Source organism: Ruditapes philippinarum, unplaced genomic scaffold (assembly GCF_026571515.1).
Source record: "Ruditapes philippinarum isolate M1 unplaced genomic scaffold, ASM2657151v2 ctg6141_1_1_1_1, whole genome shotgun sequence".
Classification (NCBI taxonomy): Eukaryota; Metazoa; Mollusca; class Bivalvia; order Venerida; family Veneridae; genus Ruditapes; species Ruditapes philippinarum.
The window spans coordinates 1-68,556 of record NW_026859376.1 but is presented as its reverse complement, the minus strand read 5'-3'; the positions used below and the strand labels follow the sequence as shown (position 1 = coordinate 68,556).

At 33.1% G+C, this 68,556-nt stretch overlaps 3 protein-coding genes across 4 annotated transcripts; 1 reads left to right on the top strand and 2 right to left on the bottom strand.

Moving 5' to 3' along the window:
* Positions 1–11,111: 11,111 nt before the first annotated feature.
* LOC132756296 (uncharacterized) lies at positions 11,112–29,191 on the bottom strand. The gene is made up of 5 exons (XM_060747330.1): positions 29,000–29,191; positions 17,918–18,014; positions 16,254–16,323; positions 14,429–14,546; positions 11,112–12,206 (listed from the first exon to the last, which is right to left on the bottom strand). Exons 1-5 carry the CDS (start codon positions 29,066–29,068, stop codon positions 12,096–12,098), a joined length of 465 nt encoding a protein of 154 aa, XP_060603313.1. The 5' UTR covers positions 29,069–29,191; the 3' UTR covers positions 11,112–12,095.
* Positions 29,192–29,208: 17 nt separating this feature from the next.
* Positions 29,209–40,276, top strand: LOC132756297 (small ribosomal subunit protein bS6m-like). Its single transcript, XM_060747331.1, has 3 exons — positions 29,209–29,344; positions 37,007–37,146; positions 39,887–40,276. The coding sequence occupies exons 1-3, from the start codon at positions 29,297–29,299 to the stop codon at positions 40,122–40,124; spliced, it is 426 nt and encodes a 141-aa protein (XP_060603314.1). The 5' UTR covers positions 29,209–29,296; the 3' UTR covers positions 40,125–40,276.
* Positions 40,277–49,920: 9,644 nt separating this feature from the next.
* LOC132756295 (heterogeneous nuclear ribonucleoprotein R-like) lies at positions 49,921–59,503 on the bottom strand. 2 transcript variants are annotated; one of them, XM_060747328.1, is made up of 11 exons: positions 59,345–59,503; positions 58,436–58,659; positions 55,034–55,141; positions 54,657–54,833; positions 54,126–54,261; positions 53,470–53,678; positions 52,256–52,429; positions 51,915–52,036; positions 51,511–51,602; positions 51,254–51,369; positions 49,921–51,023 (listed from the first exon to the last, which is right to left on the bottom strand). In XM_060747328.1, exons 1-11 carry the CDS (start codon positions 59,481–59,483, stop codon positions 50,682–50,684), a joined length of 1,839 nt encoding a protein of 612 aa, XP_060603311.1. In that variant the 5' UTR covers positions 59,484–59,503; the 3' UTR covers positions 49,921–50,681. The 2 variants fall into 2 exon arrangements, with proteins under 2 accessions (XP_060603311.1, XP_060603312.1); XM_060747329.1 differs by having other exon boundaries at positions 50,843–51,033.
* Between the last annotated feature and the right edge of the window lie 9,053 nt (positions 59,504–68,556).

Genomic DNA, 68,556 nt, shown 5'->3' with positions numbered 1-68,556 from the left:
TTATTTCCAGTGGCGTTGCAGTTTTAATGGATACCTCACATGTCTATATATATCGTCAGCATATTTTACACACATTTTTTGTTAGGGAAAATGCGAGTCGTGTTAGAATAAAAATTACTATTTAAAAGAAAGTTCATGAATACTTTTCTTAGTTGACCTAGGAAAAGTTTTGTTTTAAAAAGACTTTGGTCTGTTTTAAAATAATGCAAATAATAAGATACTAAATTAAAAAAGGTAAAAGATTGTTATAACAAATGTAAGGCGGTTATTATTATTATTATTATTATTATCATTATTATTATTATTACATGTATTTCATATGTTGATAAAGATATGCAACTTCATAAATACATGTACATTGTACTAACCGTCGTAAATGAATTAGAGGGTACTAAAGAACGATAAGAAACTACCTTTAGTGCTAATATAGAGAGTAATAAATAATCCCTTAAGAACGCACAAGACGACAAAACTGAAAATGTTGCAGGCTCGAATTGATTGAGCCTTGATCATAAACGGTAATGGAAAATGCAAGTTACCGTCCACGCCCCTAGCACCGGCTTAAGCAGAATTCAACATTACATACACTTGATGTAACGTTATAGAGTACAATAATGTCTGTTTTTTAAATCATTTTTATAAAGATGAAAGCCTTTGATGCATAGGTAATTTTAAAGTTTTTGGATATTATGTGATTCTTGATTGAAGGAACAGTCGAGAATGACTTATATCAATTATCATCACACGCATGGTCAAGTATATAAAAACATCTCGTTTTATTTAATTACATGTATTACCTGTTTAAATACAATGTTGGCAACTAATTAATAAATGCATTTCGTTTACTTTATTTATTCATATCATGATCATCTGTTTGTGAAATAGCATAAAGCAGTTTACGTTTAGTATACAAAGTTAAGTTCAGCGAAAATCGCTCAATTGTCACCCTAGAATCAAACATTTAGAGCACACATGAAATATTAACTCATTACCGGAGATGTTATATATAATGTATAACATTTAGACAAAAACTCTAAATGTGACAAAACTATTAAGAGAAGGCTTATGTTGTCATTATTCCTTAAAATTATTGAGAACAAGTTGAATATTTGGTATCATATAACAAATAAATATATGCTGTTCAAAGGTATTACTCATTGATGGTATACAATAGAATTACATTTCGCTATTTTCAACGATAATTGTTTGATATATAATATTAAGATCCTTTTAAAGTTCAATGTATTAAAGTATTGACTTGCATGTATGGTCAACAGAAATATAGCCGTGTTCAGGTTCAAACCAAATATTGGTAATTGTTATGCATATTTGTTAATAGTACCAATAGCAATATAGAATCGTAAGAAATTTTTATTGCAGGTTATTGATATAAATAATGTCATAGTATCTCTTTACTTAAGTGTTTACTTTGTTTCAAAGCTTTATTGTGTTGGTTTTTATTAAATATCAATAGGAAAATATTTCGAAAATTAAAAAATCATGATTAATATCAATGGCACATTTAGTCGTATGACGAAATGATATATTAATATAATCGATATTGCGGGGCAATGTGTCTTAAGTTGTATAATTTAAACCGAAGCCGATGACCAAATGATAATGAAATATTATTCATTTCTTGAAAGCAAATCCACTGAAAATTTTTACATGACGGGACTGTTAAAAGTTTTTCGGAAGTACTTTAAATTACTGTGAATTACTTTAGTGCAAGCATTCGCCCACTCCATTTCATCAGCATAGACTTTTTACACAGTGAAAAAAAAATCTCAAAAAAAAGGAAAAGGGCTTTAATTCTTTTAATTGAAATCAGGCAAAGATTGGCAGCTATAGAAAAACCATTAAAATCAATTCTTAATATGATTATTTTCTTTGCAATCTTCTATAATCGGTTAATTTAATGCACCGTTTGATCTATGTAAGATTTCAAATTTTATGTTGTTTAATTTTTTGCGATTTTATTATAATAAGTATATGTTGAAATAGTTTTTTTTTTATTCTTATTATATCTAAATGTAATACAAAATGACAAGTTAAGAAAACGTTTGACATGTTTCAGACTTAGTTCCCATTCTCTAGAAATTGAAACTGGCAGATATATAGGTTTAAACAGAAGTGAGAGAATATGTAAACTTTGTACTCAAAACATGATAGAATCCGAATATCACTTCCTGCTTTGTTGTCCATTTTATTCAGAATTAAGAAAACTTTTTATTCGTAATGCATCTTTTCCCACACTGAATAAGTTTTATTATATCATGTAATCTAATAATAAACATAGATTATTACTGATAAGTAAGTACTTGGACAAAGCTTTTGATTTACGATCTAATACCATGGAACAAATGATAAATAGACGAAATAAATGATATATTATTATCACTACTTTGTTATTTTTTAATTTCAAAACGAATACTGATATTTGAAATGTTTATATATGTATCTTGTAGTTATGTGTGCTATCTTTCAAGATCTATGTATGTATATGTTTTGTATGTATTGCCAAAGGCAAGGATTTGCCGATTTGCAAATAAAATTTGAACTTTGAACTTTTATTCTACGTAACTAGTCACCAATAAAGACGTGTGTACAATAGTATGAGTTAATCACTGCTTTAGCAAACTGTAATATAAGGGGGATAACATTATCATATGACATTTAATGTTTTAATTTTTTTAAGTGGCTATAATCACAAGATACGTGTTATTCATTCATGCACTATGCGTGAATCTTAAACGAATGAATACTTAATGAATATCACTAGCCTTGTCCAAAAGTGGCGAATTAAATTTGTGGTTTGGTTTGTTTGGATTTACACCAACACAGTTTAGGTCATACGGCGCATAAGGATTAAAACACACAGATCATAAATATGGTTGAGTACAATATTAAGTCTATTGGACTCAGCTGCAAAAGCTATTAGATTCGGCTTATACTTTGTTTAATAAAGAAATAAATAGTCGTGAACACATGCAGTAGAATTGAGTATTGTACTTATAACTTCATAATTCTCGTAATAATCTTTAAATATATATGAAATAAATAATGTTCATACCAAAATATACCAAAAAAGTAAATGTTTATATAAACCCGCAACGTGGCCTTTAATAAATCAAACGAATACATTATCATCTGATAGATACTCTCGGTTGACCAACCATGGACATTCTGTAAACTGTAATAAAATCATTTATACTTCGGCACTGATAATCGACTTCCCATTACTGGATTTCACATCCCTTTAAGGAACCATATAAAGTGCAAATACAATGTAGCTCCTGATGGGAATTTATTTTCAGGATGTCTGGTTCTAACAAAATACGATATATGCCGCTGCGGTAACAATTAAATTGACTTGATTCTATTCTTATATGTATAAAAGTGCAAGATAAGTTACAAAATGGGTCATTTAATGATAAATAGGTCGGCGTTTAGTCTGGAAATGTTAAAGTTAATGGAATTCTTATTCGAACAACTCTTCCTGTGCATGGTAAAATCTTAATTTGATTATTTTACTCGTCTCCACCTAACGATAAAAACGAATTATATCCATATATCTCATATTGAGAAAAGCTGCAGATAACATAAAATAAAAAAGGAGTATACAAGTTTATAACATACAATTTAAATAATTACCACACATTGGATAAACTTTATGTAATATATCATTATTATTTTACTCTTTCTGCATGCTTTGCTAATATAAGTTATGATATAAGATGTTATAGTTCACGCATTGAACGAGATGATGCATCTAGGGGTTTGAGACTTATATTTCTCTAAAGGTGACACTTCAAAGTTGAACAAAATCGAATCTGCAACGAAATCAGGCGGATTGTGCTGAGGCAGTTGGTTTATGGATAGTGCGTTAATTTGTATGTATGTAGTTAAAGCTTAATGAGGGTCCATCCGCCCTTTCGGGCACAAAATGCAGCTTGCGCTGTCGAGTACGGACCCCGGACATGTCACCAGTCATGTCCTTAAAGAGTTAATTTTGAAGCACAAAATGGTGATAATTTACCTCCATGCAATTTCCACGGAGTATTAGCCAAAGATATGAATTTTGAGCCGAAAAGTAGGTCACTGTACGGCGGTCAATGAGAACCTAAATGTACAGTAACCTGTGACAATAGGAAAGGTGTTTAGCCCTGAAAAGGGCTGTTGGTGCCAGCTATAGGCCTGTCTTACAAGCCGTCTTTCTGTACTAGGGGCTCACACACCCTAGTACACCATCCTCGTCGTCTCAGCCTACTTTGTAGGGCCACTCCCCTCGGCATTAGTCAGGACATCGGCAGCTGGTCCGCAGAAGTGACGAGGTAGGAGTTCCCTAGGGAAAAATTTAAGTTGACTACCAGCCAAGTTGTAAATCTTCTGCCGATGCCCTGTGCCTTCTCAGCGACGTGTACGCTCCGAGGGGAAGTGAGAAGGTGTGTTAATTTATGAAAATGTATACATTTTATATACAGAAAGAACAGATCGGCGGTCATAAAAACGAACATGCCACGCGGAGATCTGACGGCCTAGGGCTTTGAACCTGATACATGTGTATTTCTGTAAGGATGACCCTTCAAAGTAGTAAAAAATCGAATCTGCAGCGAAATTAGACGAATTATGTTGAAGCAGTTGTCCTTCGAATGTTGTGTTTTTATATAAATTCATAAACTTTATATACAGAAAGAACAAATCGCAGGTCATAAAAATCGACCATGCCACACGGTGATCACAGGGTTGTTTAACTCTGGCTCGGGCTATGAGCCTTACATTACTGTAAAGGTGACCTTTAAAAATTGTACCAAATCGAATTCGCAAGCAAATCAGACGAATGGTGTTGAAGATGTTGCCCTACGAATTTTGAGTACTTAATCATGTAAATATATATACTTCATCAACGGAAAGAACAATAGCCGGTCATAAAAAACGACCATGCCACGCAGAGGTCTCCTGGATGTCTTTCTGCGAAAGTGACTCTTAAACGTTTTATTCCATATTTAACCCATTAATGCACGAGCATTTAGTGAAAAATGGCTGTTTTCATTGAAAAGTCTCCTGTTACAAGTTCAAATTGCTATAAAACTAAAATAACTGCTTCAATACTAATCAAACTTGGCACAAATGTTAACTGGACCATTGCCTTTGTAACAACATGCTCAGTGTTAAATTTCCTGTTACCATGGCAACGAGAAGACATCTCAAAATTAACAAAAATCACAGTTTTCATTTTTAGCCACTCACAAGTCCAAAATTTTCTTGGCGATGAAGGCGGGGGGTTGGTGCCACCACCCTTCAAACCCCCAAACGGAAGCAAGATCAGGTGAGCTAAAAAGCAGCCATAATTTGTGCTGGATTTAAAATCAAATTATAAAATTCCTTAAATGATATAAAACGTGCACTTTTAAACTAATTCTGTTTAAATTGACAAAAATTTGACAATTTTGGAACAGAAAGGTTGATGTTAAATTTGCACAATTCTAAAAATTGGTAAGGCATATGCAGATGGGAGTGAACTTTTTTAACCTACTCAATGCATATCGTTTTGAATATCATTTGTCCTTACAACAATTCAAGAGATTGTTCATGTGCACATTTTGAGACTAATTTTAAAACAAGAGGGTCATGATGGCCCCGAGTCGCTCACCAGAAACAACTGCTTTTCAGTGTTGGAATGTCAATATATTCTAATATTAAATTTGAGCATAGAATATGTTAAAACAATAATTTGAAGAAATGCCATGACCTGGGGCAATTAAGCTTTAGCTTAAACTGGGCTAATCAAATTAATATGAGCAACCTTGATTATAAACGACTACCCAAGAATGCTACGAAGTTTGGTTTTGTTTTGTTTTGTTTTGGGTTTTACGTCACATCGACACAGTATAGGTCATATCGCGACGTTCCAGCTTTACTGGTGGAGGAAGACCTCAGGTGCCCTTCCGTGCATTATTTCAGACACGAACGGGCACCTGAGTAGAACCACCGACGTTCCGTAAGCTAGCTGGATAGCTTCCTCACATGAAAGAATCCAAAGTCCCTGTCGGGATTCGAACCCACAGCGGTGAGGGGCAAGTGGTTTGAAGTAAACGACCTTAACCACTCGGCCACGGACGCCCCTCAAAGTTTGGTGATCATCTATCAATTATTTCAGTCGGAAATGATGTTCAAAGTTGTTGTTTTTTCTATTTTTAGCTTTAGTGGCCCCTTAAAGGGGCTAATCAAATTAATATAAGCGAATTTGATACAAGAGTACCCAAGAATGCTACAGACAAAGTGTGGTGATTATCCATCAATTGGTTCTGAAGAAGATGTTTAAATGTTTTTCTATTTTTATCTTTAGCGGCCCCTAAATTTTAAGGGACCAATCAAATTAATGTTAGCAAACTTGATAAAAGATTACAAAAAAATGCTAATGACAAAAATTGGTGATCAACCATCAATTAATTCGGTAGCAATGGACGTATAAATATATATCTATTTTTAATTTTAGCGGCCCCTACACGGGGCCAATCAAAATAATATGAGCAAAGACTACCCAACAATACTACAAAGTTTGGTGATCAATCATTTATCAATTAGTTCTGTAGAAATAGACATTAAAAGGTATTTCTATTTTTAGCTTTTGCAGCCCATAAAAGGGGCCAATCAAAATAATATTAGCAAACACGATATAAAAAAAAATACCCAAGAATGCTACAGACAAAGCTTGGTGATCATCCATTGATAAGTTCTCTAGAAATAGACATTTATCGGTATTTCTTTTTTTAGCTTTAGTGGCCCCAACAAGGGGCCAATCAAATTAATATTAGCAAACTTGATAAAACACTACCTGAGAATGCTCGAGACAAAGTTTGGTGATCATCCATCAATAAGTTCTGTAGAAATAGACATTTAAAGGTATTTCTATTTTTAGCTTTTGCTGCCCCTAAAAGGGGCCAATCAAAATAATATTAGCAAACTTGTTAAAAGACTACCCAAGAATGCTACAGACAAAGTTTTGTGATCATACATCAATTAGTTCTGTAGAAGATGTTTAAAGGTTTTTCTATTTTTAGCTCTGCTGACCCCTAATTTAGACATTTAAAGGTATTTCTATTTTTAGCTTTTGCTGCACCTAAAAGGGGCCAATCAAAATAATATTAGCAAACTTGTTAAAAGACTACCCAAGAATGCTACAGACAAAGTTTTGTGATCATACATCAATTAGTTCTGTATAAGATGTTTAAAGGTTTTTCTATTTTTAGCTCTGCTGACCCCTAAAATGGGCCAATTGGAATGACATGAGCAAATTCCATTGTGACTGTCACAAGGATGCTACAGACCAAATTTGAAGTAAATCTGCCAAGTAGTTTCAGAGGAGAAGACGATTGTTGACGCATGACGATGTACGATGGACGCCGGAGCATCCCCCTTTGATACTAATAGCTCACCCTGAGCCTTCGGCTCTGGTGAGCTAACAAGAGCTATCAGTGATCACATGTGTCGCCTCATGATGGCAAATTTCATGTTGGGACATGTTTTGTGACAGACAGACAGTGCACAACTAGACTTGGTACTGATCATGCCTGTAAAGTTTGGATAAAATTGCACCAATAGTTTATGAGTAGTCCTTACAAGCTTTTGTGTATCTAGCAACACACAGAAAAAAACACCTTTTCATCAAAGGGCCATCACTTGGCCAAAAATCATTCAACCAGAAAACCTGTGCAATATGCACAGGGACTTGAGCTACAGATCAATCCTGTTAATTTTCATTGAAATTGCATTATTGGTATAAGAGAAGTAATCCAGACAAACTTAAAAAAATAAAAATTATTATAGGGCCATAACTCTGACAAAAATCATTGACCCGGAAAATGCTGACAATATGCTCAACTAGACTTGGTACTGATCATTCCTGTAAAGTTTGGATGAAATTGCACAAGTAGTTTATGAGGAGTAGTCCGGACAAGTTTTGTAATGGACGGATGGACAGTGCACAACTAGACTTGGTACTGATCATTCCTGTAAAGTTTGGATAAAATTGCACCAGTAGTTTAAGGAGTAGTCCGGACGAGCTTTTGTGTATCTGGCAACACACTTAAAAAAAACACCTTTTTATCAAAGGGCCATAACTCGGCCAAAAATCATTCAACAGGAAAACCCGTGCAATATGAGCAAGGACTTGAGCTACAGATCAATCCTGTAAAGTTTCATTGAAATTGCATCAGTGGTATAAGAGAAGTAATCCAGACGAACTTTAAAAATAAAAATTATTAAAGGGCCATAACTCTAACAAAAATCATTGAACTGGAAAATGTTGACAATATGCACAACTAAACTTGGTACTGATCATTCCTGTAAAGTTTGGATGAAATTGCACCAATAGTTTATGAGGAGTCGTTCGGACAATTTTTGTGACGGACGGACGACGGAGAATTGATCCCTATATGTCACCACTACTCAGTGGAGGCGACAAAAAAAAACCTTGACACACATAATTGGTTATTTTGTTATAGAAAATTGCCATAAATGGGTACATGGAAGTATTCAGTAATGAAAAAAAAGAAAAAATAATGAAGATTTTGAGATAGTTTTCAAGATAATGAGCCAAAACCATTCTGATATTAGGCCCCTGTGACCTTGACCTTTGACCTAGTGACCAAAAATAATTGGGGTCACCTAATAAAAGTTATGAAAGACTTTGTGATAAAAAGATTTCAAGATAAAGAGCAGAAACCATACTAACATACAAGGACAATGTGACCTTGACCTTTGACCCCAAAATCAATAGGGGGCACTTGGTAGTTAAGACCCATCAGTATGTGAAATATGAAGACTTTGTGATAGTTTTCGAGATAACAAGCTGAAACCATTCTGACATTCCAGACATTTTTGACCTTGACCTTTGAACTAGTGACTCTGAAAGCAATAGGGGTCATCTACTAGTAATAACCAATCACTATGTGAAATATAAAGACTATGTGATAATCAGCTTTAAAGAAATCATACTACTATTCAAGGACCCTGTTACCTTGACCTGGTGACCAAAAAATCAATAGGGGTCATCTACTAGTTATGACCAATCAATATGTGAAATATGAAGACTTTGTGATAAATAGTATCCAAGATAATAAGCGGAAATCATACTACCATTCATGGCCCCTGTGACCTTTGACCTAGTGATCCAAAAATCAATAGGGGTAATCTACAAGTTATGATCAATCAATATGTGAAATATGAAGACTTTGTGGTAAAAAGTAACCAGATATTCTGACATTGAAGGCCCCTGTGAACTTGACCTTTGACCCACAAATCAATAGGGGTCATCTACTAGTTATGACCAATCACTATATGAAGACTTTGTGATGCAGTTTTCAAGATAATCAGCGGAAACCATGCTGACATTAAAGGCCCCTGTGACCTTGACCTTTGAACTAATCCCAAAATAAATAGGGGTCATCTACTAGTAAAGACCAATTATAGTTTTCAAGATAATCAGTGGAAACCATTTGGTCTACCGATGAACAGATCGACATTAGCAAAACAATAGAGTGATATACCCACTCTCCTTCGAAGGGGGGCATAAAAATAGAGTAAGATTTGACAGATTTATAAGGTAAAATTATACGTGGCATAGAATATGTAAATATACCAGAAAATTACAGGGACGGACGGACGCCGGACGAAAAGCGATCACAAAAGCTAACCCTGTCACTTTGTGACAGGTGAGCTAAAAAATAAAAAAGGGCAATAACTCAAAAATTATAAAAGGTAGAGTTATCATTCTTGTGCACTGCACACCTCCTGAGTTAGATTTATGCACCTATGAAGTTTCATAATGATATCTCAAAGGCCTTTTAAGTTATGCTCTGGACAAAAATTAATTTTGAAAAATAAAAAAAGGTCAATAACTAAACAATTATGCAGGGTAGAGTTATCATTTTTGTGCACTGCACTCTTCCTCAATGAAATCCATCCAATTATGAAGTTTCAAGTTGATACCTCAAATACTTTTTGAGATAAGCTCCGGACAAAATAGTATGAAAAAGAACAAAGGGCAATAACTTAAAAATTGTACAGGGAAGAGTTATCATTCTTGTGCACAGTATTCCTCCTCAATAAAATCTATCCACCTATGACATTTCATGTTGACATCTCAAACACTTTTGAGTTACGCTCCACTCGGGTGAAAAATTAGGTATGAAAAATAACAAAGGGCAATAACTCTAAAATTATGAAAGGTAGTTATCTTTCTTGTGCACTGCACACCTCCTGTGTGAGATCTATGCACCTCTGAAGTTTCATAATGATATCTCAAAGGCTTTTTGAGTTATGCTCTGGACATAAATTAATTTTGAAAAATAACAAAGGGCAATAACTCAAAAATTATGCAGGGTAGAGTAATCATTCTTGTGCATTGCACTCCTCCTCAATGAGATCCATCCACCTATGAAGTTTCAAGTTGATATCTCAAATACTTTTTGAGATAAGCTCTGGACAAAATAGCATGAAAAAGACTAAAGGGCAATAACTCAAAAATTGAATAGGGAAGAGTTATCTTTCTTGTGCACAACATTCCTCCTTAATAAGTTGATTACTCAAATACTTTTAGAGATATGCTCCGGACAAAAATGTCGGACAGAAGGACTGACGGAGACTATTTCTATATCCCCCACCGCCTTTTCGGCGGGGGATATAAAAAAACTTCTGTTCTTGTTATCATACAATTTGTATCTTACAGACCTATGAACATTAAATAGCAGAGTGGACTTTTTCATTTACACAAAGTAGAACGATATTTTCACAACACATGAAGAAATGGGTTTTAAATTGTATAAATGTTCTAAATTGTGAATCAATGAATTATCAATATTGCGCTATTCATTAAAAGCCCAGTCAGTGCAAGAATTCAGAAACTGGAAAATGACACTAATTAAGATATTGAGAAATTACCAAAATACTGATGCATGTAATCCTGATGTTAAGTGTATACTCATAATTTCCCATGCAGAATGACAGAGAAACAACTATATTATATTAGCCACAATAACTCTTGGGTATAACTCATTTGGTGTAGCATAACATTAATAACATAGGGAGAAAAAAAATAAAAATAAAACTTGTTAGCAGTACTTCTGACTAATCTATTTTGATAACAGATACATAATTAGTGCACAAATACAAAATCACATTCCATAATTACAGCAAAGAAATCAAGAACATCACTCAATGATTTAATCAAACATACACCATAATTAAATATATATACATAGTTTCCATCATACAGTCGCTCATTTAACTGATTATAATTGATATTTTTGATACATTTACGGGGGAGGTCATTGGAATATCTCTGGAGAAGACAGCTGCCATATATATAATAGCCTGACTTGGATATCAAAATACACGTCATTGAACACAAACAACAATTAAGAATTTTTTCATAGATTTTTTTTTCCATAGAACATAATGAATATTGTTAAAATATATTTTCTGTTTTCTTCTTTTGATATCAATAATATTTTTATTCTCAGAATAATGTACATAAATGAACTCTGCATTTAAAAATGTTACTTGTAATTTTAAATACCTACATTTTTATTTATATATATATTTTTTTTGTAGAAACTAGATATCTTCAGAAACATATTCATTTATTATTTGGTACTTTAACATTGATATACAATGAAATACAAAAATATAACAACATGTTTACATTACAATATTTTACATATTTCTAACATGTATTCTGTAACAATTCAATAACCAATCACACTGTGATAGAAAATGTATTTATTTTCTTCTTATTCTGATAACAGTAGCAATATTTTTCTAGCAATTTTAACACATATAGGTACGAGAATACTTAAAATTTGGAAGGAACTATAATAATTTTACTAATTTTCTCAGAATTTAAGATTATCGCTTTAAGAAGCTTTGATCAAAATCATTCTAAATCATTCTCATACATAATACAAAGGCAAAGGAATTCTTAATTTTGTGATGGAATAGATTATAGTACATATATTAAAACTTCAAAAGGTGTATCAATATAAGCACTTGAAATTTGCATTGTCTGTATGCTATCCCTGACATAGTGTCATTTATTCCTTGGCAATTCCAATAACACCACATGCTAGTCTTCCTCCAGCATTTCCAGTCGTCTTTGACAACTCGTGACCACCTTTACCAAGATCATCAACATCAGCGTGAACCTAAAGATAAATTGATTGTTTGATTATATTGCTTACCAAAATGTTCAGTGAACTTTTACTACATTAACACTCAGCCTTTTATTATCATGGATACAAGTTAAAATGTATTTGGGATATTCATCACTTTCAAGCCTTTTGAATGACCTTCATTTTGTTCTTAATTATCTAAATCAAAGTAACAGGTTTAACCTTTACCAGACAAAAGTAGCTCAAATAATGAACTACTTTCACAATGAAACAGTCTGTGAATGTTTCTTTAAATAATCATCACATGTTTAAAGTTATAAGAAAATAGCAGATAATGATAATATCAAGAGGGATAACAAGAGCTGTCGGTAGGACAGCAATGCTCGACTATTCTTAGTGCTTGATAGTAAAAAGAAATGCTTGATACAGTTACCTCTTCCTGTTTACAGGTTGGGGTCATGATGGTGAACAAGTGTGCAAAGTTTCAAAGCCATATGTCAATGGACTTTGAAAATATTTGAACTATTACAAAAACTTTAACGTAAATTCTAAGTCGAACAAGAGCTGTCGGTAGGACAGCAACGCTCGACTATTCTTAGTGCTTGATAGTAAAAAAAATGCTTGATAGAGTTACCTCCTTCTGTCTACAGGTTGGGGTCATGATGGTGAACAAGTGTGCAAAGTTTCAAAGCCATATGTCAATTGACTTTGAAAATATTTGAACTATTACAAAAACTTTAACGTAAATTCTAAGTCGAAAAAGGGGCATAATTCTGTCAAAATGCTTGATAGAGTTACCTCCTTCTGTCTACAGGTTGGGGTCATGATGATGAACAAGTGTGCAAAGTTTCAAAGCCATATGTCAATGGACTTTGAAAATATTTGAACTATTACAAAAACTTTAACATAAGTGGTTACGCCGACGCTCGGGTGACTACAATAGCTCTACTTATTCTTATCGAATAGTCGAGCTAAAAAGGGGCATAATTCTGTCAAAATGCTTGATAGAGTTACCTCCTCCTGTCTACAGGTTGAGGTCATGATGGTGAACAAGTGTGCAAAGTTTCAAAGCCATATGTCAATGGACTTTGAAAATATTTGAACTAATACAAAAGCTTTAACGTAAATTCTAAGTCAAAAAGGGGCATAATTCTGTGAAAATGCTTGATAGAGTTACCTCCTCCTGTCTACAGGTTGGGGTCATGATGGTGAACAAGTGTGCAAAGTTTCAAAGCCATATGTCAATGGACTTTGAAAATATTTGAACTATTACAAAAACTTTAACGTAAATTCTAAGTCGAAAAAGGGGCATAATTCTGTCAAAATGCTTGATAGAGTTACCTCCTCCTGTCTACAGGTTGGGGTCATGATGGTGAACAAGTGTGCAAAGTTTCAAAGCCATATGTCAATGGACTTTGAAAATATTTGAACTATTACAAAAACGTTAACATAAGTGGTTACGCCGACGCTCGGATGACTACAATAGCTCTACTTATTCTTATCGAATAGTCGAGCTAAAAAGTTTAAAATAGAAATTTATCAGCATAAGAGTGTTAACCAAAATCCCAAATGCAAGCTTGACAATTTTCTGCAATTTACATAGTTAAAAAGTTTGAACAGTCTATTTCAGCTATAGAAACTTCACTATGATTATGAAAACACAAGTAAATTTATCATTCAAGGCTGAAACAACGAAGCATTTCCTGATAATTTGCTCTTACAATTTTCTGTGTAGTCACACTAAAGTCAGAACAAATCTTTCTTGGTTTATAAATTTTCATATAGTATGCAAAGAATAAGCAGCCTCTTACTTAATAGTTCATCATGACTATAACATGTTCAACAATCAACAAATACAATGTTATGTCATAATCATACCTGTATTAAACCGTTATGTTATGTTACTAAGCAAACATTTCTTGAGATGAGTGACATGTCATTGTTATGGTCATATAGCAATTATTCAATTCAATTTCCTCTCCATGCATGCTCTTATTGTATTTTACATTGAAGAATTTTGAAGTAGAACCAGCAACCTTCCATATAAATCTATCTAAATAGCTACTTCGAAATAAGTAGTCCAAATTCCCTTGTTGGATTTGAACTCACAATTGCTAGGAGAATTTTTTTTATACGCTTTGCTTTGAGTTTTAAAAAGCCTTGAAATATAATACATGTAAACATGGAACTAAATAGGATAATATACCGATATGGAAATGTTCTTTTGGAAAATGACATAAAGTAATAATACATACGACAAGTGTTCTACCAATGATAGATCTTTCCCCTGTAAGACTGATCACACTGTCTGTAATGTTTACATTACAACATCCATTCTCATCAGCTGTCACATTACCTAAATCACCAACATGTCTGAAATCAACCAATAAACTAGTCAATCAACTAAAGTGTTTATCAAAAGATTAAATAGCTCTCTTATCTGAAACCAGTCAATAAACTAGTCAATATATATATATTTTTTGTTGTTGTTTGATTGGGTTTTAGGTAACACCAACACAGTATAGGTCATTTGGCGACATTCCAGCTTTACTGGTGGAGGAAGACCTCAGGTGCCTTTTCGTGCATTATTTCAGGCATGAACAGGCACCTGAGTAGAACCACTGACATTCCATAAGCTAGATGGATAGCTTCCTCACATGAAAGAATCCAAAGTCCCTGTCGGGAAAACTAGCCAATAAACTAAAATGTTTATCAAAAGATAAAATAGCTCTCGTATCTATAGCAGTTCAGAAGAATTTTGACCATGTTAGAACTTTTTTAAAATCTTTTAAAAATGAGTGGCTGAAATTGTAACAAACTGAACAACAGCCACTGCCAAGCGGGGCATATGCTCAACTTTATCTTATTTCTAAGATGAAGAACATTGTAATCAGAGGTTCTCTAAGATTTTTTTTTAGAAAACATTTTCTTTTACAAAATTTAATTATAATTTTGTATTTGACCAGGTCATTTAAAGATTATCTATTATTCAACATGTCAATGTTGTCATAGTATTGTTTATTTCTAGTATGAATCAAGTACAGTGTATGTCAATAAATAACAAAATTATGACAATTTAAGCCGGATTTAAAAGTCAAGATCAGTTAAAAGTCAAATTTGATTTTCTTGAAAATCTTGTGCTAAAGGTAGTTGTATTCAAGTATGAAGACAAGCATGAAGACATTCTCTGATTACAAATCAAAACAAATTACAGCAAAAATCGAGCTATATCCAATAATTTGACCTTCAAGGTAAAGGTCAATTATGTGTTGAAATCAATATCAGGGACTGGCAGGTCTTGTCCAAAGAATTGTTGAATCCAAGTATGAAGATAATACAGTTATAAATAAAAAGAATATGATTAATGTTGAAGTTTGTTGACGACAACAGGAACAACATGCTGAATGAAGCAATAGCTCAAAATTGTTTTGTAATTTCTTTTCATTATATCATAAATTTGTAATATGCAAGAAAAAGAATCAAACACCGGCTGTCGTCAGAGACAGGAATATCTAGCTTTCGGGTAACTGCTTAGCGAAAACTCTGCAGAGCCTCGTAACCACCGTAAACAGTTACCCTCAAGCTAGATATTCCAGTCTGTAACAGCAGCCAATGTAAGATTCTTATATTCTTTATAAGGAGAAAGATTTTGTTCCTGTGACTGCTTAGTGTATTCATTTCGAGGACATTTATAGAATATGGGTAGAAAAATTCAAATTGAAGAAATGAAAATTTTTCCTGTTTCTCCCTTTATTTATTACTGGTTTATTTATTGTAAGTTACACAAGCGCCAGCACTTATCTGAATCATATCTTAATTTTTGTAAGCACAATCGTATATTGAAATTCGAAAATTCGTGTTGTCAGATTTTACAGAATTGGCAAGGTTGATTTTTTAAGCACTTACATAATAAAAATTTAGTTGAACTTGAATGTTCTTATGTTCACTTATAGTATCATATTAACATTATATCCATAAGTGTGTCGTCTGATTTGCGTCTGTCCGTCTTTCTAAGTCAAACAGAACATATAACAGTCAACAACAGTTAACTCATCCGAATGGGATGCAACAATATATTACCTCTTTTCATCAGTAGGTCCAGCATGATCAACATTATCTGGGTTATAGTGAGGACCTGCACTTGTACAACCTGAATCAATGAATGGACAAAAATATTTACATTTTAAATCATTAACATTTATGTATATATATATTTGAATGGAAAATATATAAAAGAACAACAGAACTAGTATATTGTAGAAAATAATAGCTGTTAATTTACCCTTGATATTTTTAAAAATTAAGTACAATAACACTATACAATGGTGAACTGAAACACATACTATAATATCATAACCTGATATTCCAATGCATCTTAATCTTCATTAATCACTGTATTACTTGAGAATCAATGGCATAAACATTATTTTTATCATATTTAGCTGAAAATGTGCTGTGTTTAAGCATAAACAAAAACCTATATTCTTGCCAGGCTCTTCTAAGTGAGTTCTTATTGCACCCATTGCAATCTAATATTGCTGTTTATCAATTTTAATATATTGAACCCAACCAAAATGACCCAACTGATCCTTGATAGCACTGATGTAGTAGTTAAGACATGAAATGACACTGATAGAACAACCATTCATCTAAAATATAAGCTATCCAATATAATTCAATAATAGCAAGAGACTTTGGTATGTGGGACTTGCATACTGTGGTAAAGGCATACCCGGTAAACATTTTAATCTAGAATCATCTTCAAGCAGTTCCAAAACTCAAAAGAAAATTGAAATTTTCTTGCACCAACAGCTGTCCTTAAATTGTAACCTTGATCTTAAACTAGTGTCTGATGCAGATTTTGCACATCCTTTCAAGTCCTCGATGAATTTTTCAAGGGTCACTCGCCCTGCTGGTTGGGCGAGTGACCCTTCATAAAATGTACTCGCCCTGCAATTTGATGGACAAAATTTGTAAAACTCAAACATAAAACTCAAATTTGCTATTTACCGGGTCTATATTGATATAATTGCCTTTATTTACATATTGTTTAATAATGATTATAATACTTTTCATTCTTTTGATAGATCTCTAAAATCTTCAACATAACTTGAATACTTATTTTAACGCATGCGTGTACTCTGCTAAAAAATCGACCTCTTTATCAAGTATAAAACATTACCGAACGTGTATGCATAGAACATTTTCAAGTGCTGCTGTCATTATGGAATTGATTCACCATTCACGTTTGGTCAAGTTTTATTCCTAGTCATAAGGTCAATTTCCAGTTTTCATTTGACAGTATTACGATTGAAATGCCATCTGCAGTTTGATCTTTTTTACCGGAAAAATTCATTTACATTAAATCTTTAGAGAAACATCATTGGATCAGGAGAATCTCACTCGCCCTGTCGGGCAAATGCTAGCGAGCAAGTGGATTTGTCAAGGCCAGCTTTCAATGAGATGAACATTTGCTGATTTTAACTTTTCTGTGATCTCAACCATAAAACTGAGCATCTAGCACCCGAGTTTAGCATAATATCTCAATTAGAGATACATTTGAAGTAGGTATTATCAGTATCCTTCAAGCAGGTCAAAACAAATAAATCAGATCAATATTGCTAGTTTGAACTTTGAGCTGTGACATGACCTCTAAAATGTTCTACTCTTTAGCACATGTTTGACTGTATGTCATTCAAAACAAATTCCCTTTATACATATTATACAAGAAATAAAAAAATTACCATCTGAGTTATCACCAAATGCATGTACGTGGAATCCATGTTGACCTGGCTTCAAACCACTTATACTTCCAGTTACGGTCACAGTTTTTTTAGCAGTCTGAAAATAAAACATGTCTCATTTATTCTGCAATCTGCATAACTAAGACTATCATTAAATACAATTGTTTATCAATATTAGAGCTGTCTTTCATTCAGCGCAAAGCATATAGACCATCGACATTGATATCAAATAGCAAATATCAATGATACACCAACAAATTGATGATTGCCTAGAATTCACTTTCATATCTGTTAAAATGATGTTTTGTTTATACATTTGTTTTGTCTTGTTTTTATATGTCAATTGCATGATATTTTTTTTCTGATCACAACTATGAAATACATACATATATGTCCATCACATAACAACGGCATGGTTTTACACATGGACACCTGTTTCTGTATTATGTTTTGGGTGAATTTTCATAATTTTAAGACTTTTAATTATTTAGTCAAAATTATCAATATTTCCAAGGTTGTCAATCTGTTGTTGACAGAAAAATACTGACAATACATCAATATTGTTTCTAATCAATATATCACCAATATCCTTAATTGTCAGAGCAACAGATAAGCTTTGAATGTAAATTGGGTATTACTCCATCATTTCCTTTGGAATTGGGTATTAGCTCCATTTAATTGGGTATTCCAAAACTCCATACCCTATGATTTTAAAGTCAATTGGGTATTCAATTTTTTTTTCTTTCGTCCCTTTGTACGATGCCATATTGCATACAGCTGGGACCTACTTATTGACCGTCCCCGCAAAAACAACAGTCTCTGCCGGTCTGTAAAGACTGTCAACCTGATCAACAGTCTCTGCCGGTCTGTAAAGACCGTCAACCTGATCGACGGTCTCTTGCTTTATTGATATGGCTTCGCTGGTCTTTGGAAACCGGGGACCTTCAAAGACCGGAGACCGTCAATTAGTTAGCATTTGATTTGGAGATATTCGGATAGGATGCTTATCCATATAATTTGTCCAAAACTACCAGCGTATGACAGGTTAATTTTGTGGTGATGAAAATGACAATACGCGTGGGTTTTGAAGACAATTGCGTATTTTATTTATTTAAATGGGTTTTGATACCCTTTTTAAAAAAATCAATTGCGTATTTTATAAAATTAATTCGAACTAACAAAGCAGATTATTGAATAATTTTATTTCAATATTCAAAATTTGATTCACAAAAATACGAATATCAAAACAATTTTAAATTTTACCCATTCTGTATTACTTTGCAACAGGTAAATAAGAAAATGTTAAACTACTAAAACCGTATTATGTGATTGTCATAATATTTTAAATATACACTAAAGTTTCAATACATTTCTGAATGTTGCGGAAAGATGCCACAGTCTTATAACATAATTGCACTTCCAATAAAAGTATGTGGAGAGTCAAGAGTATTTCGATCCCAAAGATATAATATTTAACTCAAAGATAATCAGCAAGGTATTCCAACAAATCTGGGTCAACTCAGGCCTAAAATAAAATTTAATTTGTTTCCCCTACCTACCCAATAAATTTGCCCCTACCCAAAAGATTTTTTTTATGTTTGCATGTGTGTTTGACTCATTTGATCTCTTTGTTGATGTATTTCAAGCATAAATACTATGCTACAATGTACATGACACGACTGTCTCATCTTTCAAACCTGGGTGATTTCTGACTTTCGGGTTTTCCTGCGGCAGTTTGCGTGCAATTAAGGATCTGTTCATAGTGTTGATAGAAAAATATATATTGCATTGATTCCATGCTAAAATCAGACGATATAACCACCGGGTGGAAAATTTTGACACCAGGAACAGACATACCCATAATTTTCGTACTCAGATGTTGCATATCTTGTCTATAACAATATAACAAAAATAAAAAAAAAAATTTCTATTTCAAATTTTTTTTAATAGTGAGCTCGAAGAGCTGACCCGAAGGGCCTGCTCGCAAAGCGAGCTTTACGGTAACGCAAGTACCTGCTAGATAGTGATGGTTTTGCAAACTTTGGTCCGAAGTACCGAACTGACACATCGCAACTTTTCGAATTACAAGAGAACGATAAAAGCTGAGGTATTCTGATTGAAAACGGAAGCTTAGAGTTGTGTCCTGCGCACTTATATGGGAACAGTATCTTTCAATTAGAATGGTCTGGAGTCCGACCAATTTTATGAAAAAAGTTGTCTCGGCTGGGTCACGTGATTAGGTTATCCACCGACCATGATCTGGTGCATTACAATACCCTTCAAAAATAAAATTAAAGCTAATGTTTTGATGTATCAATCAAAAAATATTCTATTTGAAAGACCCTAATGGAAACCATAATAGGTCAGGGAACCAGAATAAACTGAAGCAGTGTATAAAATACCGAATGACAATTTTAAAACGGAAAATGTAAAATAACAAGAGCTGTCCGTAAGACAGCGCGCTCGACTTTTTTATTGCTTGCCAATAAAAAAAGTTTTTGCAGTAAAAGGCAATACAAGAATCTCTGTATTTTTAAAGTGAACAATGGCCATGAGCATTAAGATATTTAGTGAAGAATTATTTTACTGAATTGTGTGATACCCTTGAACACTGCAGCAAAGTTTGAAATGTTTAAGTCAAAACATTGACAGTTAAGGGCCATAATTCAAATAAAATCTTTGACAGAATTACCTTCTCCTGGACATGTTTGGGAATCATGATTGTAAACAAGTATTCCAACTTTCAAATTAATATCTCAAACAGTTCAGTCAAAAAGTGGACTGGTACTAAAAACTTAACCAAGATTCTAAGTCGATAAAAGGCCTTAATTTTTAAAACAAATCCTTGACAGAGTTACCTTCTCTTGCGTACAGATGGGGGTAATGATGTGAAATAGCATTAAAAGTTTCAAAGCAATATCTCAAAGGGTTAAGGCAATAAGTGGATTTTACCCATATTCAATGTATTTTCTAAGTCAAAAAGGGGCATAATTCTGTCAAAAACCTTGACAGAGTTATGTCCTCTTGTCTGTTGATGAAGGTCGTGATGGTAAACAAGTATGGTCAGTTTCAAAGCAATACCTCCAATGGTTTTGAAATAAAGTGAGGTGGTACAAAAAACTTAACCAAGCTCAATACGCCGGGGCGAGTAGGATAGCTCCCCTTTTCATAGAAAAGTCGAGCTAAAAATGAACAACTATTTTATACTATTTCACAGTTAAAGAAAATCGAGCTGGCTTTGAGGCTTTGCCTTTTTCATATTTTATATTGATATCATATTACATGAATAACAAAACAAGATTAAACATATTTAAGCAGGCTGGTGAGAATGCCCAATTGGACTTAAGACATAGAATATCATATTTCTAGAAAAATAATTAATATGTTTCTATCTCACTTGTTTTGTTTATTAAGCATTGATATATGATACAAATCAAAATAAAAATACTTCTGTTATCGTTAATTTTCCAAGAATTATTTCCCTTTTTTCCCATTTTCTAGACACAAAATATTTGAAGGTCATAAAAATGATATTGTAATGTAAAATTCTAAATAGAAATGTTTCCAACAACTTCATTTTGCTCTAGATTATTGCGCCAGTACCTTTATTACATAAATTAAATATTCTGTTTCTGGCACTTATATTTTGATAATTCTTTAACACTGAACATTATACTTTAGTTTCACCCATTGTTTTCTCGTTTAGGGCATAAGCATTCTTTTACTTGGGGACCATACGTCGCTTTTCATGGAATGGCACTACTGTCACATTGAAGGTTCTATGATAACCGCCGTATGAAAACATCTGCGGATGTTTCTTAATTCAAAATTTCACCATTTTCGTGTTAAATTTTGAATTCTGCTTAAGCCAGTGCCAGGGGGTGTGGACGGTAACTTGCACTTTCCAGTACCTTCCATGAACAGGCTCAATCAAACCGAGCCAGCAACATTTTCAATTTTGTTGTGGTGGACTTTCTTTTGGGATTCTGTTTTCCTCTATTTTGAAGTTTTCTCTGAAAACTGAATGAAATGTATGCTGACAGGTGTTGGCGCAATGAATTACAGCATAAAGAAGTTATTTAACTTATTTGTTTTACACTTTGCATGCGTAACATACTTTTTAAGGACTTCAAAAATTATGTGTTATTAAAACACGAAAAAGGGGAAATAATTCTCACCAAAGTGACAGTAGCCAAATATTTTTCTTTCTGTTTATGTCAAATATTATTCTCAATAAACTGACAAAGATTAAAAGAAATATCTTAACTTCTTTTCTAGAAATATGATTTTTTTAATTTATGACATAAACCCGATCGGGCATTTTCACCAGCCTGTTTAGGTCATATCTGGGGCAATTGCAGCAATGATCTGATCAATGATATCATAAAATTTCCAAAAAGAGCAGCAAGAATAATTCTAGATAAAAGTTATGATGCACCCTCCAGTGATTTGTTTAAAGAACTAAATTGGATGAGATTTGATGAAAGAATGAAATACAAAAAAGCAATCATAATATTTAAATCTATCAATAACCTACCATATCCACAATACATGCAAAGTAAATTCCAATTTGTACACCAAAAACATGAGCGCAACTTAAGATCTACAATTAGTTCAGACCTAGCTGTTCCACGACCTAAGAAAGAATTTTTCAGAAAATCCCTAGTATACTCTGGCCCTAAATTATGGAATAATATCCCTCTCAACATAAAAAAATCTAAAACAGTTCAGGAATTTCAAGCTTCCATATCTATCCTGGCATTTCTCATCATTAAATTAATCATTTTATAACAAAATTAGAATCCAATCATTTGATGTACCACTTAAAACGTATTTCCCACTTCTTTTAATTTGATATGTACTTCTTTGACATGTATTATGCTATGAATGGACTGTAAATATTTAACAATTATTTTTGTAATATTGTAGTTGTATATATTGTAAATTATGTTTTTATTAGAGGCCCATATGGAAGATTGGGAAACCAAATGTGTAGCCTCGATAAATAAAGCCTTTACTTACTTACTTAGCCCGGGTCTCCACGATTCCGGTGTACATATTTTATACAAGGTGTTTTTCATATAAAATTTTACTAACTTGATAAAAAGAAGGGATAAACAACTTCATTAACATTTAATCCTCTTAAAAATGCATTACAGAGTTCTGTTACTATGAAATTCTCGCTCACTACAAATGTAAACAATGGTCGACCATTTTGTATGACGTAGTTAAACAGACTTCATGCTACCGGTGCACTGGTAAAAATGTTATTTATATGGAAAGCCATTGCAGTTTTAATAGCAAAAATATCATTTTAGCATTCTTGTATTCATATCTAAAAAACAAACTTAAAAACAACATAAAAACGTGTGTTTCAATAGTTTACTGTTCCTCTTTTATCACCCCCAAGGGATCTCTGTATTAGAATCTTACACTCCCAATTGCAGGTGTATATTATACCATGTGACTGGATTCAAAAATTCCCCCCTTCACTTAATTTTAGCGTTGTTGTGATTTTCTGGTCCTTTTATATCATTTAATCTATGTATAGGTTAGAGTGCATATTGGGTGTTCTTCGTAAATAAGAAAGCAAAAAAGGAGCGGAGCTTGCGAAGCGACTGTAGCTTTCTTATTTACAAAGAACATCCAATATGCACTCTAACCGGCTTAGTGCTCCGCCCATTTTTTCCGCCCAACACACTGCGTGACGTCACACGATAGCCTAAATGTATATAACCATATTTGGAAGAGGTAGCGGTACACATTTTCGGGTCACGTGTTTTGCATAGCTTATTCCCGCATTCTGTCAGGTAAATCAGACAATATCACGGTGCATATCCATATCGGTACCCTCTTCAAACAGTACCCTCTTTGAACATACACAGGTCATTCTCTGTTAAAATCAAACCAGCGATGGATAACAATGCAGTAAAAATTTATTGTAATAAGGAAAGGAGGTATGACACGTAGAAAAGATGTATACTGTACCACGGAACACTAGAATGTTTTATTTATGTGCTGACTTGTCATGTGCCCAATTTTGATATACTGCAACTTCACAATAAGCTACAAAAAGTTGACATGTCTTGCCTCGCCCGTCACTTCGACATATTTTTCGAGCTGAACTGAACCTGTAGCTTGATTATATATGCATCATACATATTAATTATGTTCATATAAATATCATCTTCGAATAAATGGCAGTATATTGTCAAAAATAAATGTAAAATTAATAAAAACACCCTACTTTCGGTTTTGCAGCGGCACGGGCTGTAATATTTACATAAAAATTAAGAAATAGTACATACATACTTTGTTGGAATAAGTGAACTTTTTATTTGGAAATAATAAAATGATACTGGTTCCGTAAGTAATAAAAACATTTTTACTGTTATTTTGCCTGTTTTCATTTCAATGAACCTCTTTTTTTAATTCTATGCGGTAGTGACGATATACACGTGCGTGTACGGAAAAAAACATGATGCATAAATATTGATTAGTAGGAGTAAACTTCAAGATCTCTGCACATGCGTATATTTCACTTTAGCGCCCTTCGAAACTTAGCCCCGCCCACTTGCGTTTTATAATATAAAACGTCCAGTTTATATAAAATCTGTTCTATTAAGATTTGAAACCTGAAAATTTGAAAAATCCTCGTCGGTGATTGGCTTAAAAAATTGGCGAGCAGTAATTTATTTATATGATGAAGATTAAATATCAATATGGCACTTTACACAGTCTCCCTTAAAGGACTGAATGAAACTGACTTTTTAATTTTCACAAACTATTTTATATGCACTAATGGCTTTCCATAGATTTTTTTTCCGCCAAAAATGATGTCAAAAGGTCAAGTGACATGTAATGGAGGTTGAATGACGTCACCACCTGTCATTTTTTATTTTTTTGGAAAAAAAAGTGTTTTGTAGAGTGACCAATTCATGCAATGGAGGAATAGGATAGTAAAATAAAAATAAGGTAGGATATGTGAAATATTTCCTTCAGAAACTCATGAAAATGTTTAAAAACTTTGAAATAGCCACTATTACTGGGAGCATGTCAATATAAACGCTCGGTAGGTGGCGTTGACAATAATATCGCGAGATATGTGAATATACCGGTACCATGGAGTTACCGGTATCATGGGGTTCGAGTATACTTACTTATATCAATGAGACTAGCATCTTTAGGACAAAATGTAGTCCAACTAATTGTAGACCTTTACTGCGTGACAAGATATTGTGCTATTTTTGTGTCTGGTCAATATCTCGCCTCTAAAAGCGAGATTCTGCCTCTGAACAAAAATATCTCAGAATCTTGCTTCGGCACGTCAATATATTTTGACTAGGACAAAATGTAGTCAAAATATATTGACGTGCCAAAGCTTGATTCTGAGATATTTTCGTTCTGGGGCAGAATCTCGCTTTAACGTCAAAACCAAAAGGAGACCTTTCTGTGGTGAAACGTGGATTTCGATGTTAATGTAAAAATGCAGACAATTTAAACTAAGAATCTATTCAACAATACAATTTTAAGGAATCAACAGCACAAAAAGTGCTAGACTATCAACTTAAAAGAAAGTAAACCACGTTAGTTTCATTTCACCGTCTCGTTTGTGTACCAACGCCGCCATATTGTGATGTTGCTACAGTAATGTAACATGTACGCTAAAAATCGATATTGTTTGGTACCGTGAATGTTGTCATTTATTTTTGCATGGCAAAAAAAATATGAATAAAAATGTTAAACAGTGCTTATTATTCTTTAATGTTGTTATTATTATTTATATTTATTGCTACATTAAAATAAATCGCCAGGAAATAATCTTTAACTATTTTTTCTAATTGATTGAAATCTTTAAAATGATGCGGAGAAACTTTTAATTTAGACCTCTTAATTTTCTATAAACATGTTTATTAAAGGATAAATAGATACTGTATTTCATTAAAATTTATATTGTCACCACTCTGTAGTATTATCTATGTTAGAATAATTATGTTAGTTACAACTTGCTGCGTATTAAAAACAGCAACTCCTTGCCTAGGAAAGTTTTGTTTTCCAAACGTGCATTACGCTATGAAAGATTTTTTGAATTCAAATGGTAAATTCTTGTGTTAATTTTTCATTCCTCAACAGTTTTCAGAAAAGTAAAACTCGTTACTCCGAGCGCCCATTTTTCGTTTGTCTACGTGTACATGTACCATTTATCCGTGTATAATAAAAGACTATAATCATAGCATGCCGTAATGGCCTGGATATTTGGGTGTTGTTTAAGCGATGTTCCAGAAAAGTTTTTGTTCCGGTATAGAAAATATATTCAACCATGTATTTATTTTTGAAACGTTACGTGTCAACTATTCCACAACGCCGACACCGGTACGCTGACCAATATACACTTCGGAAATGTTGACACTGCGTAGTTCTGTTTCTTTCTTACTTAAATTCTTTGTGTCAACTTAAAATTTATAAGATTAAGTTTTAAATAAATTTGATTTATAGATAAGTATTTAAATTGGAGCCGTACGTGATTCCTATCCGGAATCAGTTAAACAATTTTCCATGCTGACATGGTCCAAATTGTAAAGAAAAGTTATTTTTAGATTGGTATAACATGTATTTATTTTTCAATTTATAATTATAAATATACTTGATGATTCATTTTAAAGACGATAATCTTATGCTTAAATTTCTTTCTATAATTCATTTATGAAAATTGTTTAAACGGTGGTAAGAATTTAAATGTGTTACGGTCACGAGTTTTCTCGGTATATTTTCCCGGCTCTGAATTTACGCAAGATATACCAACCTTTTCATTTAATATTTAGGAACTATTTTCTGGTTTTCTGTCTAAATACACTAAAAGGTTAAAAATTATTGAAAAAAAAAAAGAACTGAAGAGGCGCCGTGTTTTCTTGCCGATTTTAAAAGTTCGTTTTCCAAAGCAACATCTTTAATACTTGGGGCAGTAGCAATCTGTATCATAGTATTGTTTAAAATGAGTAAACGTGTTGCATAACCCGTAAATCTTATATGATTGGACAAGAATCAAAGAAATCACAGACACTTTGGGTGTGGAGCTCAAAATGCCTTAAAAATCTAAAAGAAATGTATGTTTGTCAACGTTGGGGTGCCACGTTTGAATTTGTCGAAAGATTTTGTAAATGGAGTAAAACGGCGATAATCTCCTGTTGCGTTGTTTATATTGATGTTGAAGTTTAGAATTGACCATCATCATGAAGAATTATATCTTCTGTGTCGGTGGGCTAAAGGATTATGTGAAAATATTGGAAATTGAATAAAATACATGGTGTTTTTGACGGTAGGTGTGCGGATTTTTTCCGGCGAACATTTTTATCTTGTGTATTATTATAGACGTTGAAATATGAATTTTTGTTTCAAAACGGCTTATATTAAGTATTTTTATATATATATACAGGATCAGTACATGTGCTGGGATTGACAAATATGCATTTCTTTATTTTAAAATCGTTTTGAGCTCCACACCCTACACCTCTGTGAAAGAAGCGGCGCAGCGTTTTGTTTATGTAACATTGTAAAATAACCGCGTTGATTCTTCAAATCGCACTTCGCCATGCGTGTATTTTATAGAAGAAAATAATTTCTTAGACGGCATAAGAGTGAAATGTATGGAATAAATCTTTACTGTATACCAACATTATGAAAGTCTTTTGCAAAACAAAAAACAACAAACAAAAATGAAGCTGGCACCTGTTTCATGAAATAAATTTCCGAGTATTTTTCCCTGTGCCACGGTCATTTTAAAACAATTTCATTCCTACATGTGTGTGTGTTTTTCTTTCTATAAACATCTTCAGAAAGCTTTTTGGAATAAACTAGCCAGAATTATGGACCTGCGTGGATGAGAAAATAAAAAAATAAATAAATACATGGAATGTTGTTTCCGCACATACATGTATAATGTCGAGGCACCGCGTTTGACATTCATTCGTTTTATTATTGATAATGAATATTTTGAACATTGAAAATATCGTTTAATAGTTAATCAACATTAATATAAATAACAGACTGTCAAATTCCTTAGAATGGTGTCCTCTCGTAGTCGCTAAGGCACTAGGAAAATCCGTACGTTGCTCTTTAAACATATAAACCTCGTGTTTCTGCTATTAACATATTCCTATTTTTATCATAATCGTGGGAAAAAAATCTATAGTTACCAATAGGTCCCATGTCCTATATTGACTGGGAAAGCTGAACAAAATATTTTTTTATAAACTAGAAAATGCTTTGTGAGGAGTCCATTTACAGAGTAGCTTTTCTAAAAAGATAATGATGATTCTGATATTTCTAAGAACGCTCTGACAATAACGAATAAGTTTTGCATCTGCCCCAATAAAATAATATTTTCATCCTTTCATAGTTATTAATTTTTTTGCATAAATAAATGTCTTAAATATAACATTAAACTTGATATTTTACTAAGAGTGTTTCGGCGTTTCTCATGCAGTAACGCAGTACCGCATACACACCAGTGTAGTTATTAATAGTGTATTTGTCACGTGACATTAGCAGCGATGTCTTTATTTTGATGGTTCATGTGTTTACTTTTCTATCAAAATCTTTATGTTAGGAATATTTTCACAAATAAAACATGAAATTGATGTAGAAATGAGTAATCTTTAAAGGTATCGTAACAAATTTATTCAAATATGAATTATAATACGATTTTAGACGGTCCAAAGCTTGCGCTCAAAATCCCGGCGCAAATTTCACCACAGAAAAGGTACTTTTTATGTTGTACGTAGAGGCGAGATATTGCCCAGACACGAAAATAGCACAATATCTCGTCGCGAAGTACAATTAGTTGGACTAGGACAAAATGGATCTGTGCCCATTTGACTTTGCTTTCATTCACTTGGTTTCCACTGCATAGGTAAGTTGAAGGGTAACCACACAATTTCACACATTAACTATATAAAGTTATATACAGCAAAATGGTGTACTAGTTATGATTAAAACTGATTAAAATACTTTTCTATTACAGACTACATGTATACCCCACCCACATTTTCTTACTACTTTGAACTTCATAATAATTTAGCATACATCTTGTTTGAAAGTGATTACGCCTTTCACTGCATCGCTGACTAAAACACACTTTGCAAGAAGTGACATGATGCTGTTTCTGAGAACTGTCAAGGTGTAATAAAGAGGATATGGAGGACTCAAGTTGAACTAGTTTTTGCTAGGTAACCCGGCGACTTTTTTTTGCACACGGTACTAAATAATTTCGTATTTTCATGGCATAAAATTATTATTGTCACCGGTGCTATTTTTTTTCAACCCAAAGACGCACAATGCCCAAAGACGTAAATTAAAATTAAAGAAACACAAATGTAAATAATGCCGGCCTATGAAGCAGCTGTAATAATAAGATCTGCCTTAGAAAGGGTATTTTAATTAAAAATCTTATGGCGTATTGTTTGGTTAATTTACATTTTATAAAGAGTGTTTACTTATGTTACGTTTACGACAATAGTCATATGATTTCGCGAGTGACCTTGATACGAATGAATAATTTGAATGGAAAACTTTGAATTTCATTGAATGTCAGCACTTTCTTGACGTTTCTACTAATAAACATTGCTATTTTAAAGCATCTAATGTTCAAAATGATGAATGGTTGATTATTTTAAATGTTTTTAGATTATGGTCTGGTGAAGTGTCTTTAATTTTGGGGGGTGAAATGTCTTGAGGGGTGAAGTTTCTTCAAAATTTAAGGGGTGAAGGGTCTTGCGGGAAAAGTGATTTGTTCTCCTTGTATACAGGAGTAGACTAGATGGGGCAACTAGGTCTAGGAATGTACTGATGTCCTATAACAGAAGACGTTTTCGTGAGTAGGACGTACAGACTCATCCTAGTCCAATATATTAAACGTTACAGGCTTGTTATAGTATTTGTCGGTCAAGCCTGACGTCTAATAGTTATTGCTCATAAACGCATAGCATCATAAAAAATTCAAAAAGGTCTATTATCTTGCCTTTCAAGCTTTATTCAAAAGCTTCTCTTTTCATGCTCAATTGTTAACAAAAACTCTCAAACAATCTACTTATCAATTTAAAATAAAGTAATATGAAATTAGGTGCTACCTATGGTGCGGAAAGCTCTTAGGAATTTAGCATAACATGTTTAGTGTACATGTAAATCAGATTTTTCTTGCAAGTATTTTGTACAGTAAACAAAACAAATAAATTGGTGGTGTTCAACCTATCATCGGAGCGCTCGGAATATTCCGAAAATCTCCGAACGTAAAGGGGGACCACTGCGCATGCGTCGTCATTTGGAAAATCTTGTCCGCCATTTTTGACAATCTCTAATCCCAGTTGTTGTTTTATAATGTGCTTATTTATCAAAAAGGATATGTTAAAGTTACTTTTTATATTTAATATGAAATTAGGCAAAGCCTATGAACGGGGAAGTCGTTAAAAATTCCTTTCATTTTTTCCGTTTTAAAGGTGTCATTCGGTATTTCATGCACCACTTCCGTTTTCACTCGGAACACTCGACGTTTATTATTTATCCGAAAAGTTGAGATTTGTTCCGTTATCGGAATACACCGTCTTTTATCATTGAGTTACATTGTAAATGGCGGCGCCTAACTAGAACTGACACTGAAAATTTCATTGATAGGTATAGAATTCTATATATATATTGTTTTTTTATTTGATTTTCTTTTAAATATACACGTGTAGTCTATAGCCGGGCAAGCCAAAGCCCGGGCCCACGACTTTGACTTCCCCGTATTATTGTTACAATAGTTCTTATCAATGAAATGCATGTTTATTTTCGGATTTTGTACATTATTCTTTCACCGGAAATGTTATTTAGCATGCGTCTGCTAGCACTAGTCTGAATTATGTAGACGCTCATAAAAAGCGCTCTGATATCTATATTTAGCTCAAAAGGATTTCAAAATGGCGGCGCACAGTTAACTAAGGATTTTTTCACAGCTCATTAGGTATAGGATATATATTTTTTTGGAATTTTCATTTACTTTTAATTTGATTTCATTTGAATTGATACGCGTCATACATGTTATCTAAGAGCGCTACAGCCCTCGCGGGGCCTTTGGCCCACTCCGACTTTCTGCGTATAAACATCAATTTTTTTTATCTATCAGCCATACTGGTTATTTAAGGTGCTTTACAGATTGATTCCAAATTTTTGAATGGAAAAATATATTCGAAAATGCTGGCGGTGCATGGGCAATTATTTCGTTAAAAAATAGTCCTTTAGAATCTTCTGACTCAGTTAAACGCTTGCATTTTAGCCAATTAGATTTCGCGCACTGTATGGCGGCCATTTGTTTATTGGCTGTATAAGGAATTTAATTACATGAGAGGATTTAATCATGATTTTTCGGATGTGACAGTTTAATTATTTTGTCAAAAGGTATTTATTATTTAGTTTTGTTCATAAATAAGTCAAAATTAATGTAAATACACGCTGTCTTAATTCAGACTTCCCGAAATACGTCGGTCCGACGGACATGTCTGATAAATTTTGATCAGGTCCGACAATTTTTTATTCCGGATCGGTCCGACTGTCCGGCTTTTATCCAAGCCGCATGTATACAAAATGGCGTCGCTAAAGGTGCCAAACCTGGGAAAAACCGAAAATCTACGTCAGAATAGTGCGCAGAACAGCAATAAAAGAATGAAAAGAATAGACCTGAGACAAAATTTATTGAAAAATGGAAGCAGAATCATGAATCATTGGTGTATGACAGGGAGGAGATGAAAATGCGCTGTACGGATTGTGCCGATTTTTACGGCGAAAAAATAAAAAACAAAAAGTGTCTCAGAAATACAAACACAAGTTTTTCTTTGATTTTGATCAATTTTATTTGGTCTGACAGATTTTGTTTCGGTCCGACAGATTTTCGTGGTTTGTCAGACCGAATGTCTGACAGTTTTTTTCAACTTTCGGGAAGTCTGTTAATTGTTTTTTCATTCCACCTGATTTTCTGGTGGGTCATGCTATGGGTTTTTGAGTAATTTCGATATGACATGCTTTGCCCAGAAGCAAAATTATCTCAAAACTACGTCATATTTATAGGACTATTAACACTCATCCGTGCAAAGTACTAATGGAAACGTCTTATGTTGTGGTACTAGGAATGTACCCAGGCATTGAAAAACATCTTCAGAGTCACTAATCCTAGCTGCAGGACGAGTAGCTTCCAAATCCAATCATGTGTGCGCAAGCAACATTTATATACCCGTTCTGCATCATGTCCACTTAAATTCTACTCATAATTACAAGCGGTCAAGTTGAATTTTCGATATCTGTGTACCCCAGATAACACTATCTATAGTATACATTGTAGTCTAATGTAATGAAGACTTTACCTGAAAATAAACACTCCTACTTAGTAGTGTTATTTTTACAAAGCTCCTTTACCAGTGGCAGTGCAGTGTTTTTTTATATGCCCGAAAGGGCATATTATGTTATACCCCCTGGCGTCCGTCTGTCTGTCCGTCCGTCCGTCCGTTAGCAATTTGGTTTCCGGAGCATAACTTAAGTTCCATTTGGCCCACAATGTTCAAACTTCATGGGATGATTGTCCATATTGGGTAAAAGACCCCTATTGATTTTGGGGTCAAAAGGTCAAAGTCACTATTACCTTAAAACTGAAAACAGTTTCCTGAGCATAACTTAAGTTCCATTCGACCCACAATGTTCAAACTTCATAGGATGATTGTCCATATTGGGTAGAAGACCCCTATTGATTTTTGGGTCACAAGGTCGAAGGTCAAGGTCACTATTACCTTGATACTGAAAACAGTTTCCGGAGCATAACTTAAGTTCCAATTGGCCCACAATGTTCAAACTTCATAGGATGATTGTCCATATTGGGTAGAAGACACCTATTGATTTTGGGGTCAAAAAGTCAAAGGTCAAGGTCACTATTACCTTAAAACTGAAAACAGTTTCCTGAGCATAACTTAAGTTCAATTCGACCCACAATGTTCAAACTTCATAGGATGATTGTCCATATTGGGTAGAAGACCCCTATTGATTTTTGGGTCACAAGGTCTAAGGTCAAGGTCACTATTACCTTGATACTGAAAACAGTTTCCGGAGCATAACTTTAGTTCCATTTGGTCCACGGTATTCAAACTTCATAGGATGATTGTCCATATTCGGTAAAAGACCCCTACTGATTTTAGGGTCACGAGGTCAAAGGTCAACGTCACTATTACCTTAAAACTGAAAACAGTTTCCTGAGCATAACTTAAGTTCAATTCGACCCACAATGTTCAAACTTCATAGGATGATTGTCCATATTGGGTAGAAGACCCCTATTGATTTTTGGGTCACAAGGTAGAAGGTCAAGGTCACTATTACTTTAAAACTGAAAACAGTTTCTGGAGCATAACTTAAGTTCCATTTGACCAACAATGTTCAAACTTCATAGGATGATTGTCCATATTGGGTAGAAGACCCCTATTGATTTTGGGGTCACAAAGTCAAAGGTCAAGGTCACTATTTCCTTGATACTGAAAACAGTTTCCGGAACATAAATTAAGTTCCATTTGACCCACAATGTTCAAACTTCATAGGATGATTGTCCATATTGGGTAGAAGACTTCTATTGATTTTGGGGTCACAAGGTTAAAGGTCAAGGCCACTATATCTTTAAAACTGAAAACAGTTTCTGGAGCATAACGTAAGTTCCATTTGGCCCGCAATATTCAAACTTCATAGGATGATTGTCCATATTGGGTAGAAGACCCCTATTGATTTTGGGGTCACTAGGTCAAAGGTCAAGGTCACAATGACCTTAATACTGAAAACAGTTTCTAGAGCATAATTAAAGTTCCAATTGGCCCCCAATATTCAAACTTCTTAGGATGATTGTCCATATAAGGAAAAAGACCCCTATTGATTTTTGGGTCACAAGGTCAAAGGTCAAAGTCACTTTTTACCTTAATATTGAAAACAGTTTCTAGAGCATAATTAAAGTTCCAATTGGCCGACAATATTCAAACTTCTTAGGATGATTGTCCATATAAGGAAAAAGACCCCTATTGATTTTGGAGTCACAAGGTCAAAGGTTAAGGTCATTATTAACAACTTATTAGTTAAGTATTAATCAACCTACAGCTGTAAAATTTTATAGGATGAACAGCTAATTCCCATGTCTTACAAATGCTTCATCCTTACTAAAAAAAAAACACTTTCGGGCATATAATGCTCCGCCTAGTGTGGCTCTTGTTTTCACTTTTGGGGGAAGGGTGTTGGTGCCCTTTTGAGGGGGAAAAATGCAGTAGGAGGGGGAATTTTATTTGTTTACTTATTTAATATTGTTTTCTTTGCGGTGGAAAAGGGAAGCAATTCTTGCAACACAAGTTTAAAATACGTCTCTTTTTTTTTTAGCTCTACTATACGGAGTATATGGAGAGCTGTCCTACTCGCCATGGCATCGGCGACCAGATTTTAAGATAAAAGTTTTGGTGCAGTAAAATATTTTTCACTATAACTTTTTCATTTCTTAAGGTATCAACTTCAAATATATGTCCCTGATCATCAACCACATCTTATGTGACAAGGTTCATAACTCTAGCACCTATATTTTCAGATTTATCTCCCCTTGAACTTAGAATTTTACATAAAAAAAAATATTTTTTTTACTGTTACTTCTTTATTTCTTAAAGCCACATTCAATAAATTTTAAAAAAAACAGTAATAGCATCATTTCATTAATAAATTGGGTTTCATATCGACCCCAAATCTTATTATGGCGTCAAGACAACCAAAATGAGTTTCATAAGCATAAATATTTGCGACCTCATTGTGGCGAAATCGGAAGTACAATTTCTGTTTGCATAAGAAACTCCGCCTTCGGAACATCCATACATCAATATTCAATCAACAAACATGGCTATAAGTAGCAGTCCTAATATATACAAATATGGACTTTTTAGCTGGTGAATATGATGTGATACGTACTGAAAAAATTAATATTAATTAATATTAATTTTTCAGTACATATCACATCATATTCACCAGCTAAAAAGTACATATCTGTTTTATTATATAATTTATAAATAGCTTTTATATGGCTTATTGAATCTGCCATTGCCTACGACCGAAATCAACATTTTTCAGCATGTCTAATTTTTCCTTAAATTGGCCCTTTCTATTAAATGAGCGCATTAGCAAGCTTATTTCGATGGTAACTAAAGTAGACTAATTTGACTCTTATGTAAGAGTCATCCAACATTTTTTTTTTCAGAATAATATATATAAGAATTTACAACAAACTTGATGTGACGTCTCGTCATAGTCTCACGTCATTCAGATAATTTCCAAAAAATCTATTTTTAGAAAGAAAAAAAACAGTGAATATACTCTGAAAATCTACTTTTAGGAAAAAAACAATGAATATACTCTGATATTGACCTGTTATTTTTTACAAAAAGTTGCTTGCTAGCTAATCAGGGAAAGGCATTTCAAAGCTATTTATAGATTATATAATAAAACGGTATATTTCCACATTGTAACGGATGTTTTCATACAAATTTGATATATTTATGAGATGATTACTCTTTCCTGAACGCCATGCCAGGTAAGTGCACTGTGAAGCTAAAACAGTTAAAGTGTGTTTGCACAAGAAAATCTCATATTTGCTGTGTTCTGTATAGCAACTATAACACTGTGACATAGCACATACACAAACTGATTATAGTCTTCATTTGCAATGCATGACATTGTTAAAATTCGTATACAAACTTTAGTATTACCATGGGGTTTTCTGTTTAAAATCGTAATTTATGAACAATGTTTGATGAGATTTAAAGCAATACTGTTAAAAATGTTAATGAAACTTTTTAGGCTGACAGCAAAATATTTTTTACATATTTTAATTATTTACTACTATTAATGTACAGCTTTAAGGCAGAAGCATTAATCAACTTCACACTTCATATTATATGTTCCTGATCATCAATCACATCTTATGTGACAAGGTTCATAAATTGAGCACCAATATTTTCAGATTTATCTCCCCTTGAACTAAAAAATATTATTTTTACTGTTACTTTATTTCTTAAGGGATCAACTTAATACTTCAAATATATGTTCCTTATCATTAACCACATTTTATGTGACAATGTCCATAACTCTAGCACCAATATTGCAAGCATTATCTCCCCATTTACTTAGATTATTTTAAACTTGAACAATGTTATTTTATACTGTAACTTCTTTAGTTTTGAAGGTATCTACCTCAAACTTCAAATATGTATTCCTTATCATCAACCACATCTTATGTGACAAGGTTAATAACTGTTGAAGCAATATTTTCATATTTATCTCCCTTTGAACTTAGAATTTTCTTAAGAAATATTATAACTTTCTTACTCTTTGATTAAGGTATCTATTTCAAACTTCAAATATATATTTCTTATCATTACACACATGTTGTATGACAAGGTCCATAAGTTTGACTATTTTTGAATTATTCCCCCTTGAACTTGGAATTTATGTTAACAACTATAACTTCTTGTCATAAGAAGAAATATATTTATAAATATCATAATTGATTTTTCTTTCATAGTTTTTTCTTCCTTACTATGTCCAGTATTTAATTAGTCAAGCTATGCTGTCGCTGTCTCCTGTGACAGCTCTTGTTTAGCCTAGGCAAAGTATGCACTTTTGCCACTGATAAAGGCTTTGAACCGAAGACCTCTCAATTAAACTCCCAGATTGACATCCTACCACTTTACTCAAGGTTATCCCAGCAACAAGGTTTTAGGAAGTGGCCTATACCTATATAAATGGTGATTCATCCTGCGTTAATCAAGATATACTTGAAATACCAATCTGAAAAACATATTTGAACTTTATTATTTTTGCACAATAGTTCTTAAATTCCAAATGTAGAAGTGAAGTCTGACACTGAAAACCACATCTTTATATGAATCGTCTTGTGCTTTTGCATTAATTATTAAATATATTGTATTGATTTAAAAAAAAAAAACTGGTAATGATAGTGTATTTATTGTCACATTATAATACTAAGAATCTCTGAATATTACCTTTCAGCCTCAGTTGAAAACAGCTTTGAAGTATGTATGTCAGAATTTTCTGGAAGAAGGTGGCTTGATACGAAATATTGAAAACCTCGGTCACAGAGAGCTACCAAATGGCATGAGAGCTCATAAAAAACGTCATTCTCATGGAAAGTAAGTTAAAAAAAAATATATTCTCGTACTCAAAATATAACCTAACATTATCATACTATGTCATTATTTTAGTCCTCTGTTTCACATATAATTGTTGAAGAGACTATATATTAATCTACAGGAAGAAATTCCCAATTGAAAGTTACAAATAAATATATTGAATAATAATTCTAAAATCCTTGAAAATAAAGGCTTCTTCACAGTTACAGAGCTTAAATGTTTGAGCTTAAAAGGTGCAATCCTTGACAGTGATTGTAAATTTGCATTCATTTAACCACTGCAAAATTTCAGTCTCGCTTTTTTCCCAATTTTTAACAAAACCTCGATGAAATTCCCAAATTCATGGGTATGGGTCATGTTCCTAAAATGCTGGAGGTTATGTAATGTAAGGTTATGTTGGTCACAATTCTGATAAATTGAGTGCTTATCTGTCCATAGGTGTTAATTGTTAATGCAGAACAATGCACAATGGGGTTCTCACATAGATGCAATGACAAAAAGCAGTAATGTTTACTTGGTCCCAATTTAATAACAAACATGTTAAACATTGAAATAAATAAGTTTGCATAGTTTTTGGGCTTTTTAGTTTAGACATATTGTCAAATGCTTAATTGTTAATTAATCAAGGGTGACTATGTGGCCTACAGTGAACACACAATTTGATATAATCAGTCAAGTTGTCATTCACCTAGTGCCTTCACACTTGTCATGAATTTGATGCCAAAAAGTTGTTGTGCACATTAATGCATTAAAGGCCCATCATGCCTCAAAAATGCTATCATTTTTATGCTCCCCAAAGGGTGAGCATATAGTTGCTGCTTTGTCCGTCCGTCCGCTATTCTTGTCTGGGACATAACTTTGAAACAACAAGAGTTATCAACATGAAACTTTGTAGATAGATAGATCTCATTGAGTAGAAGGGCAGTGTAAAAGAACCATAACTCAGACTTGCCTAATTTTGGAGTTATTGCCCTTTGTTCATTTTTACACTTTGAGCTTTGTCCAGGACATAACTCTAAAAGCTAAAAGAGATATCAACATGAAATCTTGTAGGTAGATAGAGCTCATTAGGTAAAAGTGCATTGCAAAAGAACCATAACTCTGTCTTGCCTAATTTTGGAGTTATTGCCCTTTGTTCCTTTTTACACTTTGAACGGGACATAACTCTAAAACTATAAGAGATATCAACATGAAACTTTGTAGGTAGATAGATCTCTTTGAGTAGAAGAGCAGTGCAAAAGAACTATATCTCTGTCTTGCCAAATTTTGAGTTATTGCCCTTTGTTTATTTTTACACTTTGAACTTTGTCTGGGACATAACTCTAAAAACTGTAAGAGATATCAACATGAAACTTTGTAGGTAGATAGATCTTATTGGGTAAAAGTGTAATGCAAAAGAACCATAACTCTGTTTTGCCTAATTTTGGAGTTATTGCCCTTTGTTTATTTTTACACTTTGAACTTTGTGCGGGACATAACTCTAAAACTATAAGAGATATCAACAAGAAACTTTGTAGGTAGATAGATCTCTTTGAGTAGAAGTGCAGTGCAAAAGAACTATAACTCTGTCTTGCCAAATTTTGAGTTATTGCCCTTTGTTTATTTTTACACTGAACTTTGTCTGGGAAATTACTCTAAAACTATAAGAGATATCGTCATGAAACTTTGTAGGTAGATAGATCTCATTGGGTAGAAGTGCAGTGCAAAAGAAATATAACTCTGTCATGCCAAAATTTGAGTTATTGCCCTTTGTTTATTTTTACACTGAACTTTGTCAGGGACATAACTCTTAAACTATAAGAGATATTGTAGGTAGATAGATCTCATTGGGTAGAAGTGCAATGCAAAAGAACCATAACTCTGTTTTGCCTAATTTTGAAGTTATTGCCGTTTGTTTATTTTTACACCGTGACAAAACTCTGAAACCATAAGAGGCATCAGCATGAAATTTTGTAGGAACATTGATCGCATTAAATACAAGTGCATTGCAAAAGAACCTTAACTCTGCCTTGCTTTATTTTGGAGCTATTATTTGGAGTAACTCTGACACTACAAGAGGTATACTTTCCTTTGTCCAAAACCTATTCATGGAGCATCACCCAGTTCAACCGGTTCCTGTATTGCATAAACTTGCTATTTTTCAGGTATCTTGTTACAGTTTTCAAAAATATACTCATTTGCCATAATATAGATAACTATCATTTACTTCTTTTGCTCTATTGGCAATGGATATATTCATAGTGATAGAGTATATGTATGAAAGTCAAAATACTACATTGTTTACATTTTGCTACCTTTATGATACATTACTACACATTCAGCACAACTTTCTTCATTTGTTAAACATCTAATATGCTCTAAATCAATTATCAAAACATTATTAAACACATGTTTGAAATTTATAATGAATTTTAAAAAAATATAGATTTCTGAGGCATTATTTTCAATGTGCCTTTAAAGATCATTTCATATATTCGTGCACATGGTATTTACAATACATTATCATTGTCTTTAATACCTAAAATAAACTTGTATTGCCTTGCAATATGACACTTATAAATACAACATACTGTATGTTTATGAAGATGTCACTGTGATGTGTCTTAATGTTTTCATTCTCTGATATCTATAGACCTTAGTCGCCGTTGAAATATTGGTGATGTGAAGGCCTATGATAGTACTGATACCTCAAAGTTTTTTATATTCAAATAATGCATTATCAATTTTTTTCTCTTTACAGTTATTTTTGTATCCAGTTTGAAAGTTCAGTAGAGGCAATGGAAGAAATTAACAAGAAATGTTCACGTACAAAAGAAGTAATTCGCTGTAATATTTTGAGAGAACAGGAACCAATGCGACGGCCTTGCCTTGATGGACCTTGTCTATTTGGAGAAATACCAAATCCTGATCATGACAGAGCTGCATACACCAGAAAAGTGTTGACAAGATATAAGAATAGACGAGTTTCTAATGTCTGACAGTTTCCAATTTATGACAAATAACTATAACAGTTTGATCATGTTTGTTTCAAGAAAGCAAGAATGTATGCTGTCTGCAAGTTGAAGGCTGTCATGTGATGTGTTTATTTTGGTGAAAGTATTGAAATTGTCAAATAAACAAAACTTTTCAGGTTAAATGTTCAGGGTGTTTTTTTCCAAGTTAAATATAGTTGGCAGTATATAGATTTTAAGTGCTGTCCCTGGAATAGTAACAAATGAAAGAAAAATAAAGTTATTTCTCAAGATTACATAAATATAATTAAAACAAAAGCCCTCTTTACCCACAGAATAAGAAGTGGATGGGAATTAGACTGATTCTGTTTGCATTGCAGTAACACTATTGTTTGATTTTATTGCATACCAATTAAACTGTCAATGCACACATTATTTGGTAAGGTGTGTGAGATGTGTTTAAATTTTATTGATGTCTATATACTGTGCATTATAGCATTTTTAGCTCGACTATTCGATAAGAATAAGTAGAGCTATTGCAGTCACCCGAGCGTCGGCGTCGGCGTAACCACTTATGTTAAAGTTTTTGTAATAGTTCAAATATTTTCAAAGTCCATAGACATATGGCTTTGAAACTTTGCACACTTGTTCACCATCATGACCCAAACCTGTAGACAGGAGGAGGTAACTCTATCAAGCATTTTGACAGAATTATGCCCCTTTTTCGACTTAGAATTTATGTTAAAGTTTTTGTAATAGTTCAAATATTTTCAAAGTCCATTGACATATGGCTTTGAAACTTTACACACTTGTTCACCATCATGACCCCAACCTGGAAACAGGAGGAGGTAACTCTATCAAGCATTTTGACAGAATTATGCCCCTTTTTTCGACTTAGAATTTACGTTAAAGTTTTTGTAATAGTTCAAATATTTTCAAAGTCTATTGACATATGGCTTTGAAACTTTGCACACTTGTTCACCATCATGACCCCAACCTTTAAACAGGAGGAGGTAACTCTATTAAGCATTTTTGACAGAATTATGCCCCTTTTTCGACTTAGAATTTACGTTAAAGTTTTTGTAATAGTTCAAATATTTTCAAAGTCCATTGACATATGGCTTTGAAACTTTGCACACTTGTTCACCATCATGACCCCAACCTGGAAACAGGAGGAGGTAACTCTATCAAGCATTTTGACAAATTTTTGCCCCTTTTTCGACTTAGAATTTACGTTAAAGTTTTTGTAATAGTTCAAATATTTTCAAAGTCCATTGACATATGGCTTTGAAACTTTGCACACTTGTTCACCATCATGACCCCAACCTGTAAACAGGAGGAGGTAACTCTATCAAGCATTTTTTTACTATCAAGCACTAAGAATAGTCGAGCGTTGCTGTCCTACCGACAGCTCTTGTTGTAAAATTCTCTACTTGTCAAAAGGTCAAACTGTGCTGGTCTTTATTAGCTGCTTGTTTACAAAGTGAGCTTCTCTTTCATGCCTGTGTCTGCTCACTTAATTTTTTTAAATAGCTCACCTGAGCTGGCATTTTTGCCACATTTGTCACCAAAATTTGTCAGGATGTTTGTCCTAGATGAGTTCCAATATGGGTCATATCCAATAAAAAAACTAGTGTCACTGGAGCCCAAAACAGGAAAATATTGTTAACACTCCAGTGGCTACTATTTGGGTCCAAATATCCTTGAAATTTGTCAGAAAGGTTATTTAGATGATTTTTATATCAAGTTTAAATATTGGTCAACTGGGGCAAAAACGAGGTCACACAGCCCAAGTAGGGAACATTGAGAGCGATTAATGATCCAAGTGTCAACTCAAGACAGCCAATTGCATGTTGCAGCTACTATGTATCAGGAGACACAAATATCATTCTCGGGCAAAACGAGATTTATATCAAAGGGCCATTATTCTGCCAAAATTTGTTTAAACTGGAAAACCCGTGTAATATATGCATGTACGTTAGCTAACAATCAATCTTATTAAGTTTTCATTGAATTGCATTAGTGGTATAAGAGATGTAGTTCGGACAAATTTTTTTAAAAATCATTAAACGCTCATTCTCAATAAAAAACAGCATTTCATGTTCCACTGGGTAGCTCTTATAGGAAGGTTTTTCTTGAGGTCAAAATGTCGTTAGAAAGCTGGATGCCACTTTTGTTCTAATAGGGACTCTCTCAGTTTATACATTTCTATCCGTTATTTTTCTTTTTACAAGTACCATTAATTAAGGCACTAAATGTAACATACGTAAATGTTGCCACTAGAATTTTCAATTTTGAAATTGTGTGTTCAGAAAAATAAGTTCCAGAAAAAACAAAACATGTGCAATTAGTCATTGCTGCGTGTATATGCACTTTGATTATTGGTAAAAATTATATTTGACTGTTAAAATCTCATTGATATATTAATGGATGATCAAATGTTGCCAAATGCATATAAATAAGTAGTGACAAACCTAAAACAATTAGAAGTGAAACCGAAATTACATAATTGAATCGATACATGTTTAATAATACAGCATATATATAATTATAAGTAAAAATAAGCTTGCAGCCTCACAAATATCATTCTATTTTCGGAAATTTTCATTTTTTATTCAAATTTTTGCAACAGCAATTTAAAAAGAAACATACGTTACCATTATTTAAGAGCTAATCCATTCAAAGAAGACTCCAAACAAGAAAGAAAATTAACATGTGTGTTACTCTGATATATTATCCACAAATTATGGCGAGTTATATGCTCTTGCGTCATTTTTCAACCCACTTTCAATGTAAAAATGAAACATACGTAACAGAAACATACGTTACCAACTTTTTAAAGTAAGTTTATCAAAAGGGAAATTGAAATCAGAAAGCACGTATAACAGCAACATTAACTTTAATTTGACATTAGTTAGTAAATTTTGTTAACTATGCTGGAGTTTTAATTTGTTAGGAACCACAGTAAAACCCAAACTTTAACTTTTTAAAACAGATTTTAGTCCTATTTTTTTTTACCATCACTTTATAAAAAAAATAAAATCGCATTTTATGAAAAATTTAATAGAATATGTCGTTTTGGTTTTCCTAAAAAAAAAAGGGTTTTTAAATTTGCGTTTTAAATTTCCTGAAAAAATTTCATAAAAAGCCATTTGTAAAAACTACTTTACTCCAACTTACAATCAAAATTTTTAAAAATTTAAAATAAAAAGGGGTTTACATCCCGTTTGAACTTTACCTTTTTTAAGATTTGAAAAATTTATAAAAATGTTTTTGAAAAGGAAAGTATTTTTAATAAAATTTATTTACCAGCAGAAATTTTAAAAATATATTACAAGTTTATTAAAATTCCCAGCAACAATAATTCTTTCCCTGAAAAAAGACCCTTATTTGACCTTTTTCATTCTTATATGAAAATTTTTAAAATAAAAATCCATAAATTTTTAAAAATTTAAATAATAAAATTATAAACTTTTTTTACAAAAAATAAAAATTGTTTTCAAACCTTTACTTGAAATTTGAAAAAAAAATAAAACAAGGGGACTTTCTATAGGGGGGAAAATTAAAACCCTCTTATAATTAAATTTTCCAAAAAATAAAAAGGGAAAGCCCAAATTTTGAAACGAAATCAAAAATAACTTTTGGGAAGGGCTTTTGATTTCCCTCTTTAATCATATTATAATTTTACCCTTTTTAAGAAGACAAAAAAATTGCCCTTTTTTTGGTTTTTACGAATTTATTAAAAATTGAAAAAAATTAACTAAAAATTTAGAAAAGGACCCAATTTTCCCTTTAAATTTTTCCTGGTTAAAAGTCCCTAATAGTGAATTTACAGTTTTTGATATATTTTTACAACATTTGTTATTTATATGCAGCCAATGTTACATAATAAGATCTGAAATCTACGTTACCGAGGAAATACTGTGTCATTACCAAAATAAATGCCATCCTGTTATATTATAGTTTCTTGTTGAAAATATTTCTGACAAACTTACAAAATACCCTTAACTTTTACTTCAGCAATAAAAAATGACACAATGACAACATCAAATTTTTAATATTTTTCAACCTCAAATGCTTTGTTTTATTGAGAATGGGCGTAAAGGGCCAAAACCAACAAAAATCACGGAACCGAAAAATGCCGATGATATGCACAACTAGACTTATTTAAGGGCCATAACTCTTGACAAAAACCTTTGAACCTGAAAATGCAGATGATATGCACAACTAGACTTGGTACTGATCATCCCTGTAAAGTTTGGATGAAATTGCACGAGTAGTTTTAAGGAAAAAATCGGACAAGTTTTTTAAAGGGAGACTCAACGAGGGGGAAGTAACCCCTTTATTCCCACACTCGTAAAGGTGACAAAAAAACCCTTTTGTTAAAAAACTCAAGGGGCACTTTTTTGGGCTAAAGGGTCTGAAAATTTGTAAAACTTTGGTTGGGGGGATTTTTTCTAGTTTCAAGTGCAAATATGGGTTCGGGGTTTCAAATTTTATCCCCACACAGTTTCATATAATTATAAACATATTCTTTTTAATATTTTTTGGGGGTTTAACAATTTAAAACCAAATATTTTGGGAAAATTTATGTTCGGGAAGGGGTTGTTTAAAATCTGGGGTTTCAAAAACTGGGGTTAAAACAGCCCAAATAGGGAAAAAACCCTTTCAGAAAGGTTCCCGGGAAATTTTCTATTAAAGTTTCATTTTTAGGTCATCGGGGGTAAAAAATTAGTTACACAGCCCAATTATGGAAATATATAAAACACATGAGAGGCAATATTTTCTGCCCAAATAACCTGGAAATTGGTCAGAAAGGTTGAATTCTAGCTCAACTTTGAATATTGGTCATCTGTCGTCAAAAACTAGGTCACAGAAGAGCCCAAATATGGAAAATGTTTGTCACCATAACAAATGTAATATTTTATCAGCAAGTTAATTGTTGGAATCATTGATTTTGGCAGCTGTTGGAATCATTGATTTTGGCAGCTCAAATTTGATTATTGTATGGTCACCTGGGGTCAAAACCTAGTCGCACAGCTCAAATATGAAAAAAAAACTTTTAACACTGAAGAGTTCCTGAATAACCTAGAAATTGGTCAGAAATGTTCAACTTGGTATCTTGGGTCAAAAACTTAGTCACCGCAGAGCCCAAGTATGGAAAACTTTGTGAACACTATAAATGTAATTGTTAAAGCGAAACTATCCTGGAAATTTATCAGAAAGGTTGTTTCAATGATTTCTATGTCAAGTTTGAATATGTCACTTTGGGTCAAAAACTAGGCGACAGCCCAAATGGAAAAACCTTTGCACCATTTCAGATGCAGATATGAACCTTATATCAGTTTAAAGGTTAGGACATTGTATCTGCTTTTCATACATACATATAGTTTAACAATGTCAATTGTTCCTTATCATTAAGAGCCTTTATATCAGGCGAGCAATATAAGGCCATCATGGCCATCTTGATATTTCACTTGTTAAGAACCAGACTTACACAGAACTTGTATCACCATATATATGCACCAGTAGATCATTCAATCTTGTCATGCTTTGCAGTTATAGTCCCTGAGAAGGCAAAAGACAGGTAAATTGCCCTTATCTGTATGATAGCAGTTCATTTTTCATTACTTTGAACGATCATGTTCAGAACTTGTAGATCCTAGTTATCTTATTGCAAGGGCCAAATCCCATCATGCTTAATGAAGTTGTACATAGAGAAATTGTATAACGATTGAGGCAAAACTATGACCAAAAGAGTGTTAACAAACTAAATGTGGACAATGGAATTAAACAATCCTCAATCAAGTGATATATATGCTATATTTGTGTACAACTGCAGGACGATCAATGATAATAATAATGCAATTTACAAGTGTCATCCGTCATCAAATTGTCAAAGAAAAGGGAAATGTGACAAATTATTAATCCCCTGGCAGGAAATAAGTTACCTTGAAGTACAATTTAATTGGCTAAATAATTCGTCACCAATAATAATAAAAAAAATTTATCAGAGAAGACACAAATTCATACAAGATGTCCGTCCTTGTTCACAGCAAATTCAATTATCTTTAATTAAAATAGACCTCAAAGGGTATTTTTGCACCATTAACCTACTATGTTATACCACATGCTAATTGTCCGCGACATTTCACAAGATTTTAGTGTTATCCTAAGGCTATGTATTAGTTTATTTATCTTCAGGGTCAGGATGAATATACATCAAAACATTTACCATTTCCTAGGACTATAAGATGATACTACGTTCTTTAGCACTGGGCATTGCAGTTAAAAAATTTGACAAGATAGGTTTACCATACAAATCTATGTGAACTAAGTGATGTCTCCAATGTTGTTTTCCTGCATATCTTCCCCAGTTTGATTTATATAACTCCTGTCTACATGGCAGTGCTGCATTATCCCCTTTAGTAACACTTCTCGACTTCCACTGGTATTGTTTGATTTTATTGACCTGTTGATGCACACTATTCGCTCAGGTTTTGCACACATTATTCCCTCAGGTTTGCGAGATATGTTTACATTTTATTTGCATCTATATTATATACTGTGCATTTCATCGGAGTAAAATTCTACGTCTTACTTGGTCAAACTGTGCAGGTCTTTATTAAATTTTCTGAATTAACAACTATTTTTGTCTTTGTTTAAAAGACTTCTTTATTTTGGTAGTGTACACTGAATATAGATCATAAATGTCATTTCAATTCAATAAGGACAATACCAAACGATTTGCTTCACATTTTTCTCCGAACTAAGAGATAACCAATGGAAATAGTTTGGCTCCAACTACTGGCCTCTCTTTCTTGTCTTGTGGACCAAAGTGGGATTGAATATTTAAATGAGCACCTTAATGTATTCATAATTGACAGGTCAATAAAACCAGACTGAAGTACAATATAAACATCTGTTACTTTGTCCAGTAAGCCCACAGATTCCTGCCCTCTACTCGTGGTTAAAATTACTACTATGTAGTTTTTATTTCCTTTCTTAGCATTCACAAAATTGTCAAGGTTCACAACATTTGCTGATAAAGCATGTATAAAAGACTTGGAATCTGTCTGATTTTGAGCGTGTTTAAAGCCTGAAAAGCATCAAGGCTATGGAAGTTCTACAACTAGATTGCAAATGGTTCTACTGACAGATGGCACAGTGGTGTCCTTCGTCTTCACCCCAACAGTAAAGCATCAACACTCACTTCATCGAAGTAATTGAATCTAAATGTACAAGAAATGTATGCACTTGGAAAAAATTTATTTTCATATAGTTTACACAATATATTACAATCTTTTTAAAATCTTTTAGAGTATATGGTAGGTTAAAGAGATCACTTGTTTTTTTTTTTACTTTGACCTTTTGGCTGTGTCATTAAGTAAATGTTAATGTGTCGTGGAAAACACAAGTGCAGTTGTTGCCAGCTGTAAACCCTGGCTGCTCTCTCCTCATTCCTTCTCTATATACGAGACTCAACTAGCCATACCTGAAATAATTAGTGAAAACCACTCAATATCATGATAACAATTAACATGCAGAATATGTGAAGAAATACGTGCTACAATTTATAAACACTACAAATGTTAAATAAAAAAATCTTTTATCTTATCATAAATCCAGAATAAAATCTTTTTTTAAATAATTAAAGACAGGTTTGCAATACTTTACCTTCAAATTTAAATAAAGTTTTTGTTACAGAGATTTAATAAAGATCAAACCTAAACCAGATGGACACAATTTTCCCAATTTTGTAAAATTCTCTGTAATAATTCCAAAATATAAATCCACATATAGCTGGGTCTGCTTTAAACTCCAAATTTTCACTGATCCAAATAATACACTGATGAAATCTTCCAATTTCTTCTTTGTAAATTTTTCTTTTTAAACAGTTGAGTCTAGTTTTAGCAGGATAAAATACACTTCTTTCCAAATATTTTCTATACCACATTTTTTTCTTTCTCCATAAATACAAAAAGGCACAAAATCTGCTGTGTTGCAAATCTCCAGTATCCTCAAAAGAATGTGTGCTAAATTTTAGCAACTAAAATGACCAAAGCACAGGAATTCAATGAAGCTTTTCAAATAAATCCATGTTGTTGGATAGCTAATATGGGCTACGTAAGTGCATCTTCAGATTTATCAGTTTAATGCAAATTTATGTGAGTTTCAGTAAATAGGAAAAGATTATCAACAACAATTATTTCAATGTTGTTGAATTTTTTCTTGATCAAAGTTATTAGTATTTATGTGAACTAAATCGACTTTTGTTTTAAATATTGTTACATTTACAGTCACTTTTACAATTAGATTTTAAAGTCGTAAACTTATTTACGTCATTTTGTTTAGAAAAATAAAACAAAAAATTCTTACACATTTTATGCGATTCATAGAATTTCCTTAAAAATTCTAAATGACTTAATACATGGTTGTTTAGTGCTTTTATTTCTGTGTAATAATTATGATGCTTATATTTGTTTATGGGATGCCTCCAGGAATGTTTATATCAGAAAAGCTTCAAACAAGACCTGTTGTGAATAAATTATCCCTTTTACAAGACCCACTAGTGCAAAGCACCAAGTTTACCTTATATATGATCAGCATCTGGTTCTTTGCCGACCGTCAAGTGTTGGTTACCTCAACAGTAACCCCTTACCACATGCCAAATTATTTACATGATTAAATGAAAAAATTCGCAATTGACATCCATAAAATTGGATGCTGAACATAAATTACATATATCCAAAGCATAAACATGATTTGCTCAATTCGAGCAAAAACTCATTCTTTAAACAACACATTCAAAAGCTAAAAAATCCAAAAACATAAAATTTGTTAAATATTTTTTCAATACATTTTACATCTATTTTTAGATTATAAAATCGCAAATTTCATGTAGAGCGGTTTGTAAAATTTCAATTTCATTTTAAAAAATAATTTTCTCGCATTTTAGAAATGGCAAGAGATGGTAGAATGCCTGTGCGATGTAGAATCCTTCCTCAGTTTCTAGTAAGAAAGAGAGAAAGAAAAGAAATTACATAAATGATGTAATAACTATCAACATGCATATAAAGATAAAATACCATATCCTGGACTCTTCATTTTCAATTTCTAAATTAGAATATTATGTTTGAACTTAAAGGGACTCCACTGAGGTTCTTTTTACATTACATGTATGGAAGTATTCTTCAGAGATATGTATACCATTTTATGTAGGTCAGGACTTACAACTTGTGTGCAAAACTTTCAGATAATTCCCTCACCCTGTTTGTCCAAATTTATTTATAGTGTAAAATGTCACCAAATGAAAAGCATGGCAATGCTTTTCACTCAAAACGACTGAAAATTGCACAAAAAGATCAGTATTACCTTTAATTTTGAGAATATTTCTGTAGTATCCTTTTTCCAGAATTTTAAATGCTTTATTTGACGTATTTAATTATTTCAAATTTTCTATTTTAGGCTTTTCTTACCTCAGTGGAGCCCCTTTAATATCTTATATACCCTATTTGAAAAAAGTTTTGAACACTAAAAAAAAATCAGTCCATTTTGTATTGATACCTATATCTGAAAATGTGAGAGTCCAGAAAAGGTGAACACATATCTTAGTTGTAAAATCTTTACGCCTACTTAGCTTTTTTTTAAAAACTTTTCAAACATTTCGATTATCGATGAAAAAAATAACTCAAAGTGAACTTTATACATTTGACCTTTTCTTTCTTTCTATGGTCATGAATAAATATCTTTTAATAAAGTAGCCGATATTACACCAATTTAGTGATAAAAAGGTCTAAAAACAAAATTTCCGAAACAAAAATTAAGAACCATGCTCTTTATTCCATAGAATGACAATACTTCATATGTACTTTCACACGATTTACATATTAGATTAATGTTATGTATATAAAAAAGAAAATAACGATGCCAAATGAAACAACAGTGATGAATACGTACTACATGATCTATGACAAACTACACTAAACAATGCATTTGATATGAAAATCTGAACATGTGACAATATATTTCAGCAACAAATGGTCCTTCAGAATCAATTATCAAGTGCATTTAACTAAAAAATCAATTTTAACCGATACAAAATTTTTGTTTATTTTTTCGATACCTTTCGATAAAATTTCTATTTACAAATCAGCAAATTATTTGATCAGTTTTTCTGATTCAGATTTATGCTGCGCTTAGGACGTGGATCTGCCAAAGTTATTTTAATGAAAAAGTTTAAAAATCGAGGGAACATTCACTTATTTCTAAATACCAGTAAAATCCATTTCTCACTTATATATGATTGGTAGACTCCAGCAGATGATGCAAGGTTTGTAAGTTAAAAAAGACCATATGCAGTAGATGGCCAAAAGTTCAAAATGGATAAAAGTCACAAACTTGACATTTAAAATGCCAACCCTTTCCTGGGTCTAAACATAAACAGGCTCACTGGAGTGAAAACCACACTGACTGTTAAAAATTTTCTAAAGGTATGGCTATTTACAAGTGGTGCTCTATCAGTCTCAGCTTTTCTATTTGCTTATGGATTTAACGGGTTGCTAAGTTATTTTAAATACTCAATCAACCCCAATTTTGACCATACGAGTCCTGGTACCACTGAGCATCCCCCTCACCACTGTAACCCGCACCATACCCACTTTGACCAAGAGGTTGTTGGGCAATGGGCTGTGCTCCCCAGTCAGCGCCAGTGGCTCTTCGCTTTGCCTGTGCTCCAGCTGTTGCCTCAGGAGCCTTCCGCTTGGCCCCTCTGGGAGGAGTCTGCTGGCCTCTACCTGGTCCTCCAGCCCCTCTCCCTCGCATCATGGCGACCCGGCCTCTGGCAGCTCCACGCATACCCCGCGCAGCAGCTGGACCCCCTCTAAGTCCACCGCGCGGTGGCACCCCTCCTCGGCCTCGACCGGGCTGCCAAAGACAAAACACAAAATTTTAAATTAAAGCTAAGTTTTCAGAAATCAACATAAATACACAAGCACACCCTACTGCAACAAGTTTAATAAAGTCATAAATTCAATGTTTGTACATAAAAATATATACACAGCCTTAAGATTTATAATAACATTTTTCAGAAATATATTCAGTTGTTCAGATTAATCTTCCTTTTTGTACAAGAACACCACAGGTTTGATACTTACTGGTGGCATTGGTCCACCTCGGCCACCACGTCCACGAACTGGTGGAGGTGCATAACCCCCATAATAATCAAATCCATCCTCATACCCATAACCATAGTAATCATCATAAAAATAGTCTGAAATAAAAATTATAAAATTTTGTTCACATTTAAAATACAGGTCCATTTCAAATACTATCGTTATGTTTATAAAAGTATTCATATCAATTAATTAATGTGTAAAATACAACAATAGGTGAATATCATCTTTGTTTTTACCTGGCGGTGGCATTCGTCGTCCCATTCCACGCATCAATGGTGGTGGCCCTCTTTGCATCATTCCTCCTGGTGGTCCATAGAAGTCATCAAATCTACATTACAAGAAATGACATTCAGTAATAAAGTAACTCATTTTGCCAAGGGTCAAGGGTGAAATTTTAATATACAGGCTGAAAATACAACAAATTTTAACATTTTAACCAACGATATTGATCACCAATCTGTTAATAATGAAAACCCTGATTGACCCTAAAACTGGCTTCCCAATTTCAGTATTTAGACCCCAGAAATATGTCCCCTACAATAACAGAGGCAGATGGATATCAAATTATGAATACAAATAGGTGATAAACAGTATTATAATTTTCCTTTAATATTTACAATAATAAATATATATAAATTACCCTCCTTGTCCTCTCATGCCTCCCATCATCCTCATTTCACGACTTGCTTGTCTTTGTTGCTTCTTTTTGTTTTCAGCTGCTGGTTTAGCGAGGGACACTTCAATGTTCAATTTTCCAAGAGCCTGAAAGTATACAACAAAACAATCTTTGTCAAGTTTATGATTACAATGTTCACTAAACAACAGACTTATGTAGCATGTATTTTTCAGTCACCAATTTTTTTACGGTATCAAAAAGAACTCTGTATGAACAATTCCACACCTTCAGACATTATACAATCGAACATTTCCATGCATTCAACAAGCATTACACAATCAAAGAACACTTAAAACAAGACTTACAGATCCGTTCAGTGCCTCCATAGCTGCTACTGCTCCTTCACGTTCTTCAAAGTGTACAAAACCATAGTCTTTGATCTTTTTGACACGTTCTACTGTACCATGCTTCTCAAAAGCCTCTTTCAAACCTTCCTCTGTAACATCAGCGGTCAGGTTCTTCACATACAGGACTTTCACCTGGCAGATAAGAAACAACAAAATTATTAGAAATTGTTTTGATCACTGCAAATAAAATGGACAAGTAGTAAACAAGCCTGTTAAACCAGGAGACTGACCTTTATATTACAGAGAAATTTAATATTTTATACAATAAGATGCCAATTAACCTAATCTATAAATGTAAATGATGTAACACTTAATACTATGCAAAGTCCAATTTAATCAATTAATTAAAACTGAAATGCAACATTACAATGTCTGACTCTGTAAACTATGTATTACCATCATGTGACACTATTTAGAGCAGCACAATCTGGCAAGAAATCAGAATTGCTTTACACAGATAGCAGCCTCCATATCTACTAAGCTATGAAGGACCTGGACTGTGATTTGTAATCAACCTACAATATCAATTTTTCTCAGCAAATTATCGAAACAAATAATGACTAGGTTCATTAATACAGATTTCATTTCTGTCAGGCCATGCATGCCTTTATTTCTTTTGTTCCAAATGTAAGCCATGTATCTAGCAGAATGTTTTTGTTTCATTTTACGCCTTTTCCCCAACAGTATTTCAGTCATATATGCGGGTAGTTTCCTAACCATCGTTCCTGGAGAGTTACGCCAGTACTAGACTACCTTCCTCCATGCTAAACTACCAAAGCATCTCCTGGGGATTGAACCCACGCCAGAGAGATAACTGGATTAGAAGTAATCGACTCTAACCCCTCGACCACGGAGGCGGTCTCTAGCAGAATGTGTAGAGGTACAAAAAGTACATAATAAATACATGTATGAGACCTAAGTAACTTTGCGCTATTAAATGATACTATTATAAGTACCATTCCTAGACAAGAATCAATGTTAATTTACACAGATAGCAGCCTAAATAACTACAAAGCTATGTAGGACCTGGACTGTGATTCAAGTCATCCAGCAAATGGCATTTATATTACAACAATCCAGGAGAACACAAGGTCTAAATAAGTTCATTCTTCTTTAGAAATAAGTCTGGCACTTCAGTTCCAACAGGCCAAGGGTTAAAAGTTATTGTATACCTTTGACATTGTTTCATCATCTGGTTCCTCTACAGGATCAGCCCAGTCTACAATAATATCACAGTTCCATACTTTTACCCTGCCAGACATCAACTTCCTCTTGGCTGTTGAAGCACTTTTATGAGAATCATAGTCCAAGAAGGCAAAGCCTCTATTTTTCTGATTGTCTTTTTCTACAGATCTGTAGATTATTACATCAATCAAACCCTCTGCAACAAAAATAAATACATCATTCAAACATTGGTGTAATACACTAATCAAGTTTAAATTCTTTGACCTGATAATGATACTATACAGAGATATACAATAGTAGATTTCCTTCAACTAGTCCATAAATTAGCCATTTAATATTAATATTTAACTAAACCTGCTGCAATTAAATCCAAGGTTTTCCTTCAGCAAGATTAGATTATGTTTCTTTCAACACATTTTAAGTCATACCATTGGATAGTCTATTTAACCAACTTTCCTGAATAACTTTAATAACAAATTTCTTTGCAAATGATAATTTCTACTTTGAACAGAATTTTGGGACTGTTGGAAATCGTTTGTCATAAGAAATTTGGCCTTGTTAGAAGATTGGATACAGACTATCATCTCACCATTGGGCTATGCTGGTATACCCAAGTTATAATGAAAATTTTAACAGCAAGTACCTGTTCTTTTTGAGAATTCTTCTTTGATTTCCTCTTGTGTCTTACTTTTTGGAATGTTACCAACAAAAAGTCTCTGATTGGCTATCGAGATATTTGCCTTTAATGTTTTTCCTTTCTTTACTTCATACCCTTCCAACTGAAATTCAATGATTAGTCTTAGAATTATTTGACAGAACTTTTCAATAACATTGTAAAGCGACATACTCAGCATCATGTACTAAGCTGATAACTTAGTAAAGCAATTCTTTCACACTTAATTTCCACCAGGAGTTTACTACACAAGTTTCTTTTTCTTTTTTCTAAAAAAAATTAAATACAGAACTTTGCAGCTATCTCTTGTTGTACTTCAACCACAAATGTGGAGTTTTTGCAATTTTTTCGCTTGTTTTTTCCCCCCTAATATTAACATTTATTCAAAGGGAAATTTACAAACAAAGATGTTAATGCTATCAAATAATTTAAAGAATAACGAAATAATCTTCAACAAAATACAAGCACCATGATTCTCAGACTCTCTTAACAGTCACTTACCTTCTCAACACAAGCTTTTGCACTAGACTTGTCAGTAAATGTACAGAAAGCATAACCCCTACTAAACCCAGTCATAGGATCCATCATTAATCGAAGATCCCAAACTTTCCCACATTCTTCTACAAGTGGTATAATCTCATCTTCAAACACATCTTTTGGAATTTTGCCAATAAAAACCTGTTTAAAATAATTAATGACATTATAATAATAAAACAACAATTTACACGAGAGTAAAATTATATAATTCTTAGTTTTAATCATTTTAACATTATCCCATTTTCCCTTTACCTGACAAGTAAATACACAATAGTTAAAACTTACAATCCCCCCCCCAATCTAAATATATTCTGAAATTCAGAGAAAAAAGTTAAACTTACCTCATGCCCTGGGCCAGGCTGTGTGCCTTCCCAACCAGGTGGAGGTCCACCATACTTTCTTTGACCAGTAGTCACATCTAAAGTGTATCCAGATTTATCAAGTATTTCCTGAAATCATGTTTTGAAAAATCATGTCTTTATCTTGCAAAATACTTTTATTTTCCTTTAAAGATTTGACCTTAAAATACTATTTTCTTAATATTCAAAGCTTTTTATTACTGGTGCCCTGCTATAGGTTCCAAAAAGTACCTTGCAGGTCATAAATCTGAAACATCATTTTGCTTTTTCTGTTCTATGCTAGACCGGTCAGTGATTTAGTTATTTTGTACAGAAGTCATAAAACAACTTTGTTTACATTTTGCTACCTTTACTACAAATTATTTTACATTCATTTCCAACACTTCCTTTTACCAGTGATAATGAAATGATATGCTTATATCCATTAATTAACACATTCTATTTGTCTCTTCTAAACAAAAACAAGAGGGCCATGATGGCCCTGAGGTCGCTCACCTGTATATTGCCCCCGCCCCCCCCCCCCCCCCGGGCCAATTTTTACCCCCAGGGCTTTTATTTGAACAGACTTGGTAGACACCCATAAGAAGATGTTTCATGCTAAACATCTAAGTTCTAGCTAATTGGGTTTTTTAAAAGAAGATTTTTTAAGTTGTTTACTATACACATATAGTTAAAAACAATAACACCCCTGGGGCAGGGCCAGTTTTGACCCCCGGGCTTTTATTTGAACAAACTTTGTAGATATTTACTTAAAAATGTTTCATGTATAATATCTAAACTCAAGCTATTTGGGTTTTTTAAAAGAAGATTTTTAAGTTTTTGCTATACACATATAAGGAAAATCAATGACCCCCCGGGGCGGGCCAGTTTTGACCCCAGGGCTTTTATTTGAACATACTTGGTAGACACCCATTAGAACATGTTTCATGCTAAATATCTTAGCTCTAGCTCTTTGAGTTCTTTAAAAGAAGATTTTTTAAGTTTTTACTATATGCATATAGGGAAAATCAATGACCCCCCTGGGGCGGGGCCAATTTTGACCCCAGGGCTTTTATTTGAACAAACTTGGTAGACACTCATTAGAAGATGTTTCATGCTAAATATCTTAGCTCTAGCTCTTTGGGTTCTTTAAAAGAAGATTTTTTAAGTTTTTACTATATGCATATAGGGAAAATCTATGACCCCCTGGGACAGGGCCAATTTTGACCCCAGGGCTTTTATTTGAACAAACTTGGTAGACATTCACTAGAAATTGTTTCATGTCAAATATCTAAGCTCTAGCTCTTACAGTTCTTTAAAAGAAGATTTTTTAAGTTTTTAATATATGCATATAGGGAAAATGAATGACCCCCTGGGGCGGGGCCAATTTTGACCCCAGGGCTTTTATTTGAACAAACTTGGTAGACACTCACTAGAAGATATTTCGTGTCAAATATCTTAGTTCTAGCTCTTTGGGTTCTTTAAAAGAAGATTTTTTAAGTTTTTACTATATGCATATAGGGAAAATCTATGACCCCCTGGGGCAGGGCCAATTTTGACCTCAGGGCTTTTATTTGAACAAACTTGGTAGACACTCATTAGAAGATGTTTCATGCTAAATATCTTAGCTCTAGCTCTTTGGGTTCTTTAAAAGAAGATTTTTTAAGTTTTTACTATATGCATATAGGGAAAATCAATGACTCCCTGGGGCGGGGCCAATTTTGACCCCAGGGCTTTTATTTGAACAAACTTGGTAGACATTCACTAGAAGATGTTTCATGCCAAATATCTAAGCTCTAGCTTTTACAGTTCTTTAAAAGAAGATTTTTTAAGTTTTTACTATATGCATATAGGGAAAATCAATGACCCCCCGGGCCGGGGCCAATTTTGACCCCAGGGCTTTTATTTGAACAAACTTGGTAGACACTCACTAGAAGATGTTTCATGCCAAATATCTTAGCACTAGCTCTTTGGGTTCTTTAAAAGAAGATTTTTTAAGTTTTTACTATATGCATATAGGGAAAATCAATGACCCCCTGGGGCCGGGCCAATTTTGACCCTAGGGCTTTTATTTGAACAAACTTGGTAGACACTCATTAGAAGATGTTTCATGCCAAATATCTAAGCTCTAGCTCTTACGGTTCTTTAAAAGAAGATATTTAAAGATTTTTCTTTCGGTTGCCATGGCAACCACAGTTCTGCATGAAATGGAATTCTTTGAACAATCTTGATAGAGCTTCATACAAAAAGTATTCCTGCCAAGTTTCATTAACATTGGCCTTGCGGTATCATAGAAGATGTCCTTAAAATATTTAAAATGTGGACGGACGACAGACGACGGACGCCATTTGGTTGGCCATCCTAAAAGCTCACCTGCACTTTGTGCAAGGTGAGCTAAAAACAAAAAACAGTTTGTTTCAGTGAAAATAATGCAAACAATAAACTCTATATTTGTTAAAATGATTTTTTTTCATGAACAAAAAAATAACTACCTAAACTTTAAGGACTACTTAAAACTGAATTCAAACATATTCTGAATGTTTATAAAAATATCTGATCTACAGCAAAGCAATAATGAATAAATTTGAGTTCCTTTCAAGATTTCTACAAGTTGAAAATGCACATCATTTAAACTTATACAACAACTTACCTTTAAAGAGGTTGAAAATGAGTATGACTATGAGGCCATCCTTAAAAAAATGTTTGTTTGCAGTAACGCGACCGACTCACAAAATTTGCCCCTACTCAAATTTTTTTTCATGGTCTGGATAAAATAAATTATTTTTTTTGAATCAGAAAATTATGCCTTGTGCTTTGTTTTCGTTCTTTTAAAGGTAAATAGAAGAAATAAAATGTAGTTCTTATTAAATTAGAATTCAGTTATCAATTTATTAATTGTTACCAGATTATCAAAGCATATATTGTCCAGCATTTTGAAATTCCATGTTTATTTGGGAGTACAGTTCAATAAAAAAAAAAATAATAAAAAAATAAATCGACCTACCTACCCACCTTGAAAATTCTGGGTCGGGTTACTGCAAACAAACATTTTTTTAAGGACGGCCCGATTTAATGAAGTATTTACCTTAATTTTATCTGGATTTTTTTTGAATCAGAAAATTATGCCTTGTGCTTTGTTTTCGTTCTTTTAAAGGTAAATAGAAGAAATAAAATGTAGTTCTTATCAAATTAGAATTCAGTTATCAATTTATTAATTGTTACCAGATTATCAAAGCATATATTGTCCAGCATTTTGAAATTCCATGTTTATTTGGGAGTACAGTTCAATAAAAAAAAAAATAATAAAAAAATAAATCGACCTACCTACCCACCTTGAAAATTCTGGGTCGGGTTACTGCAAACAAACATTTTTTTAAGGACGGCCTGATTTAATGAAGTATTTACCTTAATTTTATCTGGATCTGGACCTTTGGGTGCAGCATTTGGTCCACCACCTTTACTTTTTTGTCTGAATGTTTTCATCTGACCACAGAGGAAAGCACTTTTGTTTGTCACATGTTCAAGACTACTCTCAGTAAACTGTTGAAGTACTTTGACAGCATCATCTGGGTTGAATTCTTTCAGGGCATCCAGGGCCCTTTCATCAAGTTCTGAATGTGAAAGTTTGCCTGAAAATGGAAACGTAAAAGTTTATAACTTGAAAATTGTATCGAAGTACACATTTCAGTCAACTTTAATATTTATGCCTGGGATCAAAAATATATTCTGGACAAGTAGCTTCAAATTTCTACTTCACCTGCATTTTGTGCATGATTACCAACATAAACTTTGTCAATACCAGTGGACAAGTGGAATTTTCAATCCCTGCAAGATTATTAACAGCAGCTGATACAAGTTAACCATTAGTTACTGCTACACTAACACATTACATAAATTAAATAAACAGAAACACTCAATTATACCATAATTAGCAAAATAATCAAATACACCCACTGACTGTCTCTGTATGAACTAGAGTTGTTTCCCTATCTTCTAGTTAAATCAATATCTCTAATGCTAAAACAATACAAATGTAGTTGTTTTAAACTGCTATACTGGGGCGCTTTTAATGTCCCATTTTAAAACTTATTACACCGATCTTAGCTTCATCTCAGTATATATTTCAACAAATCATTTGACATAAAGGTATTTAAATTTACGGTTAAACCTACCACAAGTCAAGACAATTTTACATACGATTTAAACAGGGAGACACTCAACCAGTTATCTTTACTCACAATTCTACTGGTAAGAATAGCCTGTCGTCTATTAGTTCGGAAAGTGTCAATTGGAGTATTGTTCAATTATAAGTACCTGTTGTATAAATGTTTTCTAGCTCTGATGCAACTTTTTTTGAAATGCCATATTCTACCAGGAATTTGTATTCATCAGAGTGTAACAAGTTGTCTTCTTCTTCCTGATCCATTTCAGCTTTTACACCATTTTCAGTCATCTGAAATTTTAATTAAAAAATTTATTTCAAGAAAACAAATTGAAACACATTCATTAATGGTCCAAATATTTAGACGTAACTGCAGATTTGAAGCACTAAACATATGAGTATAAAGTACTTGCAAGAAACGCAGACATATTAGATATATAGTGAAAATGAATTTTGCAGGACTTATATATTTCTTTTATTAACAGTAAAGAACATAGTAAAATGCAGCAGCATGCCCAGAAACGCACAAACGTGCGTTTTTCATGCAGAATATACAATGAGTACACAAATTTATCAAAGTATGTGCGTCAAAAAAACACATTTTTTGCCGATGGTAAATGAACTAAATCGCAATAAATTTGTGGCCTGCAACCTATAGGAAAATAGCCAATATAAAGTGGCCGGGAACCTAAAACGCTTGACAAATTCTAGCATGGGGGTGTTACGTCATAATACTGTAAATCATGGTTGACAATTTTCTGAAGAGTTAATAGTCAATTATTTATGTTGCAGACTGTTTACCAGTATTTATCTCAAATAATTATGTATGAACCATGCACTGACGACAAAACTAGGGTTTTTTAATCGGACAAAAATCATAATCAATCATCGAAAATAATCGAACAACCCTTTTCGATCCTATATATCCTATATTGTCTGCATAAGCGTCTGCGTTAAAGCCTGTGCCCATTTATGCCCTGTATTAGTTCTGGCTTCCATAACCCTGTATGTCCTTTTATTTTGATGTTGTGCGACAGTAAAGTTATGGGTCAACCCTATTTGCAAAGGCTACCAGAATTTTGGCAGTTTGTTTGCCGTACATAAAAACCTATTATAATCACTCTTAATTAATCAAATTTGGGTCAAATAAAAATACAATTTGATAATCAAATCAATTTTGAATCAATTCATTTTCGTCTTTAAATGAAACTTCAATGACATTGTGTACCAAACTATTTGTTAGGGAAATATGAAGATATGTTTACCAATAAGGAGTCTTTCAAATGAAATCTCAAGGGACTTCAAGTTAAGGGAATTCTAGCATCTATTTTTAGTAACGGACCATACACTATTTTTATTAAGTGTACAATTTTAAATAAAAACAAATAATTCATGAATCATCACTCCCAACATGTTTTTGGTATAATGTTCGTATTGAATAAATACACCGTTATTCATAATTGCAAAGTCAGGTTTCCATTTAAAAATAGCATTTGGGTCATGGGTCACCAAATGTCATGCAAAGGTAGCCGAACCTAAATTCTCGCTAGTCACATGATAACAAGCAAATTCGTTGAATTTATATGAAGACATAAGGCTTTATTTATATATTAATCATGGCATAAACAGTAATATTCTTTGAACTTGATAAATATTCAGGGCAATAACAGGGCCATAACTTTGTGTTAAATAGTAAAATCTGGAAATGCCAATGAGATGTATGCATACTACATAACTAATCAAGGGCCATAAATCTGAGTTATAAGTATCTGACTGGAACAAGGCGACTATATGCATATCTCCTCTTAGTATCCCATAAAGTTTCATTGAATTCCAGCCAGTAGTAGCAGAGAAGTAGCGAGGAAAAAATATTTTTCTATATGGATACTGCATAAGTAATCAAGGGCCATAACTCTGAGTTAAAGTGTCTGACCGGAACAAGCCGACAATATGCCCATCTCCTCTTGGTATTGAAGGTTCCCATAAAGTTTCGTTGAATTCCAGCCAGTAGTTGCAGAGAAGTAGTGCGGAAACGATTTTTACTCTATATGCATACTACATAACTAATCAAGGGCCATAACTCTGAGTTAAAGTGTCTGTCCGGAACAAGCCGACGATATGCGCATCTCCTCGATATTGATGATTCCCATAAAGTTTCGTTGAATTCCAGCCAGTAGTTGCAGAGAACTACTCCGGAAATGATTTTTACTCTATATGCATACTACATATCTAAGCAAGGGCCATAACTCTGAGTTAAAGTGTCTGACCAGAACAAGCCGACGATATGCCCATCTCCTCTTGATATTGATGATTCCCCTAAAGTTTTGTTGAATTCCAGCCAGTAGTTGCAGAGAACTACTCCGGAAACAAAATTTTACTCTATATGCATTCTACATAACTTATCAAGGGCCATAACTCTGAGTTAAAGGGTCTGACCGGAACAAGCTGACGATATGCGCATCTCCTCTTGATATTGATGATTCCCATAAAGTTTCGTTGAATTCCAGCCAGTAGTTGCAGAGAACTACTCCGGAAACGAAATTCGGCCGGACGGACGGTCAGATGCGCATCTCCTCTTGATATTGATGATTCCCATAAAGTTTCGTTGAATTCCAGCCAGTAGTTGCAGAGAACTACTCCGGAAACGAAATTCGGACGGACGGACGGACAACGCCAAAACTATATCCCCCTCCCGATTCCATCGGCGGGGGATAATTAGGGTAGCAATGGCGGAGAATTTATGAAATGTGAACCCACTGATAAACTTTGAGGCATTATTTCATCAATCTAAAGTTCTGTGTTCAAAACAGGGTTTTTTTGCAGGATTTTGGGAACATGACCCATACCCATGGAATTGGAATTACAGCGAGGTTTTGTTAAAAATTGGGAAAAATGCATAACTTAAATTTTGCAGTGATTAAATGAATGCAAAGAATCACTGTCTAGAATGGCATCTTTAACCATTTAAGCCCCATAACAAGAAGCCCTTATTTTTTAAGAGTTTTGAATTAGTTATTAAACATTTTTACTTTGTAACTTTCAATTGGGAATTTTTTCCTGTGGATTGGGAAAATAATATACTATTTTCAATTGGGAATATAACCGAATATCGGCTATAAAAGAAGCCAAAACAAGATTGCATTTGAGAAAAATGCTATGCCACCGCATTAATACAACACTAAACAGTAGTGTAGGAACAGATTTTTTGGTTTCTATACAATTTTGAAGATTGTCATAATGCATAGATCCCTGACCTATCTAATTCTTATTATCAGATTAGTGGTTAAATCTGTTGTTAACTCAATAAAAGATCAGATTAGGAATATATCAATGCACTTGAGTCTAGTGAATTTGGTGGTGAAGGTCATATTTCACACAGCCTAAAATTTCATGACTATATCAAAGGACAACACAGTAAGACACTTTGTCAAAATCTAGGTCAGCTGAAAGCAAAGTTCACTTTACATCTTAATCTGTGCACAATTGGTTCAAATTTCATAGCTGCAGGGCTCATCCGGAAGGGCGATTCAGGCGATAACTTCGCCGTGTATATTCCAATTTCGCTCTCCCGATTGATCAAAGAGAAGTCAACATCGCCGATAAAATCTAAATTCCCAAATAGTAATTACTTAGCGATGTAAAGAGCAGAGATTGTATCCGCCCATATGACGACAGCTAATTATCATTATCCAATCAGAGCGTCGCTTTATACTACCCTTCTACCTGTAAGCAAAGCGATAGACCGCCTACTGTAAACAGTAAATAATGAGAGCATCGGCCCGAAACGGTATAATTGTGTGATAGTTTTGCGAGTTTAATACGGGATTTGGCGATAATTATAGATTGTTTTTTCCCCGATTATCTAAACACGTGCAATCTTCCCTAATTGATATACACGATGCACTTCGATGGTGGGTTTTTAACCCGAGTAAAGGCGATGTGCAATGGATTTTTCACGGCTATCACAAAACTGTTAGTCAATTAAAAATAATCAATTTCATTAATGTTCAGCGACAGGATTAAAAACTTAATCATAGTTTTGAATGATTTCAGTCTGTTAACATCAATTTTTACTGTAAAATTGTTATGTCGCTCACGTCATGGCTACAAGGCGAAATGCCGAAACCGAGCAACTTAAGAAAGTTACTGATTCTGAATGATAGTTACACCTACGCGAAAATTTAAGAAAGCCAATTCGCAAAAATCTTGCGATTGGGGTGTTTGGCATTATTCTCTTTGTAGAAATGCCAAATTTGACACAGTTTACGCACTGGCGAAACTACATATCGGTCGTATATCATGTAACGTATATAACAACAAAATTTGTCAGGAAAAAAGTGTTCTTTTTGTTTCAATATATATATTTGTTTTAATGTCGTAAATATGACGCTCAGATTAAGATTTATCAATATTGTAAATTTTAAAAAGCATTATTTATAAAGATATTACCGAATTTTAACATTTCGTGAAAATAAAGGGAGGTAATTAGAAATTAATTTTCTACAATTTCTTAGTCAAATTTTTCAATAAGAAATGAATGTATGTAATTTTAGTAATCAAATATAATGTGCACAAATGTTTGCAGTACATATTTTACATATTATTTGATGTTTGAAAATTGTTTTATAAGCATAATTATATGCATATAAATGTAACATTAAACATACATGAATTTGTAAGAAATTTCTGTCACCAGAACAGAATAGAACAGACATTATTAATCAATATCAATTATGAAAAAGAAAAAAAAAACATTATCAATCAATATCCAATGTGACCTCATCTTCTATTAAAAGTGAGGAAAGTAAAAAATATAAAATTGATTTTATCATCATATCTTTTTCTTACACATTATTATCAACAAATCTACATGAAAATATATAAACACATATTTAGAGAAAGCTTATAAATAGCTGATCAATAGATATCAAAAATATTTTTTTTTATTCATATTTGCAGCTCAAAAACATTTAGATGCCATTGCGAGATCTACCATTATAGTCTGTCCCATCAAATTTGAACATTCCATTTTTTATTTAATATAATAGTAAAATCATTTAAAATAATGTCATGTTAACCCTGACGTCAATATCTCTAGGCATGTTTTTCATTTTTTCCATAAAGTCAGAAATATGGTCAAAATGTTAAAATTATATTTTTTCCCGTTGACTTACGTTGTAACCTGACGTGACGTCCATTTCAAAATGGCGGCGCCCATACAGACGTCATTTAGGGTTCGTCTCACAATTAGCGTGAACTGTACTCGGTTATTATAAAAAATTAATTTATTCTTATTTACTTACTGATCAATAGCTAAATGTTATCATCGAAATGAAAAATGAGAACAAAGTTGGTGTCAAAAAGGCAATTTTAATAACAAACCATTATTTAAAAATAATCAGTTTAAAATCCTTTGAAGTGAAATATCAGTAGAGTCTAACCGCTTTTTAAATTATAACACACAAAGATTTATATAATTATATAATTACCATGATATATTGTCGTATTTTATATCATTAAGAGAAGTGATTTGATTAGATAGCGTTTCAATCAAGCGAATACCGTCGTAGGGGAACGGGAACAATAACTATAGAAGACTAAAAAACTAGTTCTTCGCTAATTAATGTTTAATTTAAATAATTCTGTAGTTGTCTGAATACTGTCCATTATTATGTATCACGTCTATTTAAAAATAATTAAATTAACCAGGACTGATGGGATTCAAAAATTTGTTACCCTTCTTATTTCGGGTGCGATGTCCGTGCGCTAAAACTTTTCGTAGGTTTTAACTTTCATAACAGAAACCTGACGTTAGAAATCGCCAACAAATACTACATTATCATGAAAATCTGACAAGAAATATATAGAAAGGGGAATTGATTCACTATATGTTCAGTATTGGTTTGCACACTGGCTCATTTGCTAATGAGAGAACACAGACTCGCGTCCGAGGAAAAATATAAATTATAAGAATATAAACTTCTTTCTAGTTTGAGCAACCAAACGTAGGCCTATAAACTTAAAGCTCGTAAATACAGATTTAATATTCCGTCTCACAATTTAACAAAATGTCCAGAAATACAGTCAGTGATATGATATTATCAAGAATAAGTTTGAATTGGAGCAGGGTCTTTCAAATAGAATTTCTATTTGAAAGACCCTGATTGGAGCGTTCATTAAGGGACAAAAAGTTTATTTGTTTTTGTTTTATTTTGTAGATTCAAAGCGTTACATATTAAAGTTATATTAATATGAAGGGGAGATCGAGTCAAAGAGAAACACTGAGTGATGACCTCAATTATTTTAGCCTTCCTAAAATTTGAAAATGTTCAATGAAAAAAACAATAGCATATTTTTTTCGCGGGAGAAAAAATACCGCATATGGTATATTTTGCAGCTAAAAGGGTAGGATTTATACAGAAGTCTTGAATAACGAGATAATATGTACAGTAGGAAAATCATTTCTGAGAAATATATAAAATAGTTTAAAAACATAAAATCAAAACGTAGGTTATATGTGAATTAATGGAAGAAGTATTGTATTGCCATATAGATTTATGTCATTAAGTGTGTTTAAAATCATTTAAATGTTATCAAAAGTTTTATTGTTAATATATGAATTGAAGGTGTAATTTTAACAATTACTGCAAAATCTGGGTATAGATCTACAAAAACTATTTTAAATGCCATTATCAACGCTTAAAATTTAATTAATTAATTATTATCTGTATGAGGTTATATATGCCTAACCGCCCTCTGTCAATGCCGCAACTGGAATCGTCCATAAAAAGCGCGAGGCATTTTTGTTACGTCATAGATTTCGTTGTTGACGTAATAATGTTTATTTCGTCAGGAATCCATTTTCAAGAGTTATGAACTTTAATTGTGATGTTGACAGCTAAAATTGATGGGCCGTTCTTGAATTATGGATTTGGAACATACTGAATCTTGATGTGTTTCATTTACATATTTCATTTGCTAACCCAGATAACTGCACAAATGGAACAATGTTTTTATAATGAGACGGATTAACAGTTTATAACAAATCTGGATCATCTTAAGTGTGGGAGTCAAAGTTAAAGAATGGGATCTACGGGCAATGAAGGAATCTTCAGAATGCGAATTTGTCGTGACGTTTATAAAGATCTATTTCGAAATTAAGGATTCTATTCAGCTTAAAAGTAAGTGCAATTTCTAGATCTACTCTGTGACTCGATGTTTTTGTTGCTTATTATTCATTTTTTAAAGTTTTCCATCATGCATTGCAACGAAACTGTTACATCGAATAGATCCAGCTTTGTAAAATAATCATGAAACGACCCCGAGAACATCATGTACATTTTAGAAACATGACACGTGCTTTCTCCCGTTCATCTTCAAATGAAGAGTACTTTGGCAATGGCTACGGAAAATAAACAACAGAGACTTGCCATAGAGAAATGAAAATTTGCTTTTACAAGAAAAGTAGGCACTTTAGAGAAAAATCCTGAAAAATCTCGAGGGTGACTTTTTTTAAGTTTACAAAGATAGTTTTATTTTTATTCAACCTCGTTTTGTTAATTCATACCAGGCAAAAGTTCATTTCCATTTTTAATGGGACAGACTATAATTAATCTTCTATTAATAAATACTACTATTAATTAATCTACTATTAATTAATAAACTGGAGAAATATTATATGTGATGTTAATTGTGTTTATATTATAATTAAAGGATGTATAGCCATGCATGTTAATGCATACACATTGGATTGTTTCCAATTTCTCCCTAATTTTCGCGAGGAAGTCACTTCTCCCTAAAATTTCCCCCCAGGATGAGCCCTGAGCTGTACATCAAAGGACAAGAAAGTAGGGCACATCATCAAAATCTAGGTCACCTGATATCAAAGTTCAATTTTACAACTAAAACTGTGCACATGGTCAAAATTTCATTGCTGTACATCAAAGGACAAGAAAAGTAGGCAGGGCCCTCGATCAACCAAATCTGCGGCCGATATTCGGCCGCAGTCCCCAACCAAAATAGTATGTTTTTTTCCCCCTAACAGAGGTAAAAATTCCCCCTCAAAACATATAAAGTGTTAAAGAGAAAAATGAAAACTAATGTTGTTTTTGAAAATTAAAATCAATCTATTTGACGTCTATTTTGTAAGCGGAATATCGTACAGTACATATCTGCACGTTTCCGTTTGTTTTTTCCCTCAAAATCTACCGTCACATATTGGCCTTTCATCCTCTAAAAATGCTAAAATTTCAACAGAAATATGCAGAAAAAAATCACAATTCCCGTCAACAATTTGATTTCAAATTGTTTATTCATGAAATCATTTTTTTGTCTTCAAAATGTTACATCAACCACGGTAAATTTTGCCGTAAATTACAAAACTTGTAAGTTTTGTTTTCATGATACTTTATTAAATAACTGATGAAAAACGATCTTATAAATAAACAATCAATTTAATTTTATATAATTTACATCGGAAACAACTATAATTGTGGATGTGTAAACAGAAAACAAACAAATTTTCATTTGTCACATATTTTCGCGATGCCGATTTTTTACGAATGTTTTACAAAGTCAAGAAAAGGAAGCTTTGTCTTAGTAAAAGGTGTGTTAGAACACTAAAAATGTAGTTTATGAATAGAATTTACTTTAGGTCCATGTATTGTTCATATTAGTGGAAATGGAGACATTTGTCTGAATGTGTTTCACAATGCTTATTTTTATTTTATTTTTTATGGGGGGGGGGGGGGGGGGGGGGGGGGGTGAATCATAAAGAAAGCTTAGCAGCATAAAGATCTGATGGTGTATCAGGTGTTAAAAAAACTTTTCTTCAAATCTTATCAATCACTTCTGAAACAGTTTAGTGTAACCTATTTGGGATTTTTAAAAAAATAGTATGCGTGTAAATAAAAAAAACAGCTGATATTTAAATAAGGTTTATTTTGTTATTTGATCATGAAAAAAAGAGGAAAATTCCCCCCATACACTAAAATTCCCCCTGCTGAGGGTAGCGACCCGCTTCCCCCAAATTGGATTGAGGGCCCTGGTAGGTCCCCTCGAGCAAAATTTTGGACCCAAGGGTTTTATTCAAAACAATCTTGATACAGGTCCACCAAACAACATTTCAAGTCAAATATCTAAGCTGTAGCTTTCTCCCATTCAGAAAACATTTGTTTTATTTTCTGTTTTTACTATGTGTACGTAACGAGAATCACTGCCCCCAGGCAGGGTCAATTTTTGACACCAGGGAAAAAATTGTAACAACTTTGGGACTAGAGGACCTATAGATGAATTATATAGCAAAACAACAAAGCTCTATGCCTTGTACCTTCAGACAAAAAAAATTATTTTTTATTTTTTTACT

Bases quoted from the DNA above. Each gene is read 5' to 3' on its own strand.
- LOC132756296 (XM_060747330.1), bottom strand. From the start codon at position 29,068: ATGTCACTTCTTGCAAAGTGTGTTTTAGTCAGCGATGCAGTGAAAGGC. The intron at 18,015-28,999 runs GTATGCTAAATT...TTTTATTTTCAG, and splicing joins TAATCACTTTCAAACAAGAT to ACTGCTAAAAAAACTGTGAC. The intron at 14,547-16,253 runs GTAATATATTGT...GGTTGATTTCAG, and splicing joins GGACCTACTGATGAAAAGAG to ACATGTTGGTGATTTAGGTA.
- LOC132756297 (XM_060747331.1), top strand. From the start codon at position 29,297: ATGCCGGCCTATGAAGCAGCTGTAATAATAAGATCTGCCTTAGAAAGG. The intron at 29,345-37,006 runs GTATTTTAATTA...ATTACCTTTCAG, and splicing joins TAAGATCTGCCTTAGAAAGG to CCTCAGTTGAAAACAGCTTT. The intron at 37,147-39,886 runs GTAAGTTAAAAA...TTCTCTTTACAG, and splicing joins AAACGTCATTCTCATGGAAA to TTATTTTTGTATCCAGTTTG.
- LOC132756295 (XM_060747328.1), bottom strand. From the start codon at position 59,483: ATGACTGAAAATGGTGTAAAAGCTGAAATGGATCAGGAAGAAGAAGAC. The intron at 54,262-54,656 runs GTAAGTGACTGT...ATTGAATTTCAG, and splicing joins CAAAAGCTTGTGTTGAGAAG to TTGGAAGGGTATGAAGTAAA. The intron at 52,037-52,255 runs GTAAGTCTTGTT...GTATACTTTCAG, and splicing joins TGGAGGCACTGAACGGATCT to GCTCTTGGAAAATTGAACAT.